The sequence below is a fragment of the Macaca nemestrina genome, chromosome 9 (genome assembly GCF_043159975.1).
Source record: "Macaca nemestrina isolate mMacNem1 chromosome 9, mMacNem.hap1, whole genome shotgun sequence".
Classification (NCBI taxonomy): domain Eukaryota; kingdom Metazoa; phylum Chordata; class Mammalia; order Primates; family Cercopithecidae; genus Macaca; species Macaca nemestrina.
In genome coordinates this window covers 10,232,332-10,303,883 of record NC_092133.1, presented here as the reverse complement: position 1 = coordinate 10,303,883, position 71,552 = coordinate 10,232,332, and the positions used below count along the sequence as shown (strand labels likewise).

Genomic DNA, 71,552 nt, shown 5'->3' with positions numbered 1-71,552 from the left:
TGATGTGAAGTGGACAGAAAGACCACCCGCAAAATATAGAAGTTTTCCTTTCACCCAGATGTGTTTTTCCGGATAGTTGGAATCTCGTAGAAGGCATCCCAGACAGGCTACTCCCCTCTTTTTCTGGTTTCTTGGACTTCTCCATCAATTTCTTGGATTAGGAGTTTTTTCTGTTTCTACTCGTTCTTGCTTTGTGACATTCTAGAAATTCTGGGTGCATCTTTTTATCTCATCCCAGGGTGTGTTCTGTTGTTTATGATTCCTCCTTGTGGTAGCTGAGACTTCAAGAGTTTCTTTCTCAACTTTTTATCTTGAAAATCTTTAATTAGACAGGAAAGTTGAACAAATGGCACAATGAATATATATGTAATATATAATATATTATATTATATATAATTGAAATAAATATATAATTGAAATATATTAAATAATATATAAAAATATATAATAAAATATATTATATTATATATTTTATTATATTTATATATTATATTTATATATTATATTATATTTATATATTATAATATATTATATATTATATATATGTTATATTATATATGTATACACACACACACGCCCATGATTTAGATCAAACTTTGTTTCCATGATCTGTTTCTGTATGACAAACCACCCCAAGTGCAATGGCATAAAAACCACAATTTCTCATTTCTCACGATTCTGTGGGTCGACTGGGTGATAATTCTGCTTTACGTGGTGTTGGCTGGGGCACTGGGATGGCTGGAATGTCCAAAATGTTCTTACATGGCTAGGAGTTCAGAGCTCATGGCTCTCTCCACGTGGCTGTTTGGGCTTCTCTGTAGCATAGTGGCTGGGTTCCAAGAAGAAACGGACCAAGACACAAAGCAGAAACCACAAAGGCATTTTATAACCTCACCTTGGAAGGCACACAGCATCCCCTGACACTTTTGTTCACAAGGCCTGTCCAGATCCAACGGTGGGGAGCTCCATCTCTTGAGAGAGGTCGGGTGGAGGGAGTGGGGAAGGAACAAGCGGCAAGGTCATGGAGCAAAACGTCATGTAGAAGCAGGGATGTTGTTACCTTGGAAATGTAATCTACTACAGCTTTTCCTCTGGCTACAAAAATGTACATTCCTCCCACCTGCAAAAAACTCATTCACTTCCTCCTCTAAAAGTCTCATCCTATTACAGTGTCACTCTGAGGCTGTCAGGTGTGGTTCCTCCACACAGGGTCCTGGGAACTAAAGGACATAGACCCAGCATGCCATGGGGAGACAGGGACAGAATAGCTGCAACAGATAGTCCTGCCCAAAAGGAGGGTATTTCACACTATGAGTGCTGCTGTCCCTGTTGATCCTGCATAAAAACAAGTAAACAAGAAGGGTCAGCTGGGAATGGTGGCTCATGCCTGTGATCCCAGCACTTTGGGAGGCTGAGGCTGGCGGATCACAAGGTCAGGAGTTTGAGACCAGCCTGGCTAATAGAGTGAAACCCGTCTCTACTAAAAATACAAAAAAGTTAGCCAGGCGTGGTAGTGGGTGCCTGTAATCCCAGCTACTTGGAGACTGAGGCAGAAGAATCGCTTGAACCCAGGAGGCGAAGCTTGCAGTGAGCCGAGATTGCACCACTGCATTCCAGCCTGGGTGACAGAGCGAGACTTCATCTCAGAAAAAACAAAAAGATGGGTCATTTTTGAGTCATGGGCACCGATGTGGTAGATTTGTGCCAATGTGAATTTAGGGTGCAAAAGTCATATCACATGTTGTATTATTATATATACTAAAATAGCTTTTATTTGTCAATGACTTCTGGATTTCTAAATCCAATGGACAATTCCCAATCTTCATTTTATTGGACTTCGCAATACACAAGGCTGATGTTCATATATATATATATATATATATATATATATATATATGAATGAGGTGAACAAAACTCCAGCTGAGTATCTACACAGGAAAAATAGATGGTTAACAACAGTTCCCCATGGTTTCCAGGCTCTGAGGACTGTCTAAGCATCTCCCAGAGTAAGAAGGTCGCCATGGTGAGTTTACCATTTAACACATCAGATTCCAGTGGTCTCTGTACATGACACTTATTTTCTTCATGAAGTGGACCTTGAGTGCCGGAAATGGCCCCAGATCATCCTGTATAACCTCCTCGTTCTGTAGACAAAGGGAACTGAAGGTCTGTCAATGACAGACTGTTGGTCAAGGTCCCACAGTGACTTAGTGGCAGAGCCAGGGGTATCCTCTAGCTTCTCATACAATAATCTACTGTCTTGGATAGTTGCTCGTTCTCCATTCTGTGCACACCTACAAGGTGTCTGCTGTGGGGCAGCTACTGTACCAGGCATGAGGACTACAGAAAGAAACATATGTACTCTATGCTCGGAAAATGCTTAGAGTTCCAGCCAGTGACACACCCGAAGAGGAGCGGCTTTAGTTCAAACCATGTGGATGCTGGGTCTCTTGGAAGGTTTTCCTCTTAGGAACTGGTGTTAATGGCATCACTTTCAAGACTTTGCAGGCTCCTGATTCTTGAAGGGGGGTCAAGATGTGGACTGTTGGCACGGTTCCACCGAGGTTAGCCATGAGCAGCAGGAACGGGGTAGGTGGGGGCACATTCTGCCACGTTGATCACGGCCTCTGTAAAGTGAATTAGGGGCAATTGCCAAGTGGACCAACATCTGCTTCAGCATCTTGAGAAAGCTGAAAATAAAAATCGATGTGTATAAAATGAGGCTGTTGAGTGAACCTCAGACCACAGGTAATTGCAATCTGAGTTCAGGTTGCGGCAACTGTCCTGAAGAGCTCAGAAAGCAGGCACTTTTCACCATGTACAGTGTCTGTGTCCTCAGCTCCTGCTCCAGGGGTAGTTTCTGGCGTGTTCAATGACACTGCTAGGTATCCCCCAGAATTTAATTTTAGTATCGCCTCCTCCTCCTTTGCTTAACATACACCCATTTGTGTTCTGCTATTTCAGAGAAAGGAACATATAATAATTGTGTTTTAGAAATGGGAACAAGAAACTAGCAGATGCAAGTTTAGTGAATATTGAGTTTTAAACTTGTCTGGCTGTGATTTGTGGCCATGTCATGGCAAATATTTTTCAATGTCACTGCCTTAGCCAGTGCTGTCACTAAGGCAGTCAGCTGGGGAATAGAGGGCCGAACACTATGATCTCAATATTAATGGGAGCTGTTGAAAGTGGCAAAGGTGATAAAGTATTGTTTAGTTATTGGTGCCATACTTTGGCTGCGGGACATTATTATCAAACGCAGTCTGTTTTTGTCAGATTTCAATCATGGCTTCAATAACACGTTTAGAAACTTGGAGTATAGGAGACCACAAAACAATGATTTTTCCCCCCTTAAACTAAAGGACGTTAGATTGCAATCTGAAGAAATGAGGTTTGAAATTTGGATCTTACTTTATTAATTATTTTTTTCTCCAAATTATTCAGTGATAGGACATCCTTGCCTGACTTCCAGATAGTCAGATGGGTTCGATGTGGCTGAAATAAGTTGGGAAATTGATACAATCTCTTCCTTTGAACTCTCGATAGGGCAAGATTCCTGCTGGTTGTGCAAAGAGCAGACCGAGTTCAGTGGACAGAGTCGTGGATCACCCTTTTCCCCACCTCCCTGGACCAGTCCAGGAAGAGAGAGTTACGCAAAGTGTATAATACTTTAAAAACTAATATCCTGTTTTGCAAAATTGCATTTCATTCAGGAAATAACAGGATTTCCCATCTCGGCCGCAACCCTGCAGAGAAGGTGAATGAACGCTTTGGGGGGAGGAGGCTGTCCCTGTCATTAACAGTGCCTGGGTTTAAACTTATAATTAAAATAACCTTTAAAATTCAATTTTTATAGATGGAGGAGATAACTTGATTTGAAACCCTTCAATGCACACATTTTATGTAGCACTCACCCAAATCCAATGGTACCATAGAAAAACGGGAACATAAAACTCGATGATGAGAGTTTATATAGCTTTTAAATATCAAGCTGTCAGGCTTTGTGCCGGTAGAAATATTGTAATTGGACAAGAGTAAAGAAAAAGAGTTTACATTAGCATTGAGGGTTTTTGAGTGAATTCAGACCAAGCAGAATATAATAGAAACCCCTTTAAAAGAAAGAGGAGAGAAAAACTCGAGGTCCAAGCATAGTCTGACCTTCCTTTCAGAGGAGATCTGCTTGATAAAACAGACACAACCCCAATAAAATACTAACAATAGAAAAAAGTAAATAGAAATCATATTAAGCAGTGGCGATATTGCCTGAATTGAAACAAAAATTAGGTATAATAGCCTTGGCGGGTTTTAATATGGTCCCCAATCACATCACAATACGAAGCATATCATGGTGTTGCTAAATAATGTTTATCATCTTGAAATCTCCCTGCCTGGTAGACAACTTGCATTATTTGAGGTTTGTGGGCTTTTTTTTTTTTTAAAGAACTCATAAATATTTAATGTCCAGGATCAAGAATGGGGCTGGGGGAGGGGACACGTCTCTCGAAACAGTAATGTTTCTCTGTGTGACAGGCCCTGGCATTGTCTGGAGCTAAGGCTTGGCCCTGGTGTGAAGCATTGGGATGAGGAGTGTGTCCCTCTGAAGACCTAGAGCCACCTGGTACCAGGGTTACAGAGAGGATCCCAGATAGCAGGGCAGCCTGCCCCAGATGCACTCACACCTGTCTGCTATACCTGGGCAGGGCTAGTCATGCGTGACTTTTTCCCTTGTGCATTGTGGAGCACAGGGCTACAGAGGAAAAAAAAGTGGGCCAGTGGGTTCCTGTTGGTCATATCCTAATGCAATTCTGAATTCCAGGAGCTGGTGGGAACATTGGCCTTCCAGCTGGCTGTCCATCTCCTCCACTGGTCAACCAGCCAGTGTCTCTTTATTGAGGGCCTTCAAGGGGCCAGGCATAGAATCCTCAGTGTTGTTTTCTGTTGCTTGTAAGATTCTTAAGGGAATATTTTCAACCTTTTTTGAAGTTTCAGAATCCTGTGTTTTCTTCAGGATCAATGCTGCATGCATTCAATAAGAGTTTGGAATCTCGTCTTTTTTAGACTTTTTGGCTCAGGGTGGGAAGAGAGGTGAGCCGGAGAAGGCAACTAGCGCATGTGCTGTTTCCTCAAAATACCTGCGATTCATTCTTTTAAAATCTCAGTGACTCTCCAATTGAGTTCTGCACCATTCGTTCATTTGTTCACTCCACAAATATTTATTGAGAACCTACAGTATGCCAGGCACTATTGCAGGCTCTGGGGGTACGATATTGACCAACCCAGCACGTTTGCTGTTGTCCCAGAGCTAGTGTATTGCCTGAATTGAAACAAAAATTAGGTATAATAACCTTGGTGGGTTTTAATATGGTCCCCAGTCACATCACAATATGAAGCATATCATGGTGTTGCTAAATAATGTTTATCATTTTGAAATCTCCCTGCCTGGTAGACAACTTGCAATTATCCATGTCAGTGGATATTGCACATCACTTGAAATTTGGGCCCTCTTAAGAGACAGAGAGGTGAGATGCAAAATACCTTTTTGGGAACAGTGTCTGGTTTGGGCTCAGAAGCACCTTGACTCATGCAGGATTTATACCAGTCATTCATGCAAGAGCCAACAGCCACTATGCTCATACAGGTCTTCCCTACCAGACCTCAGCATCCTCTCAGGGAAGGGCACTAGAACAGGGGAGCATCCTCATTGGTCCTGGGCCTTTCTCTCTGTGTCCATTTCCTAACTTCCCCTGCAGCCATCTCAGGTGGATGCAACTGCCACATCCTTGGACATGGGCACACTTACTTACACAGGTGCACAGAGCCTGACATGCTCCCTTCTGAGTCCCAGCATGGTTTCTCCATCCTGTCAATTGCCCCAGAAGGTGGACCTGAGCCAATAGCACTGCATTCCTGTCTGCACAACAACAGGGATGATCTCGGGAGGATAATGAAGAGGAAGATTTGGTTTGCCCTGGGCCTGGGTCACCACATAGGGTCTGCTGCCTGCTGTGTCTCCGGGTCCCATGTTCCTTGAGAAGCCAGCTGTGGTTGTCATGACAGCAGCCACCCCTGGAGTTCCCACAGCATAGAGTCTGGCCAATCTCAGAGCTGCCAACCTTTCCCTGTCTACCAGACCATGGAGGTCCAGCCATACACTTCACGTGGCTCAACTGATTAGCGAGTGAGAACTGGCAGGTGACTTAGAGAGCCTGCTCTAGGTCTAGAAACCATCACATAGACCACAAAGAAACTCACTGTGGTCCTCAGAGTCAAGGGCCTGAGATAGTATCATCTCACCAGCAGACATTCAAGTTTGATCTTCCTTTCTGAGGCCAGAGGCTGAATCTGGAAGACCATGACAAGAGTGAGGACTCAAGGAGTAGCAACAACTGACAGGCTGGCACGTGGCATGCTCAGGACTACGCCGGGGATTGTGGAGCCTTGTCACCTCTATGAAATGGGTGCTGCAGGCTGGGCACGGTGGCCCACACCTGTAATCCCAGCATTTTGGGAGGCCGAGGCGGGTGGATCACGAGGTCAGGAGATGGAGGCCATCCTGGCCAACATGGTGAAACCCCGTCTCTACTAAAAATACACAGATTAGCTGGGCATGGTGGCGGATGCCTGTAATCCCAGCTACTCAGGAGGCTGAGGCAGGAGAATCGCTTAAACCCAGGAGGCAGAGGTTGCAGCGAGCCGAGATCACGCCACTGCCCTCCAGCTGGGGCAACAGAGCAAGACTCTGTCTCAAAAAAAAAAAAAAAAAAAAAAAGGCACTGCAGGCAGCCTGTGCTGGGTGTCAATGCTGGCCCTGTAACTTCCTTACTAAGTGACCTTGAGCCAATTACATAGTTTTTCTGATTCTTGCTGTTCTCATCTATAAGTGGATGTGACCACATGAGGCAGTGTGAGGATTCAATCTCACATGCAGCAGGCGAAGTGCTGGGAACAGTATCAGACTCCTGGGCTGCGGCCAGCAGGGCTTTTCTGTGAGCACCTGTGCAGGTAGAGCTCTTTCTCCTCCCCATTGACGTAGACTTTGCCACCAGGGTCCAAGGCACAGCGTCTTTGGTTGCCATTGTTTTATAGAATTTCAAGGGAAATAGCATTCCCTATTCTGTTTCCTGCCCAGCTCCTGCCACACTCTTCTTGGGATGGGTTCTCTCTGGAGGTACCTCCCTTCATCTGCAGCCCTGAGATGGGTTGGACCCTGCTGTGAGAAGGGGGGTTCCTGCCGGGATGCCCACATGGAGAGTTAGCAAACATGGGTCTGTCCCTCACAGGGCTCAGCGTGCCCTAGAGGCTGGAGAAGTTGGCAGGGATGCCAGGAGTGTGGCAGGGGGTTGCGGGTGGTGGGCAGTGTGGAGGCCCAAGCAGGGCCTAACGGTGGGTCATGGTCAGTCCAGCACTGATACTTTGAATGCTGAAGATGTGGCAGATTCCTGCCCCAGGGCCAGAGACAGCTACCAGGCCATGGAGAGGCAGGGCACATGGGGGCATTCTGGCAAAGTCCTGCTTGGTTGGAAGTCACTAATGTTACTGCCAGTGTAACTCAGAGTCCTGAGGAGGGCCTGGGGTCAGTGAGAAGACAGAGTGGGGAGGCTCAGAGAGATAGACAGAGACAGGGAGGGAGAGATACAGAGAGAGCAAGAGAGAGGGAGGCTCAGAGAGACAGAAGGAGATGGAGAGAGAGATGGAGAGGGAGACAGGGCGGCGGAGCGTGGGGAGAGAGAGGGAGAAAGAGAAAATAGGAAGAGAGGTCAGACAGAGAGAGGAGAGAGAGGGAGGGAGGGAGAGAGACATACAGGCATTTTCCGAGCGTGCCTGCCAGGCACCGCTGGGCCTGAAGAGGGCGAGCAGGGTGACCATGTGCCGGCACAAGGGGGCTAAGCATTTCTGTGTCCCTGCATTTGTTACCCACAGTCCTTTGAGGTAAATATTATTACTAGTCCTCAATGGACTGTGGCCCATTTTATAGACAACAAAGCAGGCTCAGGACCTCCCCACCCCCCTTTCCATTTTGCCTGCTCACTTTCTCCATCCCTCAAACACAGACCCCATCCTCTGCCTCCTGAACCCCCTGATGCTCAGCTTTCCCTTCCCTAATCTCACTTCACGGTATGGCAGGGGCGATCTAGGCCATAGCTGCTCACTGCCGTGTGCTTTTGGTCAACATGGGTGAATCTTGTCTCCCTAAATAAAGTTTGTCATTCTGAGGCAGAGAACATGTCAAAACCCCCAATACCATAGAGATGTTCCCCTGAAAGTGTGTGCAGATTGACGTGTGTACACACATAGCTATTTTTCTGGGGATGGGGAGGTCGTTCACAGCCCTCACCAGCTTCTCACATAAAAAAGTAAAGCCCCAGAGCCCCACTGCTCTGGATGATGCTTCCTCCATGAACAATCTGGGGTCTTAAAGGGACCAGAAATTCCTCCTCCCAGTGCTTCAAGATCACCTAACAAGACAGACATGCTTGAACAAGGCAGCCCGGCTTCTCAACGCTTGCTGTGACAATGAGGCTGAGGAGCGGGAAATGGAGAATGGGAGGTTCTCATCAGGTTACAGGAAGGGGCCAGGAAGAATGGATGTGGTTCCCAGGACCAGGGTGAGCCGTGAGCTGATTGACCTCAGACCAGAGCAAAGGCCGAGGCTGTGCATGTGTGTGCATGTCGGGGATGGGGGCAAGAACACCCCATCCTCACATGTACCGCCCTCACCCAGTGCCATACATGGCTGCCTCTGCCCCAGCTCAGCCTAGAGCGGGAGCCTAGGCTCTGTTGGAGAATGTGCACCAAGAAGACCCAGGCCCTTTGTGTCCCTAGAAGGAACGGAGAGGCCCTTCCCGTGTCTTACACTCAAGGATTCCTGGCTCCTGAGAGCACAACCCCAGAATGCCTTCCAGGGCTGGGAAAGGTACCACTGCTAGTTCATACAGGATGTGGAGCTGGGAGCTGGTGCAGTGAAAGGTTCGTGCGATGGTCTCCTGCCTGTTTCGGTGCATCTTTGGCTCTGCCTTGGACAGTGTCTTAGACTCAGTATTCTTATTTTAAAGTGGGCCTGAGAAGAAATCCTACCCAGCTTTCACTCATAGTTGTTGTGAGAATTAACTAACAATAATAAATATACATGTGTGTGTGTGTTTACAATTACAGATTGTCATTGTAAAGTCCTAAGCAAGCATCCCCTGCTAGTATTTCCCTTAACAATTCCATTGCGTAGACTTCAGTCACTGGGAGATCTGACTGCTGTGGTCACACGTCTCAGGATCGAACGGCAGATGGGTGCAGAGTGGTCAGTGACGGGATCAGGACTTGCAGAACCCTGGATTGTGTTGTGAATCTTCTGCATGGCTCAATTCCTTCCTGTATTGCTCTATTGCTTGCTTTAGAATTTAGCACACTGAGCCCTTCATGAATGCCATTCCACGCTGAGCCTTTGAAAGTACAGGTCCGGGATCCTGGGCTCTCGGTCTAGAAAATTCTCTGATCTAAAATGCCAACTGGGATGGAAGCCTTTGGGTCTCCCTGTGCCCATGCTTCTTTCTAGCCACCCTGGGCCTGCAGATGCAGGCAGAGAGAGCTTCGCAGAGGAGGAGGTGGAAGGAGGATTGCTGGGAAGCAGGCACTGTGCCTAGCACCTCTCAGGATACATCCCCCACAGGGCTCTAAATGGGGAACAGCGCTGTGCCTGTTCACCAAGGACAGAGCTTTCCTTAGCAGGGTGTGCACTTGCTTGAGGTCTCAGAGGTGCTGAGTGCAGCAGGCTGGGAGCCAGGTCTTCTGACTTGAAGGTCTGTGCCTTTCCTCCTTTACAACCTGTTGCCCTCTGTCTTCTCCCTGCCCCCTCCCTGATCCAACCCAGTCCCTCAGCTGCAGCTGAGTTTCAACCAGGGATGCCTTCCATTTCTTTAATATCCTTCCTTGGTGTTAGCCTTGATCCATGTTGAAAAGGATATGCAGGCTGCATCTGGGCTCTGTGGGAAAGCGTCTGCCTTGGGCTTGGGGAGGAAGAGGTGCCTGGCATTCCATCCCTTCCCTAGACTCTTTATCCCACAAACACCTATGCGACAGTCCCAGGTGCTGTTCAAGGTGCTGTCGTGGCCAAAGAGGGACAGGTTAGCAATGTGCAGTGATGCTCAACTCGGTGCTCTGCTGTCACGCCTGTGTGAACGCAGTGGTCACAGGCCAGGCATCTCCTGCAGCAGTGGAGGTAGCCAGGGCAAGGCCCTGAGTGTGACTCTAGCCAGGGATCCAGTGGGAGAGTCAGTGGCATCTGCTTCCTTCTAAGCCGAATTGTTTAAATGCCTCCACTTGCCCCTCCGTCCTTCCTCAGTCTCAAATGACCCTGGAGGGTATTGGTGGCAAGAGCGCCCTGCAGGCAGAGTCTTCACCCAGGGCATGGTTGGCTGCCATGCTGAGAAGGAGCCTAGGGCATGGGACAAGGGCCTGAGTATGAGAATGACTGTGGGCCCTAGGAAGGAGGGACAGGCGAGCCTCCCCGACCTCATAGCTCCCCAAGCACCTGCCACCCCCCGACCCCCGTAAGCCTGCCAGGTAAGACACAGCATACCCAGTCACATTTGAATTTCAGTTAAACAACAAATACAATCTTCCCGTATAAAGTGTGTCCCCAATATTTTCACTTACTAAATCTGACAACCCTACACTCTTGCCAAAGGAACTCTGGGCTCCAAAGCCAGAAGGGCTTAGGGCCTCAGCCTCCCACTCTTCATGGAAACTGAGAAAGCTCCAACAAGGAGGAGGGAGGAGGGCCAGGCCTGCCAGCTCTGCAGAGAGAGGCACTATCAGTGTAGTAAGTTAACAGTTACAGATGTAGGCTCAGAAGCTCGACTGCTGGGTTCAAATCCCAGCTCCAGCGCTCACTAGCTGGGAGACCTTACAGAAGTGGCCTAACGTTCTGAGCCTCAGCTTTTCCATCCACAGAATGGGAATGAAGGGATATCTCTCACCTTTCAGGGCTGTTGTGAGTCTGTTCATGCAGACAGTGCATAGTCATCTTGTCCAGATCCTACATGGCAGTGATCTGCATGGGCAGTGGTGGTTGTTGCTGTGTCATTTTTGGATGAGTCTGGGGAGGGGGCCTGGGTCATGGCTTCTGGTCCAACCTCCGTCATGAGCTTGCAGGATTTCCTTGGGCTGGTCCCGCCTATCCATTAGGGCTACAATTGTCTATGTGTACAGAGCAGGTTGGACTCAGTTCATTGCAAATTTATTAATTTATTATTTATTTATTTATTTATTGGAGACAGAGTCTCACTCTGTTGCCCAGGCCGGAGTGCAGTGGTGCGATCCCGGCTCACTGCAACCTCTGCCTCCTGGGTTCAAGAGATTCTTCTGCCTCAGCTTCCCAAGTAGCTGGGATTACAGGTGTAGGCAACCATGCCCAGCTAATTCTGTATATTTAGTAGAGACGGGGTTTCACCATGTTAGCCAGGCTGATCTCAAACTCCCAACCTCAGGTGATCCGCCCGCCTTGGCCTCCCAAAGTGCTGGGATTACAGGCATGAGCCACTGCGCCTGGCCTATTTATTTATTTTTGAGACAGTGTCTCACTCTGTTGCCCAGGCTGGAGTGCAATGGCGCAATCCCGGCTCACTGCAACCTTTGCCTCCTGAGTTCAAGAGATTCTTCTGCCTCAGCCTCCCAAGTAGCTGGGATTACAGGCGCATGCCACCATGCCCGGTTAATTTTTGTATTTTTGTATTTTTTTTTTCTAGAAGAGACAGAGTTTCACCATGTTGGCCAGGCTGGTCTCAAACTCCTGACCTCAGGTGATCCATCCACCTCCCAAAGTGCTGAGATCGCTGAGATTACAGGTGTGAGCCACCATGCCTGGCCTCATTACAAAATTAAAAGAAGTGTTTTATTTGAGTAACAGAACCATTCTTCAAAAGAGAGTTCACAAAGAACCCCAGCAGATAGACGGCTGGGTGTGGTGGCTCATGCCTATAACCACAGCACTTTGGGAGGCTGAGGTGGGCAGATCACCTGCGCTCAGGAGTTGGAGACCAGCCTGGCCAACGTGGTGAAACCCTGTCTCTACTAAACATATAAAAAAGTAGCTAGGCGTGGTGGTGTGCGCCTGTAATCCCAGCTACTGGGGAGGCTGAGGCAGGAGAATGGCTTGAACCCAGGAGGTGGAGGTTGCAGTGAGCCAAGATCACACCACTGCACTCCAGCCTGGGTGACTCCGTCTCAAAAAAAAAAAAAAAAGAACAGAACCCTGGGAGACGGAGATTAAACAAGCAGAAACAGATAGAGATTAAACAAGCAAAAGCAGATAGAGATTAAACAAACAGAGCTGCTGGGGTTCAGGGTTGGGTGTGTGTGTGTGTGTGTGTGTGTGTGTGTGTGTTATGGGAGGGGCTCTGGGTTAGGCCCCTGCCCTCCTCACCTGGTCCATCCTGTGGGCATCCTCTAGGTGAGGCCAGAGGAGCTCCTTGCTGCTAGGGTATACAGGCAGAAACCTCTAGGAGTGGAAGCTCAGCCCAGCGGCTGGGAGGCTGTGGCACCTCCCGTCCACATGGCAGGCCAGGCTGAGGTGGCCTGGCTACACGGTGGGGCTCCCACTCTCTGACAAGGGAAGCAGTTTGTTCATTGTCCGGGTGGCACTTGGGTCCCAGAGGACCTGAGAGAGGGGGAAGGCTTTGTTCTCTTCGTTGCCTGAGGATGGAACAGCCATCTCTCACTCAGGGCCTTCTAGGTTCTTGTTTAACTAATCCTTCCTTAAACTCCATTCCCAGATACTGAAGTCCACACTCGGGTCCCCATTTTGCAGACGGGCAGGTTGAGGCCCAGCGGGGGCACATGCTTGGGCCACACGTAGCCAGGAAGGGCTGAATGAGAACCTGCTGCCATCTTGGTGGTGGTGATGTGGGACCCTGAGGGGTCATTTGAATAGTCCCAGGGCTTGATTAATGGGGGCTAGACTGGGGGCTCAGTCTCTCACTTTAGATGCTGGGGAAGGAGGCCCATAGAACTTCAGCGACTTGCCCGGCTCACACCGCAGGCCAGAGCCAGCAAAGGTCCCATGCATCTCCCCAGGTTGAGTCAGTGACACCCACTCAGTCGGCAGATAGCACCTTGAGAAAAAATGATGTCTTCTTCTGCACCTTTTCCTGCCTGTAAATGGGCCTTTGTTAAAAGCTCTGCCCTGTAAAACATGCAAGACACCTGCCCTATGTCCAAATTTCTTGCATTTCCTTTTCCTTCCCCTCCCCTACTCTGTCCCTGCATCAGGACTTGGACATCTTCTAGGTCAAGTCTACCTGTCATTGGTGATGGGTAAGGGTTACCGGTTGATGGGGTGACTCCTTGATCTTTATTTAGGCCAGTTAACCCAAGAAAATCAGACCTTGCTAGTGACAGAGGAGCCCCTCCCTGGCTTTCCAGTTGGCCTCAGCGGTGCTGCTAGTGAAGGTGGTGAGACGGATGGATGGCCGGGTTATCTGTTTAATCCCCACTGCTGCCATTTGACTGTAATGGGGCCAGGTGGAAAGAGTCAGGTGTCATCATTCAACCATTTATGCAGTGAATATTTACTGGGCACCTACTCTGTGCCAGTTTCTTGGCTGGACAGATATACTCATGAGTCAATCATGAACTGTCCTGTGAGGAGCTCACAGTCTAGAGAGACAGACATGCAGGTATCAGAAAATAACCCCAGCCAAATGTGGCAGAAGCAGGACACACGTGGTGGTGTGGGCATAGAGAGATGAGAGAATGTTCAGGTTTAAAAACATCCACATTATTTTTGCCTTTTGTAAGGCCAAACGGGGAGAAGGTGACAGAAGGGACGAAGATGCCCCAACCTGGAACAAGTCGATCATTTTAAAATTTCATTGCTGAACCCAACATAATTCAGACCTCACATCTGGCAAATGCATCAGTTCATTAGAACACAAAAATACACTATCAAACAGACAATCAAATTTCATGTAAAATAAGCTTCAGCATTAAAACGGTTCCTGGTGTTTTATGTGTGTGACTCGGTGGGCAGATACATTTCTTGCTACTAGAGCAAGACTGATTTGTGTGAAGGCTCCCGTCACCAAATCACTCGGAAGGTTGGGAGATAAAATGTCGCTTAGGATAATGTAATTGGCCTTAAGGTACAGGAGTTGAATTATTTTCAGTGATTTATAATCTGGAAATTAAAGACTCACTCATTTTCTAATTTAATTCCATCTTCAATGGAAAAATGTTCACTCTGATCTAAATTGGCGAGTAATGTTGCTAATTCAAATGCAGATGTAATTTCGATTCTGGTAGCAGTTTGCAGTGATTGACGGGTCTCCAAAGAATCATTACGATCCTTATCTCCCAATCTCACAAATTCCCCGGCAGTTGTGATAATAACTTCGGCTAAGGAGAAAAGGGAAAAAAATAAATTCTCGCCTGCCCTGTCGGTCTGGGGCTTGCCTTTTGCAGGATGTGAATTGTGGTTTCTTTTGCATCTACAGCGTTTGAGACAATACTGACGCTTCCTTACCAAATTTGGTGGTGGCACACTGCAGGTTGAGTTGTTCACCAGTGGTTTTTGCTCTACAATATGAATGAAATGGGCCTGGGATAAGTTATTCTCGGTTCACAGTTAATTAGCTGGGATTTTACACCACATTTGGTACAATTCATTGGTAAGTCTTAACTACCCAGGGACAGGCAGACAATGATTAGCCATAATCACGCAGGCTTTGCCCTCCGTCTCGCGGCTGTCACGTGGATAGCCCATGGTGATGTGTCTTCATCTCGGTAGACCCTAAGAAGTCAGGATTGGAGAAATTATGAGGTCACTCTGGCTGTGTGAGAAATGGCCGGGTCAGAGCGATGGTTGCCTGCATCATCTGTTTGCACAGCAAGGGGGCGGCAGCTGGGCTGAGTCACAGCCTTGGTCCACTGTGCACGTGAACACTCCTGACCTGGCCGAGCAATGGCTCTGGCTACTTCTAAGCAGAATAGATTTCTTTGGCTGACAGCTATTTGGATTAAAGTAAAGCCATCAGATTCTGAAAGTTGATGGATTCCAAACAGTTTAAACAATCACATAAAGATTTGGGGCAAGTTGTGTTGATTTCTAGGATGGCTACAGAGTGTGAGTGAGGAGTAGGATGTGTTGGAAATAAGCCGGCCTCACCTGCCAGCACTAGCTCTCACCCCTCGTGAGCATTGCCTCTGCATAAGGTTTTATAGCAGAGTGTATTGATTTATAGCCTATATTAAGTCTCTGGGGGCACACGGTCGTGGTTGTACAACTTTGGGGAATGAAGGAAATGAGTCTCATTTGGGAAGGGGAAAGGAGTAATTTTGATTTGGATTAAGAATAAAAGCAAAAAGCTTTTACAAAACACTTACGGCTATTTTATAGTATTTTTAAAGTTTGTTGTGTGTATCAAGCTATGGGGCAAAGACTGCTTATGTCACTCACATCTGTGCTTTTGCCTTATTTTTGGACACACTGCTGACCTGTGTTTTCCAGCCTTCCTGGCTTCTTTGATGGAGACTTCTGACTAAGTTTTGACCAGAAGAATGTGATCATGTATCTCTTCTAGGCCTGGCCCATAAAAACCTCCTATGCATGATCCTTGCTCTCTTGCCACCCGCTGAATAAATGGAAGAACTCAGAGGACTCTTCCTTTTATCTCCAAGTACTCCTTGAAGCTTTACCTGAACTAGAAAGACACTCCTGTTGGGTTAAACCATGGAGATTTGAGGGTTTGTTATTTAAGCAGCTAAGGTTAGTCATCCCAGTACAAGCTATATCCAACACAGTGGTATAAGGAATCGATTTCCTGATTTCCCCAGTCTCCCAGCTAATTATTTGTATTTCACATTTGGAACTGCCAATGACCAAGCATAGGCTGATCTCTGCATGATCCATAGATTCATGAACAGCACTCCCATTTTGCCTTCAATCACCATGGCCTGGAAGATGATCACTAGTAAATGGGAAAGCATTTTGGTTTCACACATATATGGGCAGCTCACTAATACTGCATTTATATCAAGAACAAAGGCTAGCAAACATGCTTTCAATTTCAAGAAAGGCATTTTCACTTAAATGTGAAGACTCATTGAGACATGGTGTATGTCTTTGATGATTGTTTTCCCAGTTGTAGATTTAGCCAGCGTTAGTCTTAACCACATTAGGTGTGATGGACAAAGACAGCTGGATGGAGATCAGTCACCTTTCCTCCCCCATCTTCTAGTGGTGTCTTTCCCTAACCTCTTTACACATAACTATTTAACATGTGTTGGAAGAATTATCTGCTGAAGGTCTTGTTGATGTGCTATGCTTTCATCCAGCTGAAGGAATCTCAGAGATGATGGCATGAACTCAGAGAATAGATTCCCTGCTGCTGTTTCATAGAAGCATCAAGGAAGTTCGTGTAACTGAAATTCATTGAGATATGTGGTACATTGTTGGCACATGGTACATCAGTCTTGCTCCTACCTACTTCTGGCCTCAGTGTTCATCTTACCCTCAGTGTCTTTTGCTTTCCTGCTCCAAAAATCCTCATTCCCTGGGTGTTCACTGGATAAACCAAGCACATTCTCACCTCCTTGCTTTGTTCATGTTACTTGCTCTGTCTGGAAGGACTGTCCCAGACTATGCAGCATCTTTGGAACACAGACCCAAATCATCTCGCAAGTTTCAGCTCAAGCGTGAGTTCATCCTTTAAACCTTTTCTGCCCAACTCTCCTCCCACCCATGGAAGACCTAATTTTCTCTTTTGTTGGACTGCCTTGTCACAGCACCTAGGATTTTGGGCTCCAGTTTGTTTGCTCATCTTTCTCCCTCTACCCTGAGTTCAGAGGACAGGATGGTGATCTAATTGTCATTGCCATATTATTCATATTATTATTATCACCACCAGTTATTTTACAGAAATATCCATGATACTTCATTCATGCTGCACCTGAGGGAATGAGCAGCCTAGTTCCTGGCTAATTTCTGCCTTCAACCCTAAGTATTGAGAGTCCTTTTTATTGTGATGCCAGGCCACTAGCATGCCACCACCTGAGTGTCCTCTTCTGATAGGTAGTGATAGATGGTGCTGTTGCTTCAGTTTGTGGCAGACCGTCGCTGGACACAGAGCTGCTCACGGATAGGCATTTGGGTAGCTCTTCTGTAAATCACCAGGATCACCTGATGCCAACAGGGGTGACAGAACCCAACTGTGCTGTCACTCTCAATGCACCTAATTCCCTTAAGCCATTCACCTAAAAACCTTTGGTTCAGAGTTCTACAGGCTAATGACACAACATGTACATAAGTATTTCCTTTTGTGTGTTTCAGATTTTTTACTTTTAATTTCATTAAGTGCCCTCTTGTTCCTGTATCACCAGTGAGTACAGAGAGACACCTATTCACCTGCTCTTGGGCAGTCATCTAAGTGCACGAGTATCCTCTACGTGACCCTCTTTTAGACTAAATGCTTAATCTTTTTAACTTCTCCTGGTATGGCCATCCCCTTGAGGAGTTTTGGCTCTGGAACTTCAGGAGCAATCCTGTAGTCTATTTGCTCAGCTTATTGTTTCTTGATGGTAATACTGGTAACAACTACCAATTATCAACTGCTGACGACAGGCTAGGTGCTGCATTAAGTGGTTGGCATGCATTTTCTCATTTGATCCTCATAACCAATGCTACATGTTAAAAACTACCACCTCCACTTGATATATAGAAGAACTAAAGCCCAGAAGGGTCAAGTCCAAGGTCACATGGCCAAGCAGCATCGAAGGCTGCGTTTAACCCAGACCTGTACTATGTTCCCACCACACTGGCACCATCTGGCTCCCAGCCTGGAGGCTCTCTGAGGGTAGCACCAGGGCCTGCATTTGTACCTCCCCCATGGAGCCTGGCTCGGACCTGACAATTGAATGAAAGAATGGCTAGAACCAATTCTGCATTCTCAGTGTCCAAATGCTAAAGTTTTAAGTATAAGTAGGTGTTATTTTTGTTAAGTCCTTGTATTAGTCAGGATATTCCAGAGAAATAGAACCAGTAGGGTGTGCGTGTGCTTTTGTGTGTGTGTGTGTGTATAGGATAAGATTTATTTTAAGGAAGTGGCTCACAATTATGGAGGCTAGCAAGTTAAAAAACTGCAGGGTATACCAGCAGGTTGAAGACCCAGGGGAAACTGATGTTGCAGTTCAAGTCCAAAGATAATCACATCCACTCTAGAATTCCCTGTTGCTCAGAAGATGTCGTCTTTCGTTCTATTCAGGCCTTCAACTGATTGGACGGGGCTCACCCACATTATGGAGGGCATCTGCTTTACTCAAAGTCCACCAGTTAAAATGTTCATCTCATCCTAAACACCCTCACACTCACATCCAGAATAGTGTTTGACCATATATCTGGGCACCGTGGCCCAGGTATGTTGGCACATAAAATGAACCATTGCAGCCCTCTTTCTCTGTTTTGAGGAAGACAATCATGGAGGTATTTGGGGATTTACACAGCACAGTGTCATTATCTACAGTGGGCTCTGGAGTCTGCATTTGAATCCTAATTCATTTACTTACCATGAGACTTTAGAAAAGTAGCTCAACCTCCCTCCTTCACTGGAAATAAGAAGTGCTGGGAGAAGTAACACCCCCGGCTGATGGGAGGAAATGGGAACGCGCATGGAAATGTGCCCTGAACGTGTTAATGCATGAAGCTCAGGAAATGATCTGGATTTACTATTTTCTGCTTGGACCCCACCAGAATGGTGTTTCCAGCCAGGAATTCCCAATGATGTGGCTGTCTTGGGTACCATGGGCAGCTCTCCTTTAGTGGACATCACATTGGCCTCCCTGACCATGGCCAAAGCAAATAGATCATGGGCAGCCAGAGAGTGGCCTAAAGTCGGGTTGAGTGATGCAGAGCAGGCCCGGGCAGGGTGCATCCTCACAGGCGATGCTTCAGAGGCAGCACTTTAGGAGCGGAGCATGTGGACACCACCTGGTGGCTTGCACTACTTATTTCTTTTTCTGAAAAACCTTGGCTCAGGTTTTGAGTTCCTGAGCACGTTGTGTATTAACTTATTTGATCTATGAGGTCAGTAGCATTCTTCTCATCTTAAACATGGGGAGAAGAGAGATTGACTCACCTGCCGAGGCCACATACTGGCAAGCAGCGGGGCCCAGGCTTGACCCCAGGATGTCTAACACAAGAAGCCACGTTCCCGAACACTACTCTCCACTGCCACCAGGGGCTGTCATGTGACCAGGCCCTTCTTAGAAAACCAGAACCTAAGAGGGCTCTATGACTTGTTACCTCAACACTCCCCCCAGAGTGGTTCCCAGACTCCCCTGTGTCACCTTGGGGCGGGGGTCCCTTTCCCTCCCAGAGCCTCACTTTCCCCATCTGTCTAATGGGAATTCTCCCTGTGTGGCCCTCCTTGAACTCTGGGATTTCCTCTGGCTCTGAAGCTGTCTCTTCTATTGTCCTGGCCCCAGGCAGCAACTTGCATTGCTCAGCAAGAGTAGATGTACTCCCGAAGAATGGAGAGCTGACAGTTGCCGGCAGGTTGTAAGGACTGATTTTTGCCCCACTTCAATCCCCCTGCCTATTCCACTTTCCAACCCCTCCAGAAAGTTCCATGCCAGGCAGCCTGGTTACCCAGGCTGGGCTGGGCTGGATGCTTGGGTGTGACCCCCACAGGGACTCCCTATTCTTTCTGGCTGTCCATAAAGGTGGCAGCATTACTGCCTGTTTCAGCATGTCCAGCCAGCCACGTGGAAAAACATACAGCCTGAGGCAGGAAGGAATTGGGGGCTGGGAGAAGGGGTGAACAGGTATTCTAATCTTGCAGTTGCTGTCCTGAGGTGCAGGTGGTGACAGTTTGTGTGCACTCTCCTGGGGCCAGGGCAAGCTGTCCATGATCCACTTGCTTTGGAAACATGGTCAGGCGGCCCAGTGTCATGTCCACTAAAGGCAAGTATTGTGCCTGCACCATCAGCTGGACTGCAAAAAAACCCAAAGCCAGGATACCGCTAAACGCCAGGTTGGGAGGCAGAGAAAGGAAGGTGACCAGCAGCTCCCCGACTGTCACGTGACAGGGATGTGCTGGGGGCTTCCTGACCACTCTCCCAACAGCCCACGAGAGTTCCCACTTTGCAGTTGTGGCAACTAAGTCTCAGAGCCATTAGGCAACTTGCCACAAAACCACACAGCTAGCCAGCCTCAGAGCTGGCCAGTCCTAGAGCCACACCCCAGAGCCCTGCTGATCTTACCAGGCTCCCCTAATGGGACGGAACCACACAAAAGCTCAGGGAAGACGACCCCTGGGAACCTGCCCTGCCTCTCTGGGGCAAGCTGGGGAGGGACCATCAGTGGGCCTGGCTTTGGGGGTCTCTGACAGGCTGGACCGCAGAGCTGATAAGCTGTGTGCTCATCTCCCTAAAAGTACCGTCTCCCTGGCCATTTAGGAATTCCCTCGGACTTTGTAGCAGAGCTGCCTGGTCGGGCCTTGCCGACTTCCTCTGCAGTCCCAGAGCTCCAGAGTCTTAGTGAGGAGACTCTCCATCAGCAGAGGGTGAACCCTCCAAAAGACATGCTGCAGGGCACCATGACAAATCCCCTCCCAGATGAACTCGGCTCCCTCGGAGTCCGGTTCTTTATGGGAGCTGCTCAGTCAGGACCAACCTCCCTCCAGGGAACGTCTCAGAAGACAGATGCTATCAAAAGATGTGGCCAAGCAGGACAACACTGAAAGGAGAACATAAAAGTTTTCTAGTTTACTTATTAGTACAATATGTAATTGGATAGAAGGAACAGCTTTTAAGAATTTGTCTTACCATAATGACTATAATTTTTTAGAGATTGAAAATGAATCTGACTAGAAAATACCATTAAACTACCAAGTTGCTTAAAATTTAAAGGGTAATTCACATATAATGCTTTTATTTAATAGCCCAATTTACAAAACGTCTAAAATTAATGCAGATCTTTTCAGGACAAAATCAGCCGTAACTGCACCAACTAATTTTTGCTCATTTGAACTGAATTATTAATAAGAGAGAAATATACCATATGTTCCCCAAAGAGCTGGATACATTTATTTCAAATAAAAGCACTGTGTTTGGTGGAATATAAGAGGTTTAAATGCTTTCAGAGAAATGGGTTACTTATATACAGATTTAATAGAGTATAAATCAAGCAGCGTAATTAAGGCCACAGCTGCTTCCAAACCCAAGGCCGGCAGCTTTGGCTTCTCATGTTCCTTTATCACCTGCATGGCTTTCGGGAGCAATCATTTGTGCTCATGGAATAATACCAGTTCATCAATGACCTGGCGCTTTATGCCATATAGAAAAGGAATTTTATCGCAGGTGTAGGTCATAGCCATTGACTTCATCTATTTCTTTTCTAAAAAATATTTCTTGAGGACCTACTGTGTGTCAAGCAGTGAACTTGTCTCTGAACAAAATGGCCCTGGATGTTTTCCTCATTCCCTGTCTCTCTTTTCTTTTCTCTCTCCCTCTTTCCCTTCCTCTCCTTCTCTCCTCCCTTCCTTCCTTCTTTCCCTCCTCTGTCTGTCTCCCTCCCTCCCTGCCTTCCTTCCTTCCTCTTCTCCCCTCCCTCCCTCCCCTCCCCTCCCTCCCTCCCCTCCCCTCCCTCCCTCCCCTCCCCTCCCTCCCTCCCCTCCCCTCCCTCCTTCTTTCCCTTCTTTCCCTTCTTTCCCTCTCTCCCTCATCCTCCCTCTCTCCCTTCTTTTTCTCTTTCCTTTTCCTCCTTTCTTCCTTTCTTTCTTCTCTCTCTCTTTTCTTCCTTTCTTCCCTCCAATTATCCCTCATACTGCAAACTCGGGACTTGGGAGTTGAAGTTCAACGTGTGACTGACCCCTGGCCCACATCGTGGGCATGGGTGGATGTTGCTGAGTGTGATGCAAGTTAGAAGACCCTAATCTCTACCTCCTCTTGCTTTAGGAGACTGACTGCTTCCAGAATTAGAGCATCTCACAGCAGACTGTCAGGGAGGAACCTGCATCTCATAAATAGAGGGGCTCAAGATGGGCCTTCTGACCCTTCAAATGCCCCATTTTACAGCACATGCTAACATTTCTCTTTGTATTGGTTTGTAGCACTTGAATTGAATTCATGAGACTGCAGCACATCTTGGAATACCTCACTGCATCCAGAGGTTGTCAGCACATGAGGTTGTCAGCCCTGGGGTCTCTGCTTGGTGCCAGCTGGTTCCCAGGGGTTCTGCATGGAGATTTCTTTGCCCCTCCTGCCTTGATGGCATGGGCTGGCTCGCAGGCCTCTGCACCAGGGCTACGCCCACCATACATCTGTTTGTTCTGTTCTTGGTTTCATTTCTGCTTTCACTCCCTGGCTTCACTGGAAACCACATATGGGCAGGCAGGTATCTGTGGGAGTAGCAGTACTATTCCAGTGCTGTCACAGTGGCCAGCCCCATAGAGGTGCTCAAACCCTGAGGGCAGGGTGCACACATGAATAAGTGAGTGAATGGTTTCTGAAAGGCTGACGTTTGAGGCATTTGCTGGATTTCTGGCCTGGCATGCCTTTGCTTACTTTGGTGATAACTTTATGGCAAGCAAGGTTTAATTCAGGAGATCGTGCTTGTTTCCTGGCAATCCTGTGGGCAGACAGACTCTGGGAACTGTGGGCCCAGAAAGTCAGGTGTGTGTGTTTCAACAGCGGGAGCAGCCCGTCTGAAAGTCCAAGTACTTGCATGTTAAATTGCATCTCAGAGGGAGGTTTTTGTTTTAATGGAAGCAGTTATCCAACTAGCAGGCTTCAAATGGAAATAGCAGCTCTCTCTACATAATGAGTGAGGGACACTTTCATTAATAGCACCTCTAGGATTTTAATGACAGTGGCTTTGGTTTCTGGCCATCTGATGACTACTCAAGCTATTGTTTTGGGGATGCAGGGACATGCAAACCTGCTGGAGTCAGCATGGACACAATGGGCATCTCAGAGGTGTTATAATTTGTGAGTTTTCTAAGCCTCATGCCTGTACCTCATTTATGTTTCAGGGCAAGCGCTCTACCCTGCAGCGGGGGATGAAACCTCTCCATTGTCTCTTCTATTATGGTGCAAACTTGGGGTAGAATTTCCAACCGGTTAGAGAGCAGCAGCAGAGCTTCCCATATGTACACAGATGCTGCTTTGTTACCGTGGCTGTGCCCTGTAGAAGGCTGGCCTGTCTTTGCCCTCCTGGGCTCTGGGGGGTGCTGTTCAGTAGCCTCACAGCCCCTGTAGGTGCAGTGCTGGGCTGGCTCCCTGTGGCCTGGCTCTGATGTGCCAGGAAGCCATTTCTCTTGATGCAGGACTATTCCTGTGGCAGTGAAGGTGGCAGGTGGGAACTGGGCTGCCACTAGGATGATGCCACTCACACAGTTTTGTGTTGAAGGCTGAGGGTAGGAAGGGAGGGAGAACGTGAAGTGCCCACTGTCTGGGGGAGCCAGGCATGTGAGAACTTGGGAACGTTAATGCGCCATGTACCCTGCAGGCAGGGAGGGTGCAAAGGGCAGGGGGAGCCCCTGAGGGGCAGCCCTCCAGTGTAGGAGGTGAGCAAGCCAAAGGGAGGCAGGCCAGGATGGGGCGCAGTTTACGGGCCCTAGTCCCCACTCCCAGCCCAGTTGATTGCATTTCCCTGTGCTGTGCCCAGCTCTGGATGGAGCTAGAGGCCCAGTCTGGGTTCTCCTCCTCAAGGCTTTGGTGCCAGCAGTGTCATTCAGTTCCAAAGAGGGCCGAAGAGGCATGGCCAGGAGAAGCCCCCATCCTCCAAGCAGACTCCTCCGTGCAGTCCCTGCTCTTCCACCACCATAAGACAGCTCAGGGGCCACCATGCTGTCACCCCAGGGGCTCCTTGGGAGGAACTAAAAACCTTCCCAGGCCTGGTCTCCCCGTTCCTACTGCCAAGCCACCTGCTTTCTGGAATATGGTGGGGAAAAGGGGTGCTGTTTCAGTTACAGGAGGCGTGGGGGTGCCAGACCTCAGCATCCTTCCTCCTAGCTGGGCCGAGGTCTCTGCTTTGGGCTTGGATTTGGATCCTGTTGAGACCTTGTGAACCGAACTGGTTACTTACCCACCATATGCCTGTCAAACCTTCATGTGGTGGGCTAAATCCCAGGAGCCAGCCTGGTGGTGCCTGCTCCTCCTGGCCTGGCTCTCCTGCCCTAATCCTCCCTTCCCCATCAACCCTGACCCCTCAGTCCCTGGCCAGGTTTCTCTTTCTTCTTCTCTGCTGCCTCCTCCATTGGAGATGCCTCCATTCCCCTGGGATCCTGGTTCCTTCAGATCTCGGTTCCTTGCTTCCTCAGGAAGCCCCCAACTCTACTGCCAGGGAAAATCTCCCCATTATCAGGACTGGGTACCTCCCCTTCTCAGACACTGTCTTTCTGCCCTTCCTTCCTTCCTTCCTTCATACCTTCCTTTCTTTTGATGGAGTCTTGCTCTGTTGCCCAGGCTGAAGTGCAGTGGAGCAATCTCAGCTCACTGCAACCTCTGCCTCCTGGATTCAAGTGATTCTCCTGCCTCAACCTCCTGAGTAGCTGGGATTTCAGGGATGTGCCACCACACCTGGCTAATTTGTTTTGTTTTGTTTTGTTTGTATTTTTAGTAGAGATGGGGTTTCATCATGTTGGTCAGGATGGTCTCAAACTCCTGACCTCATGATCTGCCTGCCTCGGCCTCCCAAAGTGCTGGGATTACAGGCATGATCCATGCCTGGCCCTTATTTTTCTGTTGGGTTTTTCCTCTAGGAGAGTAGACACTGGGCACTTCCCCAGATGCACACATTGGGTTCCGGGAACCGTGTTGAACCTGCTGGCCTTTTCCATTCCCTGGACTCTACCGCTGGGAAGCTGATCAGGGTTGTGCTACTTCCTTGCCATCTTCCCCTCTCACTGGACTGACTGTAAGCCCCACTGTATCATCCAGGTCTGCTGTGAACAAGCTGTTGAATTAGCAGATAAAGGAGGAGTATGTGCATAGGTCATGTATGGGCTGGGAGTTGAAATGCTCCCATCAGGATGAGGGTATCCTTCCCGTGCCACCTGGGCTGCCCGGAGGACCAGCCTTGATAGCGCTGTGTTTCCTCTGCCTCCTGCCCTCAAGATGCAAATTAGACTGACTTCAGCTGGGACAAGCTGGGAGGAGGTGTGTAATGAGCCACTCTCAGGTACTCAACCTCTGGATAGATCCATCTGTTTAATTAATTATAATCTAACTACCTGAAGTAGAAGAGGAAGCTATGGGCTCCACACGGGCCAGGTCCTTTAACCCATGAACTTTGATCCTGGCCCCTGAGGTCAGCCATCAGCTCCTCATCCTGCAGTCTGCCCAATGCTTAATTACCCAATTAACCCGTCATTTTATAGCTGGGTGGTTTAAGGGACTATGTAAGAAGAACCTGGGACGCTGGGGCCACAGCCTTTGGTTATGGTCCTGTGGTTCTAATGCACGAATTAAATATCTGTCTCTTCTAAAAGTCAGTGCGTGATTTATTGGAAAATTGGTAGAAACAGCCCTTGGGGGACTGTGCTCAAAATCTGGCTTAAAAGGGTGGCTGCTGGCTGTGACTCTTTGATTTCCTCTATCCTATTGAATGTCATTAGCCCCCTTTCATGTAAAATAAATGTTTGAATCCAGCTCATGGAGGGCTTATTTATTCATTTCGTTCCCTTCACTGCACACTGTCATTATTTCTCTGTTGATTCTCCTCTCTCGGAGAATAGAAACTCAGCCCTTCCCTTCGAGGCACATATTTGGGATTCAGATAATGTGAAGGCTCCGTGAGCTTGTCCCCTCTGCCCCCCTTACTCAGACGCTGCAGGTTGTGAATTTCAATCCTGGTAAATCATATGTGACTCGACGATGGAAAGGACTCGGTGTTATTTTATTTGTGATTTGTTGTTACTTATTTATTGGGAAGTGGCCTTTCCCCAAAAGGAGCACAATATGGAGAAAAACAAAAGGGGGATGGGATTCATCCTCTCAGCTGACGTGAAGAAAGCCACTGTCACCATTTTCAAATAACGAGGGAGCACATGGCCCTCATAAATCATGTGCTTATTAAAACATGCTGCTCTAAATCCGAGAGATGTGAGGGCCTGGACTGGGACTTCTCCTTGGCCACCTGACCTTCCTCCGACCTTTAATTGTTGAGTAGAAGGTACCCAGAAAGCCCATTCATTTAGCAATCTATTGTGGGCATAAGAAAAGCAACCCATTTAAGATACAACCTAAGAGAGCTCACAAGAGGATGACTAAGATGGAAGGGATTGCCTTGTAGGCAGTGAGGTCCCTGACACTGGTAGTAATCAAGCTGATTTCACTGGGAGCAAATAGGACATACTGGGATTCAAGTTATGGAAGGAAATTTGGATCCGCTGAAAGAAAAGTTTCACCTACTTCTGTGCATCTGAGAGCCTAAGGCCCAAATAATTCACATTTACAAAGTGCAAACTTTTGTCAGCTTTGTTTTCCCAAAGAGCTGAAAAGCCAGATGGGTTGGGAGACGATTTCCCAAGCCCAGGCTGCAAGCTCCTCACTCATGAGTACTTTGCCTTTGCAGAATTTACTCAACCCACAGCTGTGCAGCCTCTACAGCCTGCAAGCTGCTTTCACACCCAGCCTCTCTCCCTGACTTCTTTCCTTCCTTTTATTTCCTCATCCCAACCCCTGAAACTCCTGTTTTACAGTTAAGAAAACTGAGGCTTAGAGAAGTTAAGCGACCAGCTCAAGGTCATCACACTAGCAGGTAGCAGAGCAGAACTGGGATTCTGAAACCTTTGCTCCTCAGGTTGTCCCATGTCCAATCCGCAGCACAGTACCTCATACACAGGAGGTGCTTTATAAAAGCCCAACAAATTAGTGAACCAGTGCACGTGACCCGGACAGGAACACCATGGGGGATCATTTTGCCTGGCTCACGCTCCCTAACATCTTCATTTCCATCTCAGACCACCAGACACCCAGCTCTTCCAGCACAGGGTCTGCAAGGCAGCCAGATCTCAGAGGCTCCTACATTTGTTGACTCAGTTAGAATGAATGTGAAGCCAGCAGAGTTGGAATTAAGAGCCTGCCCTCTGGAGGCAAACAGTCTGGGTTTATGTCCCAGTCACCTCATCACACCATGCCTCAGCTTCCTCTTCTATCAAATGGGCTAATACTAGTTCCTGCAGCACCAGGCTCTTGTGAGGCTTGGATAAGTTACTGCATTCAGAGTGTGTGGAACGTGCTCGGCACATGGAAAGCGCTGTGTGTGTGTAAACTGTTGCTGTGAGCACTCACTGCTGACTTACTCCCTGGAGCACTGAAGTGGATTTCCTGGAAAAAGAAGCTGCTGTGTTTGGTGACAATCCTTTTCAAGAGTAGTCCACTGGCCCAGGCTTATGAAACCGTGGGAGGTCAAGGAAGTCCTACTTTCAGGATTAGGAGCCACGATAACCGTGGTGTTAGACCGAAGTGTAAATTACCAGTAAGTCACCTCTGGGTGAAGATTGGAAGGGTTCATTTAGGGCTAAAATACAGTGACCTCTCCAGACTGGGTTCCATCCACAGCCTTCAACCTAGCCTCCCCTCCCTCTCCTGCCCTTCTTTAGATCTTCGCTACTCAGAAGACACAGTGGTCATTGGGGTTTTCATATCCAAGCAGCTCTCTCTCTTGCTTTAAACCTTCAGTGGCTCCCTATTGCCCCCAAGGATAAAGCCCAAACCCTGCCCATAGCTTTTTCAGCCCTGCGTGATTTGGCCTGGTCTGTCTCTCCAACCTCCTATCTGACTACTCTCTTCCTTGCTTTAACCCACTTTGGCCACACTGAGCCTCCTTCACTTCCTCACTGTTGGTCTTTTCTGCTGAGGGCCTTTACACAGGCGACCTCCTAGTACCAGAGCAACCCTTTGCCCCACTCTTATAGCTGGTTCTTCCTCGTTTTTTACTTCTAAACCTAAAAGTGACTTCCTCAATGAATATTCCTGACTGCAATAGGCTCTCCCACTCTCTCCTCTCGCTATTTCTGCCCATTGTTTGATTTATCCTTAGTACATATCAAATTTAGGGGGTGCTCTCCCCCGCTAAAAGGTGAACTCCTCAAGCGCAAGGCACCTTTGCCTTACCCACCAGGATACTTCTGGGGCTTAACCCACAGCACATGGTATGCAAGCAGAAGCTTCTGTCGAATGCACTTCAGTGCATGGATTTTGGGACACCTAATTTCATCTCTTGGTTGTTTTTCAAATTTTTCTGAGCATTAAAGTTGTTGAGTAAATATTCTCTGGATAAGCAAGGTGTCGCTAGAGTAATGAAAATATGTTGGCTATAGTATTGTCATATGAGTGGGAGTAACTGGTATGGCAGACACCATGTCCCCTGGGGCATACATTCTCACAGTTCTCTGCAGCAGCAAAGGACGCTGTCTCTCTGCTTCTAGGCCTGAGAGTTTTCTCTGGCACAGGAAAGCTCTCAGCCCATATTTGGGAGTATGCTCAGTTCATGTTCAGGAGCCTAGAAGTGCCAGAGCTTTAACTGCCCTAGGCATGACCTTCAACCCACAAGGGTTGGAATCCGATAAGTAAACACCCCAGCCTGCTTGCCTGTTGGTAGGATAATTCCGGGGTGCATGGCACACAGTTCCTCTGAGTGTTCCAGCTGGACTGTGCCCTAATTGCCCATGGCAGTTGCCCATGGAATGTGCTCGACACATGGAAAGCACCGCGTGTGTGTAAACTGTTGCTGTGAGCACTCACTGCTGACTTACTCCCTGGAGCACTGAAGTGGATTTCCTGGAAAATGAAGCTGCTGTGTTTGATGACAATCCTTTTCAAGGGTAGTCCACTGGCCCAGGTTTATGAAACCGTAGGAGGTCAAGGCAGTACCCTGCTCATTAACATCCCTGACTGTTTTTTCCCCTTCTTGTCATCACTTACCAAACGATCAAGCTCCTGCTTCCTGAGGTCCTCTCCCAAATAATCGATCTGCAGCCGATCCGTTGTCTCAGGGCCTGCCTTCAGGGAATACAAACTAAGATATGGTGACAAAACTTTAGAAATACTGTCAAAGCAGCATTTTTACTTTGCATGTAGTATCTGCTGTTGTCTAAGAATTTGTGTCCCCCAAAATTGCTATGTTGAAACCTGTCTCCAATGCAACGGTATTGAGAGGTGGGTCATTTAGGACATGATCAGATTATGAGGGCAGAACTCTCATCAATGGGATCAGTGCCCTTATAAAGAGGCCCAAGGAGGCTTGTCCATCCCTTGTACCACGCGAGGACAGGTGGAAGGTTCCATCTATGAGGAACAGGCCCTCGCCCAACACCGAGTCTGCTGGGACCTTCATCTTCGACTTCCCAGCATCCAGAGCTGTGGGCAATAACTTTGTTTATAAATTACCCCGTCTAAGGTATTGTGTTATAGCAGCCCAAATGGACTAAGACAGTTTGTATTTTTCAAAGCACTTTTGGATACATTAACTTAAGCATCATAGATAACTTAAGCTTTACATCACCACATTAATATATGTTCTTACATTTTATGTTACTACAATGAGGACTAAGCAGGGCAGATATTATTTTCCTCTGACAGATGAGGAAAGCCAGGAACAGAGAGGGCAAAGCTTTTAATTTAAGTCACAGAGCAAGAGAGCGGGGCAGAGGAGGCCTGGTGTCCTTGCCACCGCACTCGTTGCCTTAACTTTTGGTCATTCCAAGCCCTGCCTGGTCTGTTCTTTTCAAAAAAGAGAGCAGAATGGCTGGGAATTTGATATTGTCACCCATTAGGTATTTTTTCTCTTGAATGCCACGCTTTGAATTGACTTGCTTCTTATCCATCACGCCCCAATCCCCAACTTCCAAAAGGAAGGGTGTGTTAGTAGGAGATTATAACTCATCTTAATTGAGGGCCAGGTACTATGGTCATTGCTTTATGTCTTATGGACTTAACATCAGTCCTATTAGGTAGATGGTAAAAAACCCTATTTTGTAGAAAAGGCTGCATCAAAAGTATCTAACAATGGTTGGCATGCAGGGAGTACCTGATAAGCAGTCATTGAATGAATTGAATGAGGTTGGAGAGATTAAGTTGCTTTCTCAAGTCACACAGCCAACTGGTGGAGTCTAGCTCATCGCCAGTCCCAGGAACTTTCCTGGCAAGGTGTAACCCCCACCACCCCTTTCTTGGGGTCTGTCTTCTTTGTCGTCAGTGCCGCATATGGGTACAGAGTGGTGTTCACTTGGCATCCATGGACTGAAGGAAATCTCACACTTCCCCAGTGAGGCCCTAAGTCTCTGAGTGACTAGCTTGTCTGCGGCTGCTCCCAAGTGTCACCAGCCATCCATCCACAGGGGCTCATCGCAGCCTCACTGGGTGGACACAGGCAGGTGGACACTCCATTCCACTTCACTCCACGTGTCATCCCTATGTGGGTGCTGCCCCCATGATCCACCATCCTGACCACCCAGTGACCTGCAAAAAAAGAGACACACATGGCTGCTTAGAATCATGATGGCCCAGCCGGCCCCGATCTCCTTTTTAAAGCATGACAGCTGACAGCTTGCTTCCTCCACCTGCACTGCCAAGGAGCAATGAGACCTGCTATCAGGCCAGAGGAATTCGCTGCACAGAGAGTGACCCCAGGACCCAGGAAGGCATCTCCAAGAAGAGCCTGGTGAAGCTGACCCTGTCATTCTGCATCCTTAAGTCAGTGAAGGCACAGGCAGCTGTGACCCCCAGAGCCCACACATGTATCTGTGACTGAGGCTGTTACAGCTGTTAAATGTGGGACATTTCCTTCAACTCAAAAAAAAAAAAAAAAAAAATGTACTGAAGACCTCAAGACACAGAATAAAAAATGGCCCAGGCTTTTGACAAGCGGCTAAGGAGAAGAGGACAGTGAGGGGAGGTTGTCCATTGATATCTGTGGCCCACATGAGGTGCTTTGCCAGGGCATTCTCCATTCAGCTGGTCGGCTTCAGCTGTCTTGAGTATGACATGTCACAAGTACCAGAGATGCATGGACAAGCAAGCCCTGGTCCCTGCACTTATGGAGCTCAGGGTCCTATGTGAAAGGCAAATGAACGAACAAGCAACCAGACTTGAATGAGAAAGGTCAAGGAATTCACTGGACAGGGCCCTCCTAATCCTTGCCAAGCCTGGAGGGGAGGGGGGTGTCCTGGGAGATGGGACATGAAAGATAGGATTCTATTGGGAGAGCAGGAGTTAGCTAGCCAAAGAAGGGAGATCCCAAGTTAACAGGGGCTATATTCCAGCTTGACAGGGGTAAGGAGTTTTAATTTAACCCTCATAACAATCTTAGGGCAACAGGGTCTATTACCACCCCCCACTTTTTTTTTATTATTATTATTATACTTTAAGTTCTGGGGCAGATGTGCAAAACGTGCAGGTTTGTTACGTAGGCATAAATGTGCCATGTTGGTTTGCTGCACCCATCAACCCATCACCTACATTAGGTATTTCTCCTAATGCTATCCCTCCCCTAGCCCCCCACCCCCCCAACAGGCCCCGATGTGTGATGTTCCCCTCCCTGTGTCCATGTGTTCTCGTTGTTCAACTTCCCTTATGAGTAAGAACATGTGGTGGTTGGTTTTCTGTTATTATGTTAATTTGCTGAGAATGATGGTTTCCAGCTTCATCCATGTCCCTACAAAGGACATGAACTCATCCTTTTTTATGGCTGCATAGTATTCCATGGTGTATATGTGCCACATTTTCTTTATCCAGTCTATCATTAATGGACATTTGGGTTGGTTCCAAGTCTTTGCTATTGTGAATAGTGCCACAATTAACATACGTGTGCATGTGTCCTTATAGTAGAATGATTTATAATCCTTTGGGTATATACCCAGTAATGGCATTGCTGGGTCAAATGGTATTTCTAGTTCTAGATCCTTGAGGAATTGCCACTGTCTTCCACAATGGTTGAATTAATTTACATTCCCACCAACAGTGTAAAAGCATTCCTATTTCTCCACATCCTCTCCAGCATCTGTTGTTTCCTGACTTTTTAATGATCACCATTCTGACTGGCGTGAGATGGTATCTCATTGTACCACCCCCTACTTTAAAACAGAAGCATAGAAAGACTCCATAACTTACCAGCTGGCAATACCAAGCCAGCAATACCAAGCTGGGAAGTAAGGAACCCAATAATGAGAACCCAGTTCATGAGTTCAAAACCTGTGTCTTCTCTATTCCTTAGTCCTTCATATACTTCTCTCTCATAAGGGTTGTGGAATTTGGCCTAGAGGCAGAATCAGTCTTCTTCTTGTTAGTGGGAGTCATATCTTCTTCCATGTGGAAATCCCAGAAGCTGATTGAGGTTGAAGGACTAGCATGAAATCCACACCCCAGAGTCCTTCTCCCGGCACACCCTGCTCCTGATTGCTCTGAGGGGAAGTTCATGGAAACGTATAGCACCCTGGGTTTGAATCTTCTTGATTTTGATACTATGGACACGGCACATGTGGAGAACTCCTAGTATCACTGGAGACAATGGGGGAGAATGAGAGGAAAACAATAGTCAACTTGGACTTGACCCTGAGGGTAACAGAGTCTTTGCTGTTATCAAACAAGGGAATGCCTCCCGACTACGTCTCAAACACTGCCTTTGAATTGTGTCTTTCTTCAAAGTAGTAAAGATTTGCTGTTAGAGAATTACATTTTATATCTGCTGTCTTGCAAAGAATGGGTTAGGCTGGGGCACGGTGGCTCACGCCTGTAATCCCAGCACTCTGGGAGGCCGAGGCAGGCGGATCATGAGGTCAGGAGATTGAGACCATCCTGGCCAACATGGTGAAACCCCGTCTCTACTAAAAATACAAAACAAATTAGCTGGGCATGGTGGTGCGTTCCTGTAGTCCCAGCTACTCAGGGGGCAGAGGCAGGAGAATTGCTTGAACCCAGGAGGCGGAGTCTGCAGTGAGCCAAGATCGTGCCACTGCACTCCAGCCTGGGCAACAGAGTTGGACTGTCTCCAAAAAAAAAAAAAAGGGTTAGAAGAGAAAAAGACTAGAGGCAGGAAACCCAGCTAGGAGGGTTTATAGTAACACAGTGAAAGATGACAGCTGGGATGAGGGAAGCGGCCATGAGGTGGGGTGTAAGAGGCGTTGGGCGTGGGAAATATGGAGGGGTCAGACACAAGTGGGCTTGCGGACCAAGTGAAAATGCAGTAAGTGAGGGAAGGAGCAGTTAGGTCTGACCCCCTAGGTTTTGCATTTGGGTGGTTGGGTGTATGGCAAGGCCATTTACTGAGGAGCAAATTGAGCAAGGGAGAGAGGTGTACAAGGAGGAGTTGAATTTTGGACAGCCTTGTTTGAGGTGTCAGTGAATAATCAGAAGAGATGTCCAGTGGGCAGTTAGGTACCAAGATCTGGAGCTCAGGACAGAGTTAGGTCCGTGGAGAGCAGCTGAAGCCATGCCATTGCTTCTTGGAAAAAAAAAAAAAGAAAGAGCTACAAACTAGGCTGGCAGCCTCCTGGATGGCATCAGACAGGCAGGTTGGTAGCGCTGAGTTCAGCCACTGCCGACTTTTGGTGCTGATGTCTTTGTGGCAGGTTCAGAGAAAGAAAGTGGTGACCTGGAGCCCACTCTCTGCCATCCTGCACCCTCGGCCGAATGCCAGGCATCGAGCATGGTACCCTAGCCCCCTTTGGATTTCCTGGGTTTTGTTGGGCCCCAGTCACCACCTTAATGTTATTTAAATCTAGGGTTTTGAATTGAATGTTATTAAATGCCTCCTCAACCACATGATACTTGCGATGGGCCATAGTGAATGGGGGATTAGGCAGATAAATTGCCATTGTGATTCTAACACTATCATCAGGTTTGCTAAGGACAATAATTATGTTGCTTACAGTGTTTGGAAATACTGCCTAAATCTCCTCCCCACATGTTGTTTGTGATGGAAAACAATTAGACAAAAGGTCCTTTTGGTAAGCTGCCTGGGATTCAGATTGGCTTGATGAATGGGCTTTCTCCCAGACCCGAGCATTTGTTAGAAGTAAATTATATGTTATTTCAAATCCACAACGTCTGCCTCCCCATGTTTATTGGGATAAATTAAATCTTCTAAGGAGGGTAAACAGAAGGCCCTGATAATTATTTGCTTCTGTATAATTTAAGCTGAAAAGGATATCACCAAGAGGAGGATAGGGGATAGAAACACCCTGCATTGTGCCCACCACAGAGAAGGCACAATAGGGAAATTTAATTTGATACTGATCTACACGCATCATATCCAGTCAGGATGGGCAGCCAGCTCTAGAGCTGTTTTCAAATGGGGCTTTTCAGTTGCAAATTTCAACTGAAATCATCCTGATTTGCTATTTGAGAATTAACTCTTATAATTTCAAGGGGATTCCTTGCTGAGGGAATGCTGCTTCTCCCATCAGACAGACTTCCTGTGCTCCTGACACCAGGGTGGGGCCTACCCCAGCCTTGCCTCAGCCCAGACCTGAAGCCTGCTTCATCAGCATTGGTAGGAATCCAGTAATGAATCCATCTACTCACATGCCCATCCACCCATCCACCCACCCACCCACCCACCCATCCATCTGCCCATCCATCCACCCACCCATCCATCCATCCACCCATCCATCCACTCACCCACCCATCCATCCACCCACCCACCCATCCATCCACCCACCCATCCATCCACCCATCCATCCATCTTTACACATCCATCTGCCCATCCACTCATCCATCCACCCACCCATCCATCCATGCATCCATCCACCCACCCACCCATCCATCCACCCATCCATCCATCCATCTTTACACATCCATCTGCCCATCCACTCACCATTCCACAATGCTTAATGAATTTCTCTGTTGAATGCTGGTTCCCCAAATAACACCAACACAAGCTGTTGATAACACAAAGCTGTTGATTGCTCACTGTGGTAGGAAAGAATGCCACCTCTACAGAGCTTTTATAGCCTCTGGAATACAAGAAGGCAAGGTTGGAATTTACTGAGAATTTACAGTTTGGTTTGGGGGGGATCTTTCAGTGTGGGAAGTGTGGGAAGGCTGGATTAGGATTAGCTAAGGATCATTATACAACCATTCAGGATTGATGGAAACAGTGAGGTGAGTATTTTGGGAGTGAAGGATCTGAAGTGTCTTAGGGTTAAAACTGTCTGTTGATGATTCCCATTGAAGAGTTGATGCAATTTGGGGAAGTTTTTCTAATGAACAATCAAGTCATTTGCCTGGGCAAGAGGCTTCCAGAAAAGACAAGTCATGCTAATGAAGACAATGGGACTCACAGAGCTGTTCATGTAGACAAGTGTGGTTTTGGTTCTCAGTGTCCAGGCTGAGTGTGGTGTAGACAGGTATTGTCCACACCTCCATGGTGTCTGGCTCACCATTGTTTCACCAGTAAAGCCATGCCAAAGTAGCCATGACCCCACATGTCAGAGATTCTTGTAAGCGGGAGAGAGAGGTATTAATGAGCACATAATTGCAGAGATAAATGCATAGGAGAGTGTGATATAGCAGGTAGATCTGACCTAATCAATGAGATCAAGAAGGCCTCCCTGAGAGAGAGCTGCTTAAACAGACATCTCCATCTGACCTGGAATGAACTAGAGGTGGCATGCAGTGGGCTGGAAGGGAGGGTGCCCAAGCGGGACCTCAGGGGAATCTGAGTCCAGCCGAGGTGCTGGGTCAGGTGGGAGCAGCTCTGCTGGGGTTCCATCTCCCTGCCCTGTCTTTGTGTCTCTGTCCTGCATCCCAGCCCAACACCCTAGGGAAATCCCTAAGCATCACCAGGAAGCTGCCTGGCAATTTCCCTCTGGCTCAGGGGCAGCGGGGAGAGTGTGCCTGCAATGGTGTGGTGCACTAGGCCGAGGGAGAAGCAAGGAGGGGAGGGGAAAGAGGGAAGCGACTGCCAGCCCTGGTCTGCATCCCTAGCACCCCGGGCCAGGAACAGCTCCTTGCCTTGATCTCTGCCTGGCGCCTGCCCCGGGATGTCATCTGTGCTGCGAGGGGCCGGGAGGGTGTCCAGGCTCGGGTTTCACGAGCCAAGCCTGTGATAACATCTGGCTCTTGGGGTCCCAGGCCAGTGACCTCTTAGGCTCCCTGGTGCCTGCCAGTCTGCAGGGAAAGTTTCCTCTGCTCCTCAGCTGACAGGCATCCTTTGCTGATCTGCAGGGATTCAGGGTTAACCCAGCTTCCTGGCACCTCCCCAAGGGACTTGGCCTCCTTCACACAATGGTCTTGCAAGGTCCTGCCCCAGGGCTCTGCCGGGCTCAGCTTTGAAAGAAAATGCCATTCAGCATCACCAATCTATGCCCGTTGGCCTGAGCAACCATGCAAGGACTGACCTACAAAATCCTAAATGTTACTGTTTTGGCTTCTGTAGTCAGCCTTAATCATCACTGGTGGAGCTGAGAGACATTTTCTAGGGTCCATTAGTAAATGCTGAAAGTGCCTTGTGATGCTTCTCCATATGCAGGATTGTTCCATGGCACAAGCTGATGCAGCCCTTGGCTGGCACCATTAGCCCCATTGAACAGAGGAGGTGGGCGAGCCTGGTGGTTGTTTCCCAAGGACATGCCCCTGGAGATGGGGACTTCATGATGCCCGCCTACCCCCTGGCCTGACTGAGAGGTGTGGGACTGGAATCACTTGTGCCAGACCTCGGTTCACATCCGGGCCCTGTCTCTTCGTGTGTCCCTGAGCAAGTCGCATTCCTTCTGGATTCCAGGGAGAAAGCCACATTGAGAACTGCAGTGTTGCATGGATCTTCTGTAAGTCAGGGCCAGAGAGCTCAATGTCATGCCTGGACCACGTGTGTCAGAAATGCGGCTGAGTCAAGGAAGCAGATCTTTTGTTTTTAAAGAGTGGGCAAGTGCCTTTCTTCCCCACCTTTATCCATTCCTGGGCCTGCACCTGCCACCCTCTGTAGGGAGCCTTGCTGGCTGCCTCTCCCCTTGTTTCTGGTCCTCCTTGTGCTCAGCGTCTCTGCAACACTGGGCACAACCTCCTTTTTGAAGCTCCATTTCCTCTGGGGGAACACTTCCACCCCTTCTGGTCCTCCTTTCTCTGGAACCGCCCTGCCTGTTCCTTCAAAGGCTGCTCCCTCGCCCTGACCCTTCAGGGATGCTCCTGGCCTCATTGGGGACCTCCTCTCCCCTTCCCCTTTCCTCTCTCCACACCAGTGGTTCTCAAAGTGTGGCCCCCAGACCAACGGCCAGCATCACCTGGGGTCTTGTTAGAGCTGCAGCTTCTCCGGCCCTCCTCCAGCCCACTGGAGCAGAAACTCTGGGAGTGGGTCCAGAACCCTGTGTGGTCCACTGGCCTGGCCTGGCCTGGTGATCCTGACAGCCTTCCTAACCTGTGATAAGGGAATGATGCCCAAGTTTCTCTCTCTAGCCTGGACCTTCCCTCCTTGTGCCCAGTGATTTTTATGAAAGTTCAGCACTTTCTTGGGATATGATTAATGAGATTCACAGAAAGAGCTGGAAGAAGCCTTGGGGACAGGTCTATTGGCACAAGCCTTTCACTTTGATGATGGGAGTCATAGGCCATGGAAGGGTTAAGTGGTTGTGTCATGCACACAGCGTCTCATCCAAAGGGGCCTTTCCTTTTCAGCGGCAGACCCTGTCTCGAAATAATCCACAGGCGAGGGAGTTTGAGGTGTTTATTTCATTGGCATGGACATCAGGAAGACCCAGGCCAAACCCTCCTTCTCTGTTTCTGGAGCCTGCACGGAGTCTGAGCCCTCCCTTCAGAGTTGCACAGAGCGCTGCTCTCAGAAAGCCACCCAGAATAAGAGCCTCTCATTGATTTCCATTAGAAAACAGTGTTAATGAATAAGGATTACTATTCCTCAATACGTCCCTGCACTAATAAGATTCTGATGAGATACTAATTAGTCCCCTCCTTACGAGCCTGTTAAAAATCTCCTGGGCCATCCTGCACTGTGCTCTATACACCTGGTCTAGCAGGCTCCTCAAAAGGCAAAAGCTGCCAGGAGTCAAGGCTTGTCTGGGCCTCCTCGGGAAAGCTGCTTTCCTGACAGGTCTGGGCTGCTGTTGGCATGGCCATGGGATTAGGCATGGGTCACAGCTGGGGTCACAGGACAGAGATCAAATGTCGGCACTTGGGGCCAGGGCAGGGCTCATGACACACAAATGATGTTGTTTTCCTAAGTGGCTCATCTTCCAGTCCAAGCCTAATTCCAGGGTGGGGGAAGCATTCAAGGGGCAGCAGGGATAGAGGTTTGGAGGCTGGGATCTGGACTGGCGAGGGAGGCTGCCATCTCGGTCCTCCAGGAGCTGCTGTCACCTCCCACAGGGGAGGCGGCACACACGAGCCACAGGAGTTCAGAGTCTCCAAAGAAAGGCCGGGGTGCAAGCTCAGTGGCACGTCGCGGAGGTGATTCCTGTCTTACACATCTTCTCCATCCCTCCTGCACCAAGGAGGGAAGTGCTACTTTTAAAAATTGAGATGAAATTTATATAATATATTTATATAATATAAAGTTAACCATTTTAAAGGGAATGATTGGGTGATATTTAGTACATCACAGTGTTCTACAGCCACCACCCGTATCTAGTTCTAAAACATTTTCATCGCTCCAAACAAAACCCTGTACCCACTGAAGAGTTTTTTCCATTTCTCCTCCTAGCCTTGCAATGACCAATCTGCCTTCTACTTCTATGGATGTACTTGTTCTGGACATTTCATGAGAACGGAGCTATACAATGCCTGTACTTTCATGCCTGGCTTCTTAGCATGTTTTCAAGGTTCATCCATGCTGGTGCATGTGTCAGAACTCCATTCCTTTTTATGGCTGAGTCATATTCCATTGTGTGCACAGACCACAATTTGTTTATCTGTTCATCTGCTGAAGGACACTTGAGCTATTTCCACCCTGGGAGGTGTTATTTTTATTGGTATTTCACAGATAAGATAATTCAGAGTTGGACTCTCGAGTTCACCCAGCCGGTCAGTGACAGAACTGAGTATTAACTTGGGCTTCTCCACTCTCTCCCCTCCACAGGGGTGAACAGCTTATCCTGGGTTAAAAGGGGGAAGCATTCTTGTTCTCTGGCACTCCTGTCCTGTGACTCTGTAAGGAAGACGTTTTTTGGTCTGTGTTGAATACCATTGTTGAGGTAGAAAATGAGAATCCTCAGAGAAGGTTAATCTCGAATTCAACAGAAATGACCTCACCATGATGATACTACTTCTTCTTTTAAAAAATCATTCTTACTGAGGTGTAAGTTATATGCAATAAAATTCACCAAGTTCAAGTGTATAATTTGATGAATTTTGACACATGTAGGCAGTTGTACAACCATCTCCATAATCAGATGGAAAGTATTCCCATCACCTCGCAAAGTAATATAGTTTGGATTCATCCCCTCCAAATCTCATGTTGAAATGTGATCCCCAGCATTGGAGGTGGGCCTTGGGGGGAGGTGGTCGGGTCATGGGGGTGGATCCCTCAAGGACTTTATACTGCCCTTGTGGTCATGAGTGAGTTTTGGCTCTATTAATTCACGTGAGAGCTGGCTATTTAAAAGAGCCTGGTATCTCTCTTGCTCTCTCTCCTCTCTCTCTCTCTCTCTCTCTCTCTCTCTCTGTCTCTCTCGCCATGGGACACACCTGCTCTCCCTTCGCCTTCCACCATGAATGGAAACTTCCCAAGGCCCTCACCAGAAGCAGATACCAGAGCTATGCTTCTTTTAAAGTCTGTAGACCCATGAACCAAATCAACCTCTTTTCTTTTATAAATTACCCAGCTTCAGATATTCCTTTACAGCAATGCAAAATGGACTAACACACTCCTTTATAGCCTTCCACTCCAAGCCTGAGCTTCTATTTAGCATAATGCTCTAAAATTCACTCCTGTTACAGTCATCAGTAGTTTACTCCTTTATTGCCAAGCAGTATTCACTTATTTGGACATGCCACAATTTATCTTTTCCCCAATCGACGGACATTTGCATTACTTCCCATTTTTGGCTAATATGAATAAAGCTTCTCTAAACATTGGTGTATAGCTTTTGTCTGGACTTAAGAGTGAAATTGTTGGGTCCTATGGTAAATATATCATCATATTCCTGCTCAGAGAGGTGGCTTCCTGTGACCAGTTTTCTCTTCAGGATCCATATTGGGTCCCAGGCACCCTAAAATAAGGCCTGTAGGTCTTTTCTCGGAAGGGAGAATATTATATATAGTGGAAATAAAGAGATGGTCAAAGTATGATTTTGTGAATTTCATAGCGTATTGCCCTACACAAAAATCTCTTCTTAGCTTCACAATGCTTAAAGAATAACGAGAAGAAAGCTCACAGGGAATCTGCTTGATAGATGAAGTACATTAACCATTTAGTGAGTGGGTTCCAAAATTATTACAGACTGGTTGCTCAATTAGGATGGAAGCAGGCCTCTCTGGGGAAAGTAAGGTCTAAGTAAAGGTTGGGGTATACCTTCCTACAAGCAGCTCTCGGAGAAGCTGGCTCAACCACAAGGGCAGAGATCTGGAGGTCCTGTGTAAGGACCCTCGATACCAGGGGACTGTACTGGAGCCAGTGATTAGCCCCGAGGCTAACAGGCTGTTGCCCAGTTGCACCTGAGCTCTTGGTGTTGGAGAAGCAGCTGTGATGGCAGACACACTGGTTATCTTTCGAAGCAGCCAACAGTGTAGCCTGCCATGGCCTAAGCTCTCCAAATGCTCATTGAACTCTTGGAAATAGAATATGTATTCTGAAGTCCGGTAGCTGAGGTCCATAACTCACAAATGGGAATTCTGATAAGGTCTGACGTCACATTCCGGAGAGGAGGGGAGTTCACTCCAAGTTTTCCCACAGAGGATCTGATGAGATGTCCCACTCTCAAAGGGAGTGTGGAATACACAGTAAAACATATGTCATTCACGTAGTAAACTATGTAAGTGCTTGAGATCATTTCAAAGTGGCATCATAGGAAGGCCTGTGCTTTGCCTGTGGGTTAAGGTCTACCTGTCCCGGCCTGGAGTAATCTCGTGCTGCTCAGAGGTTGGTCATTAGGCCCTCCCAATGACACAGGCATTTGGGAACTGGGGATAAAGCTAGCATTTCAAAAACTCTCATCTTGATATTCTGAACTGATGACCTAGAGCAATGGTTCTTGGTTTGAATGGTTCTTTTCAAGAGCCTTTGTCAAAGGGCTTCCTCGCAGGTACCCCTGGGTCCCTGATGATGGCAAATGGCCCCTCTTCTTTTTTCTTAGATAAACTGGGGGTCTTGCTACATTAAAATTTCTGAGTGCTGAGGTGAGGAGGTAAGGCCACTTATCACTGCCTAGCTGGAAGGCAGTTAAGTTCTTCCCAGTCAATAGGCCTCTATCTACCTGCTGTTAGAATTTTACTAGGCTGGGGAATTGTGAGATCCATACACTGTTTGAAATGGAAAAGGGAAATGAGTTAGGGAAATGTCCAGGCAAATGTCTGTGTGTTTGGAAACAGAGCTATTCTCTTCTAGGTCGTTTCTAGTGGGGTCATTTGCATGCCCATCTGATAGCAGGGGCACAGCCAGGCCCAGCAGATATAACCCATCTGGACCTTTGAATGAAAAATAAACATTGGCTTCTTTTAGTTTTCAAAGGTCATTTGCATAAAAACTTGCAGGATTTCCAAGGTCTTGGCAGTGGGCTGGAGAGTGGGAGGTGGAGAAGAGGAAGTTTGCATGATGCTGGGACAACAGAACAAAGCAGTTCAGGTTAACCCTTGTTGCTTCCTTGTAAATTTGCAAAGATATGAAGTCCAGAGAAGTCAGGGTGGGGGCCCTGATCCTTGCTCTGGTTCCACTTCTAATTTCCCACTTGACCCCTTTGGACCTTAGTTTCCTCTTCTATAAAGTGAGTGAATGAGCCAGATCTCTGAGGTTGTTCATTCATACAAGCCATTGGCATTTCTTGAGCACATATTATGTGCCGGGCACTCTACTAGAACAGTAAGATACAACGACACAGACAAGGTCCCTGCTTTCAAAGAGCTCCCAGCCCAGTGGGGAGTCAGATGGGCCAGCAGACACCCAGCCTGCACTGTGATATTGGTGTTCAAGAACAGAGATAAGCCTCGTGTTGGGGGATAGGAATGACCTTGGATGGGTGGCATAGGGTAAAGAAAGGTTTTCAGGGGTAAGCAATGCTACTTGCCAGTTCTGACTCTGAAGTCTCAGGCTTTTGCACCTGCCCTCTCTGAGAGTTCTTGATGGGAGATGATCTGGGGGATCATATCCAGATGATAGCCAGCATGTCTCTGATATTGACAGACTCCTCTTATAGGTGTAAGTAAAAAGTTGTAAGTGCCATCTGCCTCTGAATTAGGGCTGCCTTCTCCTCCCTGCTGTCCTCTCTCCTGGGTTCTCCATTAGATTTTCCAGAACAAAGACATGGAGTTCAGTCGATAGTGGAAGTGATTTCACCTCAGCCTCGACCTTGGTGTTTATGGGACTGTGTCTCTGCTCAGGCCCAGCCTCTGGGTTTAAGATATCAAAGTGAAATGTCGATGTCATTTTAAGTGCATAAAAAGAAAAAGAGGTGGTAATTCCAGCTGAAATTACCCTAAGTTCATTTAAAACATCCTGTGCAAGAGTTAAAGTCCAAAAGTAAAGAAAATAATTGCACATTTTGAAAAAAAAAAAATACTAGCTGAGGCCCTCCCAGCCAAGAGAGAGAGCACCATCAGCAGAAAGAGCTCTGAATGGGATCAGGAAACTTGAATTCTGACCCTAGCTTTGTCTCTCACCAGGAAAGACCTCCAGGACTGAGTTTTCCCATCTGTAAAATTCACAGGTTGGACCAGACAGGCTGCAGGTGTCTTTGGTGCACGAATCTGGGACTTGGTCAGCTGACGGGAGTATATTGTCTTTAGTGTAGCTGCTGGGGAAAACTTAATTCCCAGAATCCAGTGGAATGGGCTCCGGCCCAGCCAGCACCAATCAGACGACAGAATGAACCAGCGTGAAAGGAGAGGCTACCTCTGGCAGATGAATCGGTTTTTGTCCTTTTTGAAGGCTCATATTACACGGAGTTTCTCAGAGCTGCTTTGGTGGGTGTTTCCCCAACTGGGTGTTTTCCCAAATGCTTGTGGGTGCATCGTCTGCCTATGGACATGCCCTCTAAAGAATTTGTTCTACGCCCAGATCCTTAGCAAGATGGCTTTATTGAAGAAACCCAAGCTTTATCCGCCCCAAACCATTGAGTCCGGCCTCCTTTGGTCCCCTTCGCCTTTAAGAATTCTTATTGTGACTGACTGCATTCTTCGGGCACAATTAATTAAATCAATGGCCCTCTCATAAATTTAAAAATACATCTCCCATGTCTTTAAATCTCTGAATCCCAGCTGGGAAACTGAGAGGCGTGAAATACACAGTCATCACGTCACAGCCACGGAGACTGTGTCCCGGAGCTGTGATTCCGTGATAAATGTCTCCCAGCCACACAGCCACAGTTTGGTTATGCCCTAGAGGCGACGGGGAGGCTGGGAAGGAGAAGGGGTGGCTGGTTATTGGGCTGCCCTGCCGTGTGCTTTGGGGATTGGTGTAGACCGGAGGCTCAGACAGCAATGTCAGGCAAGGTCAGGGCTCTCTAGAAAGTTCATAATAAAGTTGTCTTCATCTGTGGATTTGGAAAGAGTTCTGGGGAATTTCACTAAGACTGCTAGAAAGCCACATATGGGGGCTTGTGTTCTGCCCATTCCTCTGAGTGAGAAGAGGCTGAAAGAAACAACTTTCATGGCTTCTCCTGCCAGAAGTGAGAGGGCACAGCCCTGGAGTGGCAAACACCCTCTCCAAACATGGCTTTACTGAGGAGCTATGAAGCACCAGGTGCCGACCTCGGCATTAGGGGTGCAGTGGGGAGAAGTGGGCCAGTCCTGTGGATGGTTGACAGCCTGGAAGGGGTTTCAGGGCAAGGTGACCACAGAACAGGTGCTACCGGAAGGCAACTGTGGGCACCCTGCCATGCTGGGATGGAACCTCCAGGGGAGAGGACTTCAAGCTGATGCTAGAAGAATTGAAGGTTGCTAGGACTTTCCCAGGTAAAAGATAAGGATGAAAGGTGATGTCGGAAGAAGGAAACGTGTTCCATGCAGTGGGGATGGAAGTGGGAGAGAGCACGGCACAGACTTTAAGGAACTAGTGTGAGTCAGATCGGGAGAGCATGGGGAGAAGGGCAGGAACTAGCTGGCTGCGATCTAGGCCTGGCACTGAGCTCCGGACAGCCTAGAAGCTGCCATCACGGGGAGCTTAGACAGTGGGTGGGACGGAGTGGCTCAAGGGTATAGGGCGGGCTCCAGGCTGGTAGCATGTGCTTTTGGTGCATTTTGGGAATTCACTTTATGACTCAATTTGAAACATTGTTGAGGTTGAGGCTTTTCTGTCCCCTTTCGTTTCAGTAGATTCCTTTTTATGACAATTCTTATTTATTTATTTATTTATTTATTTATTTATTTATTTATTTTCAGTTCATATTGCTCCCAGTTCACTAAGAATTGTATTTCGCAAAACACTGTTTTCTGAACTCCTTGACTTTTCACCATTGCAAGTTGTTTTGTTTAGGACAAATGAGGGAAAGCCCCAGTCACACATGCTAATAAAACTGCAGGGCTCCTGATCTCCCCGTCTTCCAGCGCTGCCAGGCACTCCTGGGATGGAAGACCTGAGTGTGAGCAGCTTCAAGATGCACCGTGGGGTGGAGTGGAAATTTACAAACCCTGTGATCGCTCTCTCCCAGTATCAATACGCATCTCATATCCTGCAGTTTGGATGCAGCACCTCACTCGTTCTCACTAAATCCTGGAAAAGGAGTGCTGTTTTCCCATCTTGCTGACCTCATCTAGAGCTCTGAGAGATCCCACAACCACCCAAAGCAAGAAAGTGGAACAAGACTTGAGCCCAGGGACAGCATTCCCTCCGCCAACCACAGCACCAACGTGGTGGGTGGGGAGAGTCACTGTGTTGCTCCAGCAACCATCACTCAAACTCCCACTTTTGAAGGAGCTGGTGAAACCTGGGCTCCTGCAGAGAAGCAAACACGGCCCTTGTGTGTCCTGTGGGCCTTGAAAACGCCCAGGTGCTCATGCCATGCTGAAGGTTTGGTGCACAGAGGTACAGTCAGAGCAGGGTAGGGAACTCTTTCTTTTTGCAGGTTCATGTGAGTGCCCCAATATTTCCAAACCCACCTGGCAAAAATGATTGGCCAAAACTGTTAATTTTAAACTTATTATTTTACCAGTGGAATTTTAAGATGATTTAAAAACAATTAAAGGCATATCTATATTGATGGATGGGTAGGTAGATAGACAGGAGGTATAGATATAAATTATGTGCTGGGCTGACAATAGAAGAGAATGGGGCCTCACTACGGCTCCCCACGCCTTCCTCACTTCCCCCTTCCCTTTCCCCTTCCTTGTCATCTGGCCCCTGCATCTGCATGAGCACCATATGAAAATATTCTTGAATGTATGTCTATTTTCAGCTTATGCTTGGTTCTTAGCATTAAAACAAACCCTGGCACCTCATTACACACTGTATGAAGCAGAACCGCCTTTCATTTTTAAAACTGTCTCCTTCAAGCTCCAAAAAGTGCTTTCTAGTTTTTGCAGGAAGCCACATGATTTCTTGGGAAAAGCGCTGGTTCTGGAGTCTGACAGGCCTGGGTTTAATCCCAGCTGGGTGGTACTAAGTATTGACGATCTCCTTTTTGAGTGTCAATTCTATCCTAGGTAAATATCCACCATGCAAAGATTTGTGCGTATTGAATTAGACATTGCATGTGATGTTTTCCTTCTCCCAGGGTCCTGGGTTTTAAAGTCCTGGTTCACTTGTCCATATTCTTCATGACTTTTGGATACCATATCCTTTCTGCTGTACCTCATCACTATTCTTCCCTCTTTATAACCTGGACCTGGCTGAAGAGAAAAGGAATGCCCTTTGCTTATTCTGGACTGGTCTGATTCTATAAAGCTGGCGCCTAAAGCAGCCCCTTATTTTTTATTTCTTAAAGCTCATTCTGACTCTGACCTTTCATTGAAGTGAGCAGTGACTCCACCCCAACATGGTGCCTTTAGACTCTGCTTGCATGAGGTCTCCAGTGGGCGGGTGGTGAGCGGAGCTCCCTAGGCCTCAGAGCCCCGTCCTCTGGGGCTTCTGCTCTAGGCAGCACTCTGTGACATCATCAATCATCCTCCACTGGCAGCCCCCACCCCAGACCCCTCACTTCTCTCTGCAGGTTACACCACCCCCAACCTGGACCCCATCCAATAGGCTCGTGGTCTCTGATGGTCCTGGACCACTGATTTGAGGCCTTTCTGCTTCCTTTGATTCAGTCTTTGGCAGAAACCCAGGGGCAGGAGTCCTTGATGGCACCTGGCCCTTTCTAGTCACCGACAAGGGAAACCTGAGAAACCATTCTCAGAAATGGAACTAAATTGTGAGTGAATCTGTCCCCATCTGGAGAAGAGATGAAGATTTGGGGCAGTAACAAAGGCTCCTTTGATTTCTGTTAATTAACTACTTTGGACTCTGGGGGTCTGGAGTGGCTTGCGTTTGACACACAAAGAATCTGGGGCAAGGATGATACCCACGCACAGGGTGTCTGCACTGGAAAGGGCTCCGTGTATTTACCTGTAGGGCAATTCAATTAAAACTGAAGAAAGGGGTAAATCTATGAGATTAGCTCCGGGAACAATGGCGCTGATTGTGGCTGGCCCTCACAATCCCTACGAAAGCAGATGTTAAGCAAATATTTTGATGGCTCCAATCAGCCCCAGTGTGAATCTCCTGTTTTTGTTTTTCATCTTCTCCAGAGATGGGAATTCTGCAGTCTTCATCGGTAGCCTGCTTTGGTGATCTACTTAAAATTGGTGATCTATTTAAAAGACTCCATAGAGAGAACTTGATTGTAAATATCCAAATGGAGGGGCACGATTCATTAATACAGAGACATTCTGGGGTTCCCCACTCGGCCTTTGCTCCTCCCCATTCTCAGAAGCACCCTTTATTACCGGAGAGGTTTCTTGGAAGTTTGTGGCAGGTTCAGGAAGAAGAGGAGAGGTAGAGGGGGAAAAGTGTATAGACTGGGGGCTGGGGGCAATATTGCTGGGAGGACCCTCAATGGAAGCCACCAGAGTCTGCTAGATGTTTGGAAGACAGCAGTAGTTGAGCAGCTGCAGTGTGTGAGAAAAAAATGACACGATGGAAAAGGAATTTAAGAAATGTTGTACTGGGCCACATATTCCCTTCATGTATGTATGTATGTATGTATATATTCATGTATACATGTATGCAGGAATGAGTGTAAGCAGAAATGTACATAGAGAAGTTGAAATGCTGTAATAAATTTTTGGTTGCCAAACCACACTCATTTGACCATGATGCCATTCAGAGACTGAACCACTTGGGACCCAGCTTCACTGGGGTGACACATACTTACCTACAGACTGACTTGGTGATTTTTCTGTTAAATTATTATTATTTTGTTTTTAATGAAGGAAGAATAAGACTTGGGATATTTTAAAGATACTGAAATAGAAATAGAGAAAAATGGATGGAATTTAATAAAACTTTGGAATTTGAACAGCATCCAAGCCTGCCTTTGAAATGGGATCATCACCTCTCCTCTTCCTGCCTTTCCTTTCCCCATCTGGGATGGATGCCAGGCTCTGCAAGGCAGAAGGCCCACCTATGCTGCTCATATGGGAGCCCCAGGGCCATCACTTGGCACAGAGTAGGGCTTCAGTGTGTATTTGTTTAGTGATAAAAGGAAGGAATCAAAGAAACATCAGGTTCTCAATGGCTGCAATTATATGACCACTTAAAAGAGGATGAAGCCCATCTTGTTTCCACATGAGGGTCTCTGAAAGCAAGAGTTTGAGCAACTCAAATCTGAAGTCCTGTCCTGTGGGCCAGATGCTGTGGGGACTTCCTTGCTGTGGCTCTTGACTGTTTTTACAAAGCAATCAGGCTGCATTTATGATAATATTGGTCAAACTGAGGCAAGTAATAAAATTCGAGTGGTAGATATGGAATCAGTTCATTTGAACATTTTTAGCTTCACATTTTTCAAATGGCCATTTGGCTTTGTATAGACACAATGAAAGAATTATGACCTTTGGCTAACTTTACTGAACAAGGCAATAAAGTATAGTTGAAGTATATAGTGCCTTTTGATTTTGTGGGGGAGGGAATGTCATTATATCATGAATTATTCTATTTCGTTGACGTGGACTAGAGTCATAGCATTTTTTTTTTTTTTTTTTTTTTTTTTGAGACAGTCTCGCTCTGTTTCCCATGCTGGAGTGCAGTGGCGCAATCTCGGCTCACTGCAAGCTCCGTCTCCCAGGTTCACACCATTCTCCTGCCTCAGCCTCCCAAGTCGCTAGGACTACAGGCGCCCGCCACCACGCCTGGCTAATTTTTTGTATTTTTAGTAGAGACGGGGTTTCACCGTGTTAGCCAGGATGGTCTCGATCTCCTGACCTCGTGATCCGCCCACCTCAGCCTCCCAAAGTGCTGGGATTACAGGCGTGAGCCACCGCGCCCGGCCTAGAGTTACAGCATTCTAAAGAGAAGGAAAAGTCCTGGGCTCAGCCCATGAGCCTTGGGAGGGGAAGGGCAGGCAGTCCAGGGAGAGAGGTGTTCATGCACTGAAGGGTCCCTGAGAAAAGGAATCTTAGGTCTGCTTAGATGGGTCACTTGGCCTCTCTGAGCCTCAAACTTCTCTGGAAAACATGGAGAATTAAGTTACCTGACTTAAGTTACCATGACTTCTTTATGTCGTGATCGTGTGGATTGTGAAGAAGAGGCACCTTACAGTATTTTGTAGACTCGGAAGTACCATGCAAATCTATCTCATGTTCTGTTAGTTTAAAGCAACTCTACCTCAGAGGCCTAGAATGTATAACATATATGGCTGCATGAAAAGATAAATCTTAATATTTATTTTAAGGGTCAATAATACAGAATTTGTTAGCTACATAATCATTTACCTACAATTGCAGATTACTTTATGAGGATAATGACTCTTGGGTAATTGCTTTGTCATAGCAAGATATCCACACACTTATAGCCAACCATGTGAATTATAGCTTTTTAATCTCACAATTACAGAGCAGTGTGAAGGCTACCAAAGTGGCTGAGATATAATTGCTAATTGCCAAACAGTGCACTGGGACTTTGTTTATTTCCCATCATGACAGTTTAACGGCAGGATGAAAAGTGAGTAGCATCATTTGGGCATGGTTTGCATATGTCTAAGTGAAGACTCAGCCCCAGACTTTTCTGAGTTGTATTCTTTTAGTTGGCGTTTTAATAGGACTTTTCCCAACTTGAGATGCAAACATATAAATTGGGAGACTTGCTTTCAGTTCCTCCAAAGGATGACATGATGGCAGATGGAACAGCCTGGACGTTTCCTCTTGAATTAGTGCCCGCTTCATCTAAGGTCCTCAGTGAAGGGTCAGCATGGAGGTCACAACCCTAATGAAGAGAGCTGGGATCAATACAGGCAGGGATCGTTGACTCACATTCAAGCCAATAAGTATCGATTCAACTCCTTGCGGAGAGAAAGCCAGCGCTGCAGTGGGGCTCTCTGAGACTGGAACTTGTTTCCACCATTTATGAATTGTATGACCCAGGCCCCGTTACTTCTCTCTGATCTTTAGTTTCGCCATCTGTAGAATGGGAATGATAATAACAGAAGCTCCTTTGGGGTTGTGGTGAGCTAGAGATGAGCTAAATGAGATGATGCAGGCTCAGAGCTTGGAGCAGTGCCTGGCGCGCAGGCAGAAGGTTGGCCACATTGCCATTGGTGCCCATCTGGTGTGACCTGTGCTGATGTCTTCTTACACTAATTCCTTAAGTCAGTGTTTCATAGAAGCCCACCCATCTCACAGGAGTCCTCGCATGTCTGATGTGCTGCTTATCTAACTCTATAGAGGTAATGCTCTATCAGCTTGAAATGATCCTGCTTTGGGGGCTGAAAGACAGTGCTGGCAGATCCTTCTGCTCCACATTGCCGAATCCTTCATCTCCTGAGAACCTGTCATCTGCTGCACATAAGAGGACTTTGCAATCGGAGCTTCCCTGATGCTCAGGGATGTTCCCAGACACATTTTACTTTTTAAGGCTAATGAATCAGACTTAGCTCACAGGGTTTTTGTGCAAATGTTTTTAGTTTTCAAGCCTGGGTGTGCCTGGCCTCCAGCCCTCCCTTGCTAGAAACTCTCTGCCCAGAAGCACTTACTCTTGTACTTTAAGTCACTGCCTTCTTCCTTCCACGGAAATTCCTCTTTACTTGCCAGGCCCCACACGAATTCTAGCCTCTCATGGAGCTGTTTTTTCTCTATCCAACCTGCAGATTCATGAGCCGTCCCCAATCTACATGGGTGATTTCACAAGTATGTTCACCAGCAACTCAGTCAGATTTGCACAAATAAGACCTTCCCCTGAGGCTGGGTGTGGTGACTCATACCTGTAATCCCATCACTTTGAGAGGCCGAGGCGGGAGGATTGCTTTAGCCCAGGAATTCAAGACCAGTCTTGGCAACAGAGCAAGACCCTGCCTCTACCAAAATAATAATAATGATTAGCTGGGCACAGTGGCATGTGCCTGTAGTCCCAGCTACTTGGGAGGCTGAGGCAAGAGGACTGCTCGGGAACAGGAAGTCAAGGCTGAAGTGAGCTATGGTCGCACCACTGCACTCCAGCCTGGGTGACAGAGACAGACCTTTCTCAAAACACAAAACAAAAAAACTAACCTTTCCCTGAATGCTCAGAACTTCACCTTCTCAGCCCCTACTCTGTCTTTCAACATCCCAGCCCAGCTGATAGATTTCTTTGGAGACTGCCATCGTGTCTGAACTCCCCCATCCCAAAGCCTTCACATGTGTCTTCTCGGTAGCCAGACAGAAGTTCTTTCTGTCTGAGAACTTCCAATAGTAATGTTTATGGCAAGGGACTTCTGGATTCTTCCCTCAGGAACAGTCCTGGGAAAATCTCAAGGGAAATTGAGTGCACAGTTGACGTTTACATTGAAATTCAGATTTCTACTTCTTCTAAAACCATAGTCCCAAGGGGTTTTTAATCCATGGAAAAGAACTTGGGAAGTGAAAGGGGGGAAAAAGTGCTTTTGATGGAAGAGAGGAATGAGCTGGTTCCAGGTGAAAGCACTTCTGGGGTCTATTTGGCAAAGTATTTTCTGACCCATTTTTGTGACTGTCAGGAGATGCCTTCTCACAATTCTGCTCATCACAGGCCTAGAAAACACAATCTGTGGGGACATAGGGCTTTAGACAAATGGAAGTGGGTGCATTGTGAATGTTTGTCTTTTTAGCATAAATGCATGATGATTGGCTGCGTTCAGTTCATCTTTTTAGTGACTTCAAAACCAAATGCAGAAAAAACACACTATCAAAGCAAAGAAGGCCAAAGGGTGTTGGTGCACAAATTTAATACTGGAAGAATGAGTATTTTTTTCTTTCTTTCTTTATTTTTTTTTTCCTGATATGAAAACAGTGAAAGACTTTCTATTCCAGGTACGAGTCTTGAACTGTCTTTGGTAAGAGACCATCACTTTCTAGGCAAGTTGGACCCCCCCGTTAACCTAGAAGTTCTATGTGTTGGTCTGTTGATCAGTGTGTCTGGTGAGAAGGAAGGATCTGGAGGAAGCAGCTCCAGACCCAGGACCCAAGTCTGAATTCCTTGTCCTCCACTTTTACATGGCCTTGGGTGAGTTGCTGATAGTCTTAGCCTCAGTTTCCACATCTCTGAAATGGGCAGAATAATAGTTGCCTTGAAGTGACAGTGTGGGGCTGTGTATAAAAGCCCAGGATAGATGCTCAAGAAGTGTTATCCTCTCTCTCATCTCCTTCTTTTCCCTCCCTTTCTTCCCTCCCTCCCTCCCTTTTTGGAGTATGTTTTCAGAGGAGGAGGCATGGGGGAGAATAGTTAATTATTTGAAGATCTGGGGAAATAGGAAAGCTTGAACAACTGAAAAATGTTTCTTGGAGTGTGGTTTCAGGACACTCCCGTTTGAGGTACCAGAAGTGCTTATGTCAAATGCAGGGTTCTGAAACCAAGCCCTGGGGGCACGCCTTGGGAATCTGTATTTTAAAGTGACAGGTATCCCAGACGCTGTTGAGCGCTTGCAAATGGCCATTGCCTTTCTTTCTTCAGACAAGAGTCCTAGTTTTGTTCACTCCTCCTGATAAAAAAGAAACTCAAGGGTAAATCCTGATTGGTCTAAACAAATCAATAATCCCCTAGACCCCCTGCCAGTGCCGGTTTAGTGAAGGGCCAGAGACCGAGTCTTGACCAGTGAAATGTGAGAGAACGTCTGCTCTGCGGGTGGGCGGGGGAGGCCTCTTTGTTCTTTGCAAGTCACTGCTGTGGTTTAAATGTTTGTGTCCCTTCCAAAATTCATGTTGAAATGTAAATCCCAATGCAGTGGTATTAAGAGGTGATTAGGCCATGATTAAGAGGATTAGACCATCCTTGTAAATAAATTAATGCCCTTGTAAAGGAGGCTTCATACTTCATTCACTCCTTTTTGACCTTTCATCTCTTCTGCCCTGTGAGGACACAGCATTCGTCCCCTCCAGAGGACACAGCACCAAGGCGCCATCTTGGAAGTAGAGTGGAGCTCTCACCAGACTGGAACCCGTGGGTGTGTTGATCTTGTACTTCCTGACCTCCAGAACTATGAGAAATGCATTTCTGTTGTTTATAAGTTACCCAGTCTCAGGTATTTTGTTACAGCCTCACAAACAGACTAAGACAGTCACTTAGAGGAGAAATCCTCTCTTCCACTACATGCCTTGTGTCTGTGTGTGGTGGCTGGAGCTGGAGCAGCCGTGCTGCAACCCAGGGGTCAGCCAACCGCAAGGCTGAGAGTGTTATCACTGATATGCCAGGTGGTTCTTTGTTGTTTTGAGAAAGAATTTTAATTGAGAGAATTATGTAACTAAAATTTACTATTTTACAGTATACAATTCAGTGACTTTATTTAGCATATTCACAATGTTGGGCAACCATCATTACTATCTAATTCCAGAACATTTATATCACCCTGAAAAGGTGATATAGTAATAATTAATAAATTACTAATTATTCTTAATTTTTCCCTTCTCCAGCCACTGGCAACCACTCTCTGCTTTCTCATCTGCTTTGTCTGTATGGACTTGCCTATTCTAGACATTTCATATAAATGGAATCATACAATATGTGGCCTTTTGTGCCTGCCTTCTTTCACTTAGCATCATGTTCATCCACAATGTGGCATGTCAGGACTTCATTACTTTTGGTAGGTGCATAATATTCCATTGCATGAACGTATATGTGTGTATACATACATGTGCACATATATACACACACATATATGCATATATATACACATATATAAATACATACCACATTCATCTATTCATCAGTTAATGGACATTTGGGTGGTTTACACATTTTGGCTACTATAAATAATGCTGCTAGGCACATTTGTATAGCAGTTTTTGTGAGAACATATGTCTTCCATTCTTTTGGGTATATACACCAGGTGGTTCTTGTACTTCTAAATTTGAGTGGTCTGGCAGAATGGTTCAGAGGTAAACTATGGAGCTTGACCTTTGGGAACAATTCCTGGCTTTTGCACTTACTAGCTAGGAGACTTTGGGCTACTGTTTACCACTGGTTACTAACCCCCTTCCCACCCACTGTTCTTTGACTCTTCATCTGTCAGTTAGTGATGAGAAATACATTGTTGCCACAGGATCACAGTGAGGATTAAATGAGTTAATCCATGAATGTTCCTTAAAACCCTGCGTGGCACATAATAGTTGCCCAATGAATGTTAGCTGTTGTTATTAACGCCATATCCACAGGCCAGAAGGAGCTCACTGCAGACTCTCCTGATGAATTTATTCTTACCTGCTTCTGGGGAGCCAAGGTCAGAGTTATAAATTCTTCTTTAAAAACACCAGCATCATCTCCACCGGCCCCTTATAATGGTCCAAAGATGAAATGCACACTGGTCAAACCAGAAGAGTGGCCAGTAGCACTTCCCAGTTTCTTCACTTTCTTCACTTTGGGATAATTATTGAAAATAAAAGCTTGTTCTTTCCATAAAAAACTCATGCCCAATCTGCTTCACTGTTTAGCAGCTGAAATTATTGCAAGGTTTGTGTTCACTTTTGGGTCATAACCTCTTATCACATTTCCCTGGACTTCTCTATGTGTGACGTCTTTTCACTTCTTGTGTGCAAAAGTCAGCATTTTAAAGACTAGTAATGGCACATTCCCTCCCTCCCCTCTCCACCCCGAATGCCAACCAGCATGAGGGCTCATCTGCCTTGAATTCTGCAGCTTAGTCACGGCCTCTAGTGAGAAATACGAGACTAAGCTATGGCCTTGGGAGTGGGCCACAGTCCTCTGTTTCAAGCATTCGCCAAATGTCATAATTAATGTGTTATAATTAATAACTAGCACTGTCCCAGCTTGAGCTGAAATTCATGTACTTGTCCCAGAGGGCGCATGCATCTCAGCAGAGCTACAGTTCCTGGGCCCATAGTTCAAGACATCCTTAGTGTTAATGAAGAGCCTTCTTGCACAGGCCTGGAACCCTGAGGCTGGGAGGGGATTTGATTTAGCCACATTAGGGGTGCGTGCCTGAGAGGGTCTTACATTTCTAACTGGCCTTTGCAAACGCCTTGCTTTTGAAGACTTGATGCACCCTAACAAGAGGACCCCAAACCTCATATCCCAGCTCTGGGTCTGTGTCTGTAAGTTTCTGTGGGCAGCGTTGTTAAGAACCCAGGCCCAGGAATCAAACGGAGGTAGATACAGATCCTGCCTCTCTGCTTTTCGCTGTGTGATTACGGGCAAATCCCTTCATCTCTCTGAGCCTTAGTGTCTTTTGCCTGTAAAATAGGAGAGAAAACACAACCGCAGCCAGTTGCTTTGTGGATCAAACAGAACAATAGAAAGCGCTTTGGAGAGTACCTTGGTCAGTTCTCTACAAAGATTAGCAGCTGTCACTGCCATCTTGTTCTTCTTCATCACCCTGGTTATCTCCTAGTGGCTCACACTCCGCCTGCCTTACCTCGGCTCACCATCCTGCATCCTTCAAGCCTGCTCCTACCCCTCTGTTTTCTCGTAATAACATCACCGATTCTCTGCCCTAAAAGGGAGCTGACAAGTATCCCCGACTTGTCCTGTCCCTCACCATGCCCAGGACCAGGAATAGAGCGCAGCTGAATTTCTTCAACCTGGAAACCAGGGATGAGTGTGCTTCCTCTGGCTGTGAGGGAGAAGCCTTAGAAGGGGTAGGAGGGAAGAGGAGAGCGTTAGCACAGCTTTGGCTGATAAAGGGACAGGTTGGAATGAAAGGTGGACTGGAGAAGTAGGACATAAAAGGAACGGTAAAAAGTCAGCTGAATCGAGCGAACTTCAGCTGAGGTCCTGACCTCTGCCCGGATCAGCCACCCCAGCTGGCACTCTTGCTCCTCCAGGGCCTCCCCCAACCCCTGCTGCTCTGCACATGTCTACAGTTCAGAGGACAGGCAGTGATGGGGCTGCCTGACTTTGCCCAAGCTCCGGGGTCCAGTTTTCATTACCACTGTTTTCCCACTCAGGTCCGGAATGAAACCTCTAGCTGCTGCTGGCTTCCTACAAAGTCCAGTGTTTTGTTTAAGGGGAAGAAATGCATCCAGATCTTACTACGGGCTTTCCTTGCTCTGTCAGCTACAAAATAAATTAGATGGGTCAAACGTTGTAGATTTAATCTCACTGTGAACTGAAAACATAGTAGCTCTCCTTGCCATTGGAGAATATGCGAGCGCTCGGTGACCCCCCAGTGAACCGGAGGGGCCGGCCCTGCCGGCAGGTGCAGCTGGAGCAAACTCAATGTGACATTCACCGCGATCCTTTGTGCCCTGCTGAGAACTGCTGGGGAGCGTTTGGAACTGAATACTCCAGGGCTTTCCCTCACCGTCTCACAATTACCTGTGCAAGGTACAAAAAAGGGAGAAATTGAGAGAGAGACAAGAGGAGGAGGAGGGGGAGCAGCTAAGAGAGAAGGGGGAGGATTCTCCAGTGGTTCGGAGGAGGCCATGGCGGTTCCAGTTAAAGGCACAGATTGGCACAGGAGCCAATGGGAGTGCAAGGGGCGAGGGAAACAGTGTATGATAGAAACGGTTTGCTCTCCACTCTCCGGCAACACAGAGGGCTGCGTGCCTGGTCCGCTGGTTTGGAGAACAGGCTGCGGAGAGACCCTGCACGTGTGGGCAGTCAAGCGGGACACTGGCTTGGCGGGCACAGGCCTGGTGAGCCTCATGGGTTCAGGGCAACTGCGGGCCGTCAGCTGCTTCCCAGTGGGCTAGCTGTGGTGATTTGGTGCACCTGGCAGGGACAGCAAGCGTGCTGAGGCCCTTTATCCTTCATCGGCTCTTCCTGTGGGATAAGGCCCGGAGCTGAGGACACCCTTCCCCCACCCTTGACAGTTGTTCCACAAGTGATCCTTAGACGGTGTCCCCTTTGGGTGTCTGAACCGGGATGTCCGCTGGGGCCGGCATTTGGAAAGGCCACTGAGGATTCAAAGCATTGTTATGAACTGGTCCATGCCCAGTTTGATTCTGATCAGGCAAGCCTCCTCTATGGGGAGAGGAGATAGTGACAGAGATAAAGCCTTCTTTGGATCTTGGCAAAGTCCAGGGCTTAAGACACTTGAGGTCCAAGGCTGAACTGGGTGTGGTAGCTCACACCTGGAATCCCAGCACTTTGGGAGGCCAAAGCAGAAGGATTGCTTAAGCTTAAGCGTTTGAGACCAGCCTGGGCAACACAGTGAGACCTCGTCCCTACAAAAAAAAAAAAAAAAAAATAGCTGACTGTGGTGGTACACACCTGTGGTCCCCGCTATTCAGGAGGCTGACGCAGGAAGGTCACTTGAGCCCAGGAGTTCGAGGTTGCAGTGAGCTGTGATTGCACCACTGCAGTCCAGCCTGGAGACCCTGTCTCAAAAAAAAAAAAAAAAAAAAAAAGTCCAAGGTTACATCAACTTTCAGGGGTGGAGTAAAATGCTTAGGGCCTGCAGGAGTCATAGAATTGGGAGAGAAAGGACTAGAGCACGTTACAGGTCCACTCTGCGAAGTCACTGGGAAGCCCTGACCCTCTATTGTCTCTTCTACTCATGCCTGTGGTCCACCACCGGTGCCTTTGCAATGTTGACAGCAGGAGCAGCTGACACCCATGTTTGGGTTGTGCCTGAAATCCCACCATTGTGGGAGATTTGATGGCAGAGAGGAGAGCATGGGGCCACAGGTCTTACCTGCATGATGTCTCCAACCAGATAGCAACCTATGAAGTCAGGCCCAGGCTTAGCTTAACTTCGTGATCATTGGAGAGACAAAGAGAGTCCTGCTTTTTTTTTTTTTTTTTTTTTTTTTGAGAAGGAGTCTCGCTCTGTCACCCAAGCTGCAGTGCAGTGGCACGATCTCGGCTTACTGCAAGCTCCGCCTCCTGGGTTCATGCCATTCTCCTACCTCAGCCTCCCGAGTAGCTGGGACTACAGGCGCCTGGCTAATTTTTTGTAATTTTAGTAGAGACAGGGTTTCACTGTGTTAGCCAGGATGGTCTCGATCTCCTGACCTCATGATCCACCGGTCTCGGCCTCAGGCAGGAGCCACCGCGCCCTGCCGAAAAGTTGTGTTTTTAAAGGATTTCCCGGAAGGACCGAGGAAACCTCCTGTAATGCAGCGCACTGCAGCCTCTCTTGCTATTTAAGTAAGCCCAGAGGGAAGGAGAGGGAAGAGGGTCCAGTCTAGGGCAAGAGGAGATCCCTTGGGAGTCTCCTAGCTCTTCTTGGGGAGCTAAGTTACAGGCTCATTTGGCAAAAGCACTCACTGTGTGCCAGGCTCTGTGCTGGGCTCAGGGAGCCTGAGGCCAATCGGACCTGCTCTGGCTCTAGAAGGGCTCCTGAACAAGTAGTGGTGTCGATAGTCTTAAAGCAGTTCTGGCAAACTTGCTGAACCTCTCCTTGACCACGAACCACCCTCCCAACCAGAGGCCAGCAGAGGAGCCTGGGTTGGGTGGGGGTGGATGACCTGCTACTGTGAGTCACTCAGCACAAAGATGGATCCACCGGCCACCCAACCTGGAGCCTGAGAGCGGCCACCTTTGCAGACAGCCTGGGTCCCCAGCTCCGTCACTAGCAATCTGGACTAACCCTTTCTCATCATCTGAGCCCAGTTTCCACGCGAGGGCCATGACTCAGAGCCATCTCTGGGCACCAGCCCTGACACCTGAGTCAGTCTGACTCTGTGACTGTGAGACTGCCCCTGCAGCCATCCCCAAACCCTGAGGCAGTCTGGAGGGTGATTGGGCTGTTCTGACACTTGGGACCAGCCCTCCAGCCTGCCACCTAAGTCCCAGGCCGGGCGGGAGGCCCACCTGCCCATGCCTCTTCTCTTTGGTATCACAAAAGCACTATGAGGATTCATTTCCCGGTGACCTCTCCACTTTCAGATTCAAAAGGGCACCCTCTGAAAACTCCACCAACCCTGAAAGAAGCTGATGGCTGCCAAGGTGGATGCAGGAGGGGTCGTTCAGACAAGGCCCTAAGTTATCCTTGTCGCTCTCCTGCCCATGGATGGTTCTTGGCCTCTGCTAAGAAGCACATCCCAGAGCCTTTAAGGGCAGAGGGTGAGGGCTCTGTGGCTCCTCCTACTTCCAGAATCTCTGGGCTCACACATCTTCCTGGGTTGGGTCAGGGGCCAGAATGCATGTGCTGTGAAGACAGCAACCTGGCCTGTTTTGCTTTCCACTTCCCTTGGTGCCTGGCACAAAACTGAGGCTGTCTGATGGCTGACACTGCGTCTTCCTTGCCAGGATGAGGGGAGAAGAAGGTGGCGCTGTTTGGAGTGGTCCTCTCCTCTTTTCCCACACAAATAGTGAGGAGGCGACTTTCTCTCCTGGCCTAATCCTGGCTGGTCATTCACAATGCACAGGTGTATTCACCTTGTCCTGGAGGCTCTGCGAAGCTGCCATCGTCTTCATTGGGCTTTTCTTCTTGGCTCTGGCTACTGGAAGTCCCCAGCCTTTTTTCTAGGCACAGGGACAGAGTTACCATCTGAGGACTCCTCCCCGAAAGGAATTCGGGGTTTGTGGGTAGAGTTTCCGTAATGTGTTGTTTTCATCTTCACCACACCCATCTTGGCACCTTTGTGGCACTCGAGAAAAATGGAAACCATTAATTTCTCTGGCAGCAGGTAACACCAATGAGTTGTAGAATTTGTTCATTCCCGCAAGAAAGGTTTGGAAGAATTGCTTGGGAGGCTCAGGGAGGGAGAGGAACCACCTGACTGGAGGCGTCTGGAAGAATTTCATGGATATACTTGAGAAAGACCCTCGTGGGACAGGTGGGGTCCGCAGATGCAGTGAAAGGCAGGCCACCTCTGTGGAGGCTACAGCCTGAGAACAAGCTGTGTTCATGGAGCCGCCTGTTGTTCCATTCGGGGCCACAGCCAAGGTGTAGAGAGATGTCGGAATGACCATCCTGGCCTTGCAGTCCTTGTGCAGTGACAGGTGGGAAGCAAAGAATGAACACCGTGGGAAATTGTGGAATAAAGGGGGGTCTGGGTGCAAATTGTGGGCAGCATCAATGCCAGGGGTCAGAAGCAGTGAAAACGCAGCCTCTCCTAATTTTGCTGCTCGTAGGGATCCCCCTGAGATCTCTGAGGCTAATGGGCATTCTGCTTTAGGAAAATTAATCAAAAGTAAATACTCTCTCTCTTCTGGTCAACTTGAATTCTTTGTGTAGAGAACTTAGTTGAGATGACTCCTCCTGGAATTCTTGGTTCTTGGGCCTCAGCAGTTTCCTCTTCCACAGTTATTCTCTCGACATCTCGGAATGTAAAATGTGTCAAGACAGGACACTCATTCCCAGCCCTCCTCCTGCCACCACCCTGTGCAGTTCTGGGGCTAATGGGACTGTGGACCTTTTAAGGAATGGTGCAGACCAAGGATCAGCCATTTTTTTTTTTTTTCTATAAAGGGCAGATAGTAAATATCTGAAGCTCTGTGGGCCATACAGTTTCCATCTTTCCTACTCAACTCTGCCACTGCAGTGGGAAAGCAGCCGTAAACAATACATGAATGAATGAGTGTGGCTTACTTCCAGCAAAACTTTATTTATAAAAATAGCTGCTGATCTGGGTTTGACCTGCCTCTCATAGCCTGCCAACTGTTAGTATAGACGGTCAAATGTCTTGGATCCCAACCCTCTTTTCAAGCCACCTTGCCTCTTGGCTCCTACACAGGCCTGTCTCTGGTCTTGCTGCTGAGATTCAGAGAAGGGGATAATGCTGGCTTCTCCTGTCCTCAGAGGGGCGTCAAACCTGAGGATACCACCTTGAAAAACGTATTGTCTTGGTCCAAGCACAGACTGTTTGAGGAGTATAATAGAATGCAGAGATATGCCCAGAAACGTTGACTTTAAGGGCGCATTTAAGTGGTCCTGGAGCTTCCATAATAGGGCCAGCACCTCCTGGTCCAACTTCTCATCATTTCACAAAAGGCCATTTGTCAGAAATTCCTTCAGTGTCCTCTGTTGACATTGCTGTCACTCTCTACTGGCAAGCCCCTATCACGGATGTGATGGACAGTTTAAAACATGCTTAGAAAGGCTGTCAGCCATCCTTTTGAGAAAAGCCCACCAGGACCCGATTAAAAGCAGAGCTTGTAGCTGAAGCCGTTCTTGCCTTGATGACACATAGTAAGTGGCAGGTAATCCTCCTCCTAATCTCCTTGCTGGCCCACAAGGCTTATGGTAATCGATATCCCTGTGAATGCCACGGAGTCTGATTGAGTTACCTGGAGAGGCCAGGGCTTCTTCCTGCTCCTTTCCTAATGGAATGTATTTAGATAAAGGCACCTTGAAGTTGGCCACAGTCTCCTGAGATGTTGCTCTAAAGGGACAATTTGATTTCCCCTAAGCTGCAGCTGATATTACTTTTTGATTTTCCCTGAAGCATTTCACCCAACACGCCTCACACGGCCACTACACACCTGTCTACAATTACAGCCAGGGGTTGGGGCGGGGAGGACCCCTGGGGCTTAACTGCTTCCTATTGTGGCTGCAGCCTTTGATTCCAGGGTCAGAGCAACCCTTGCTGCTGGGGAATTTTACTTTCAAAATTCTGACTTTTCCCATCACGATTAAGAAATGCTCTGTAGCCTGTACTGCTGCTGACACAAAGGTTTAATGGACCCGTTGGGAGTGGAAGACCGAGTGGTTTGATTCAGTCATTTGTGAGTTTGTCCCTGCTCCTGGAGCCTCTCACGGGAGACATGGAAGGCAGAAAGAGCCCTGGACTGCTCCTTGGAACCTGGCCTCTCCTCTCTGTGTCACTGACTTACTCTGTGGGTGACCTTGACCTGGTCCCTTCCCTCGGCCCATTTACAAAACAGGGCAGTTTGGTTAAAAGATCACTCAGGTTTAGGGGTGCCAGACCTAGCAAATAAAAACACAGGATGCCAAGTCCAATCTGAATTTCAGATGAACGATGAATAATTGAATATTGTTCAGATAAACAGTGAATAATTTTTCTAGCATAAATTATGCTCCTTGTAACATCAGAGACACACTTTAAATATTGTTATTTATCCGAAATTCAAATGTAACTGGACGTACTGTATTTTACTCTCCTCATGTTGCTTTTACCTCAAGTAGTTTCTGAATCCTTACTTTGAGGTACATATTTTTGGTTTTGCTATCCAGTGGCTTTTGGTAGCCACAAGCAAGGGATAAGTGTGAAATGTCTAGATAATTCTGGAAATGTATCTTCCCTGACGTGTACTCAAGCCCAAACCCATGTCTTTGGATACATTGCTTGGTGACGGCGTCTCCAGTGCCTGGTACCAGGTAGATGCTCTGTGAGTACCGGCTGAATGAATGAATGGATGGCACATTTCACCCTTTGTTTGGCCTTCGTGTAATACATGCTCCCATTTAACAGAGCTACCAGGTCTTCCTGACACATGGCCCATTCTTTCCAGAGCACTATGCCTTTGTTCAAGATAGTTCCTGTCTAGGAGCCTGCTTTCCTCAGACAGGGGCAGCACTGCACAGTGGGCAGAATCACGAGCACAGGAGCCAAATGGCTTGAGGTTGATTCCTGCTTCTACCATTGTGTACTTTTGGAGAATTTCTTTTGACTCTCTGTGCCTCTGTTTTCCCGTCTATGAAAGGGGGTAAACAATAAAACCTAGTAAGACAGTTGTGAGGAACAGATGAGATAATGCATAGATGCCATTATTATTTAGAATTATAACAGTTCTTATGAGATTCCATCTGCAAATCCTAATCCCAAACATTATACAACAGCCACCTCCTCCATGAAGCCCTCAATGATTATCCTCTTCTTTACTCCACAGGTAAAAACAATCTCTTCCCTTAGTGCTTTGGATACAAATGAACTGTGGCTATTTCTCCCCTGTCCTATAGATCATGCATTATTTGTGGAAAGGATCACTTGGATGTTTACTCACTGTCTGGTGCATAGAGGAGGCCCAAGACATCTATGTTGATTGAGTGAAGTAATAAATCAATTAAAACACACATTGCTATAGGAAAGAATTCCCAGACAAGCTAGAGTATGGCATCATTATCCTAGGAGGTGTTTTTATCTGATGCTGTCACCAACTAGCTGGGAGATTTGTGCAAGGAAAGAGGGAGACCCTCATATAGAATCAGACTGCAGACGGTGCCTACAGGGTCTGTCATGAAGGGACACAGCTTGGTGGGGGTGAAAGAACAGGGGATGGAGTCCAATAGATGATGCAGTTGAAAACCCAGTTCTATTCTTTTACAGGTGCAGACCTCCAGAACCTTCCTTTTCCTCATATGTGAAAAGGGGTTAGGGAAGCTTCCTCCTAGGAATAGATGGGGGAGGGCTTGGGTGTGGGAGAGAGATGAACACCTACAAAGGCTTAGCACAGAGGGTGCTGACTTGGTTTGGCCATGTCGCCACCCAAGTCTCATCTTGAATTGTAACTCTCACAGTTCCCACGTGCTGTGGGGAGAACCTGGTGGGACGTGATTGAATCATGGGAGTTGGTCTTTCCTGTGCTGTTCTCATGATAGTGAATGAGTCTCATGAGATCTGATGGTTTTAAAAATGGGAGATTCCCTGCACAAGCTCTCTTTGCCTGGGGCCATCTGTGTAATATGTGACTTGTTTCTCCTTGACTTCTGCCATGATGGTGAGGCCTCCCCAGCCATGTGGAACTGTAAGTTCATTAAACATCTTTTTCTTCCCAGTCTTGGTTATGCCTTTATCATCAGTGTGAAAACAGACTAATTCAGGTGCTCTACAAATGTTGAAGTGTCCAGCATCGGCAAGGCCTCCGTGATACTGGGCCTGGGGGAGCTCCACAAAAGGCTCCTGTTCATGTCTGACCACAGAATATAAGGTGAACCTGCAGCTGAGAGTCCTGATTCCATTAGACAAGGATGTCATTATCCCTAAGGTTAAGGAAAACATGAAGTCCCGGCCTACGTCCTGCAAGATGATGATGGAGAAGAGGGAACATCTCAAAGTCACTGCCCCCCTTGCCCACACAGGCGCAGACTCAGAGGCCTGGGAGCAGTGAATCCAGCAAGTTCTCCCTCCCCGCTGTGCTTTTCTCATGGCTCTGAGCCTGATATATGGTGTTCACATTCCCTACCCCACCAGCTTCTCACCCCAAGGATAAAGGTCATTCTGAGCTTCAGCGGTTTGAGCTAGTAAAGATTTTTATAAAAACTCACTGTCTTGATTTGTGTTCAAGTACTTTAAAGTTCACATATTTCTTATTTGAACTTTGCTGGCTGTAGTCATTTCATCCGCAATCAGCCTGGATTGGTTCTGCTTATTCAGAGCCCATCAATTACTGAGAACTGGACTGGAGCACACGCTGCCCATTCATTGGCTTCGCCCCAGGCTAGCCGATTTATCTGACATTTAATAAGGAGTTTCAGATTTTGCAGCTTATCAGGAGAGCACCGCGCGAGTGCGGGTGAGCTGGTGAATCCCAAATAAGTGGGCTGCTCAGGGATATCCTCTTCAACCCACTCTCTGTCATGTAACACTGCTGTGAGTGTTAGGGTCTCCTTCCTCCTTCCTCTGCTTCTGTTGTGCCTTTTTTCTTTTCCTAAAATTGTTTTATGGTTGGTGTTTTAAGATCTCTTTCATGTTGAGAGCCCAACCATGGAGAGAATCCCAAATCAAGCTCTGACATAGAGAAACTGTGGAATTGGAAATCAAGAAGGGGGAACCCTATAAAATGATGAAAGTTCAAGTTAACCAATAATGACCATGGAGGTGAGGAAGACAAGATCTCTGCCCTAAAGGACAGGGCACTGTGGGGTGGGAGAGCAGACATGGCATAAATCATTCAGTCCCAGGCCAGCTGAACTGAATGCTGTAATAGAGGCATAAACAGAGCATAATGGGAACGTTTGGGGCAGGGGAGAGATTGATAATCTTAGTTTGCACCTTTTAGTTCTGGCTTAGACAATGAACGCACATTCACACATTTGACCAAGTAAGGAACTCTGATGTTTTATTAAGCTGTTTTACAGTTTCCTTTGAATAATAAGACTAACGTATTAAATCTGTTTCTCCCTTACAATGGTAAATTCCATTTTCCTGGGCATATTTTGTACGTTTATCCTGCCTAACTTGGGTTCCCATCATTAAACGCTCCTGATGACAAGAGCTTCACTAAACATAAGAACACAGGTTGGACTGTGAAATGTGTGCTCTGGGTCATTCGGAGCATTTTTGTGGGAAGAAGTTAATTCTTTGCTGCTTTTAACACTGTTTCTAGGATTTTCTTCCCTGGGATTTTCACTAACATTTCAGGCCTTTTTACTCACAAGTTCAATGTGTGTACTCATGCCAGTAATGAAAATCTTTTTCACTACACTCAACAGTGGTGTTTTTTTTTTTTTTTAATTTAGAAACTGAATTCCAGGTTCTTCTATATGTTGCTATTATTGTCTTTCTCTTCTATAGCTTCTGCAAAATTGGCCCCCCAGATGGTCTCCTTCTGTCTCCTAGGGAGGTGGTTAAAGATGCAGGGTCTCAGCAACCATCCCTGACATTCTGATTAGTACGGCCGAGATGGGGTCATGGTTCCAATGCACAGAAAAGTCAGGGGACAAGCTCTACACATTATGCCTCAATAGCCCCATCCAACCCCAAAGTTAGTGCTGGCTCCTGCAGAGGCCTCCCCAGGGAGTGTCAGATCTGTGGCTGCAGCAGCTGCTGCAAAGCCCCCTTGGATGGCCCGCAAACACCCCAAACCCACCATGCCCCAAGGCAAACTCATCACCTCCTCCCTAAGTCTTTTCTGCCCCATGTGCGCCATCTGTGTGGGCATCACCTATGACACAAACTTCCCTCTCTCTTTTCTCTTGCATCCAATCAGCTACTAAATCCTGAGATTCTATCTCAAAAAACATCTCCATGCCTTCTGTTCCCCTCTGTGTCCAGTGCCGCTCCCCTGGAGTAGTCTGTCAACATCTCTCACTTCAGCTGGTCAAAGTTCCCCACCCCAGTTCTTGCTTGGCTTACTTAATTCTCTATACTAGATGCAGAGAGATTTTCTTGTCTTCTAAATGGCCAATCTGGTCTTGCTATTTGTCAGCCCAAGTGGCTCCCATTGCACTTCAGATGGAGAGCCCCTCTCCATCATGGCTAGGAGGGCCCTCATCCTATCCATCTCCTGCATTCCCATTCCCCCTCTCACTGTGCTTCATCTCCCCTTCCTGACCCAGCACCCTGGGTTTCTTCGAGGACCTCACACTGCTGTGCACTCACACCTCCAGGCCTCGCATCTGCCATCTCCTTGGCCTAGCATGAGGTCCCCCTGCTTTACCTGCAAAGGAAACACGTCCTTCTTGTCTGAGAAGCCAGGTCCCACCTCCCTGGGTCAGCTCCCTGGCTCCTGTCCCAGAGGAGCCTGTTTTGCCCTTAATATAGCACCTGCCCTCCATTATAAAAATTGCCTGTTGGTCTGGCCATTATCACTGGACCACACCCTACAAAGGCAGGGCCCATTGGCCTGGTTCTCAGTGATGCCAACAACCCTGTCATAGTGGTTGAATCATATAAACTTGCTGGTTTTTTACCAGCCATTTTTTGCCTATAAAAATGACTGTTTTCAATGGCTCAACCTAATACCTGTCGTTCATACATTTCAGTCAAATGAGAATGTAAGCATAGTATCTTAGTTTTAATGAGAATGTCTTTGATTGTCAATGAAGCCAAACTCTCTTAAATGGTGTAGACTTTTGAATGTAAATGTCAACTGGTTGTATGAGGCTCACAAAATGGGTGTTAAAGATCCAAACTGGATTCTTTGAAGATTGATGTTCAACATCACATCTCCTATTACCTTGGATCAGAGTTTCACACCTGAACAGCATGAAAGAGGCCACTGAAGTGGGGCAGAGGAATCGTTAGAGGAGAATCTCAAAGAGGGCTCACCTGCTTTTGTAGAATTTGTGCCATGAGATTAAATGCTCAGATGATAATATTTCACAACTTACATGTTTGCTTATGAAATATTTTTCCCCTAGTGAAAATGTGATTTGTAAATAATTACTTTAGAAACACACTTGCTTTTTATTTTCAAGATTAAACATTCCCAATGGCCACGTTGGTCTAGGGGAGATTTATTTGACTTCTGAAGATAAACAATAAATTGCCCAGTTTCAGTTGCCTTTCTTGCCTTATTCCATTTGCTGAGAACGTGTAGATCAGTGGAAACATTTCTTTTCCCCTCAGATCTTAGTTAGCAAGAGGCTGCCATCTATAGTTCCTTGACCCAATTGCACACTGGTTTCAGAGACTGAAGCAGCAGGAGCATTGTAGGCCTTTGAAAGAGTTTTATATCTTTTTTTTTCTTTTTTTTTTTTGAGACAGAGTCTCACTCTATCACCTAGGCTGGAGTGCAGTGGCACGATCTCGGCTCACTGCAAGCTCCACCTCCCGGGTTCACGCCATTCATCTGCCTCAGCCTCCTGAGTAACTGGGACTACAGGCGCCCGCCACCACGCCCGGCTAGTTTTTTTGTATTTTTTTTAGTAGAGACGGAGTTTCACCATGTTAGCCAGGATGGTCTCAATTTCCTGACCTCGTGATCCACCCTCCTCGGCCTCCCAAAGTGCTGAGATTACAGGCGTGAGCCACCACACCCGGCCAGTTTTATATCTTTTAACTCTGAGGATTGTGGTTTTAGGTTTTTGACGGGCTTTTATTTCTAATTTAATTTTCTTTATTTTGCAAAGAAGGTCAAAGTTCTTATTGTAAGAAAGACATAAGGGTTGTCTAGCTTCCCTTTGTGCAGATGAAGAAACTGAGGCCTGCAGATGTTGGAGGACTTGCTGTCTGGTGTCATCCAGGACATTGGGGCAGAGCTAGGATCTGCACCCAAGCTGAATGTTTATTTCCCAGGCATCCCTGCCTTCCTGATTCAGGGAAACAAGGCTTTCTTGGCAGAGGGGTGCCAGCACCACAAATGGAGTCCAGCACAAGGTTGATGTCATAGAAGCTGCGTTTCCCCACCAATGCTGTGGGAAGGTCTTCCTTTTATTTTAATTTTTTAATTTTTTAATTTTTTTTAGATAGAGTCTCACTCTGTCTCCAGGCTGGAGTGTAGTGGCGCGATCTGGGCTCACTGCAATCTCTGCCTCCCGGGTTCAAGCAATTCTCCTGCCTCAGCCTCCCGAGTAGCTGGGACTACAGGTGCCTGCCACCACTCCCATCTCATTTTTTGTATTTTTAGTAAAGACAGGGTTTTACCATGTTGGCCAGGATGGTCTCAAACTCCAGACTTTTCCTTTTATTCATTGTTTATTAAAAAAAAAAAAAAAAAAAGAGTCTTGCTTTGCTCCTTTGCCCAGGCTGGAGTGCAGTGGTACACTCTCAGCTCACTGCAACCTCTGCCTCTCGGGTTCAAACAATTCTCCCTGCCTCAGCCTCCCAAGTAGGTGGGATTACAGGAATCTGCCACCATGCCCAGCTAATTTTTGTATTTTTTAGTAGAGAAAGGGTTTCACCACGTTGGCCAGGCTGCTCTCGAACTCCTGACCTCAGGTGATCTGCCTGCCTTGGCCTCCCAAAGTGCTGGGATTTCAGACATGAGTCACTGTGCCCGGCCAGAATTTTCCTTCTTTATAGCAGTGACTCTCCTTAGTTCTTTAGGGAAAAATAATAATGATAATGAAAATAACAGCAATAATTGCATAAGCAAGGTTGTTGGGGGAACAGAGTTTATAATTAGTATTGTGTTCATGAAACGCTTCTGCATGTAGCAACAACATTATGGAAACAGCAATGAAGTTATCTGCTTCTAATAAAGACAAAGTGGGAAGACCGCACAACTTTAAAAGTCTGTGTTATACAGAAACAAAGGGGTTTGGCTATTCCCAGCTGCCCTCAAGTTTAAGTCCACCATGATCCTGCCAAAGCTGAAATGCCTGCTGCCTGCTTGCTGCCAGATGCCAGACTCATCAACAAAGGCCCACTTGTTCCTTGGGATTTGTGTCTTGATGCATTCTCAAAGAGAGGTTTCCAGGGCACCAGTCACCTGCAGCTCACCTGAAGATGGCCCATGGCCTGTGGCTGTGCCCTCCTCCCCGTTCATGTGCTCTACCTGGCAACTCGTTTATCCCCACCTGAAAGCTGACCTGAGATGAAACTTGCTAAGGTAAAAAAGATACTGAACACATCAGTCCGGAGGTGTCCCCAACATGGTGGGGGACCTAGGGCCCTAATTGCTTATGGACAGTTCCTCATGGCTACTTCTGCACTCTGACCCCTTGAAGGGCCAGAGTCCCAGGGTGGGTGGACTACAATAAACACAGGAAAACAGTCAGCATAGAAATCTCTGTTGTGGTGCAGGTAAGCATAGCCCATGGGATCTGGGCTTGCTCTCTCCCCAATCTAAGAAAGTTGTACTTTTCAGGTCCTTTGTGGCAACAAAGCTGTACTTGGCATCTGTGTCTCTACCTTGTCTACAGATCCTGGCTGCTTTCCATTACCTGACCCATCCTGCATCTCTGGCCCTTTCTCCTGCCCCTGCCTGTCTGGCACCAGACTCTCCCAGCACAGTGAGCTGAAGTGCCTGTTTTTGGATGCTCCCCCAACTCAGTTCTGTCTTTGCACCTATTGCTCCCTCTGCTCCAGTAGCCTCACCTTGCCCCTGTATGCTCACCATATCCTGCTCCTCCTGCAGGACCCAGGGCCACCATCATTCCTCCAGGAGCCTTCCCTGGCCTCTCACTCCTACATGGGATTGGTTGCCTTTCTTTAAGCTACCAGACTCCTACGGGCTGTGCCTCCATCTTGGTTCTTACTGTCCTGGACTTGGATTCCGTGGTGGTGCTGCTACAGGATAAGGACTGTGCAGATTCACCTTTCTGTTTCCAAGGTGGCACTGGGAGCCTGCTGTGTCTTAGATGTTTCTGAGGATTTAATGAGTGAGTGAATGCATGGAGCAGTATGAACACGCCCCAGTGGGCCTTTCTCAGCAGAGATCGTGCCAAGGCAGGGTTCCTTGTGTCTCAGGATTTCACTTCTGATAGCTTAGAGCAGAGGGTGGCAAACTCTATAAGAGTCAGAAAGCAAATATTTTAGTTTTTGTGGGCCAGTCGCTGTCATAACTACTTAACTCTGCCATGCAGTGTAAAAGCAGTCATAGCCAATATGTATATATGTGAGCATGATTATTCCAATAAAACTTGTTACAAACACAAGCAGAAAGCTGGATTTAGCCCAGCAGGGATAGTCTGCAAATCTCTGGCTGAGGGTTTGAAATGGAACCATCTGCTATGACTGCAGGTAGATTTTCCCTTGTCTGTTGGCCTTTGTCTCTATGGGCTGCTGGGGGGATCCAGGGCAGGGCAGACAAGTATCTTACACTTGGCTTACTCTCTCCTTTTTATTTGAGCAATCATAAGAAGGGCCTCCAGAGGTTGTGGTGAGCCCAGATCACGCCATTGCACTCCAGCCTGGACAACAAGTGCGAAATTCAGTCTCTGTCTAAAAAAAAAAAAAAAAGGAAGGGCCTCAGAATCTTCTTCTGACCCTCCAGTAGCTAGCTTTCTCAGTACTTTTTGTGTCCTGTTGCCCAGTAACTACCCCCAGGTTATTCTAAGAATGATCCATATCCACTAGAGCTGGGAGAGATAAGCCAGGTGTCTTCTGTGGCTCTCTCGGGTCTTCTCCATACACCCGCTAGGTGGGCTTTCTCTCCTCCTCCAACCTCAATCCTGATTTCCTTCCTGCATCTTCCCATGCAGAACAATGACAACCCAGATAGAGTCCTCCTCTCACCAGCTAAGGCTGCATCACAAACCGTTGACAAACATCAAATAACAACAGCACTAACTTTTCTCTTGAATCTGCAATCTGCTCTACTTGGCCAAAGCTGGCAGGGCCCAAAGACTGGGGCTGGAATCCTCTGAAGACTCACTCACTGTCTGGCACCCAGGCCAGGAAGGCTCCAAAGTCAGGCAGGGGAGCAGCTAGGTTCCCCTGGACTTCTCTCTCTCTCTCTTTTTTTTTTTGAAATGGATTCTCACTGTGTTGTAGTGGTGCAATCTCCTGGCACACTACAAACTCTACCTCCTGGGTTCAAGCGAATCTCCTGCCTCGGCCTCCTGAGTAGCTGGGATTACAGACAAACACCACAACACCCAGCTAATTTTTGTATTTTTAGTAGAGATGGGGTTTTGCCATGTTGGCCAGGCTGGTCTTGAACTCCTGACTTAAAGTGATCCACTTGCCTCAGACTCCCAAAGTGCTGGGATTGCAGGTATGAGCCACCACGCCCAGCCCTCTCCTGGATTTCTATCTATCTCTGCTAACTTTTTCCACACCATCTCTTCAGAATGGTGGCTTCTGGATTGTTACCAATTTCCTAATGTCAACTCGGGGATCCCAAGGTGCATGTCTCAGAAGAGCCAAAAAGTCTTGTTACCTTTTATGTACTATGGCTTGAAGGTGTCCCCCAAATTTCATGTATTGGAAATTTAATTCCCAAATTCAAATGTTGATTGGAGGTAAGGACTCTGAGAATTAATTAGAATTAGGTGTGGTCATCCAGGTGGAGCCCCCATGATGGATGTTAAAAGGCTAAATTACAACAAACCTAGTTTTGTAGCTTGACTTTTATTTGTGATTCTAGAATTGGGCAGTAGTTCTGATCAAAAATAGTTCATAATGCTTTGCCCCACCACATATTCAGATTGTATTTATAGCCAGAGTAAAGGAAGTGATGTACAGAAAATGGAAGTGAGGTACAAAGATAGCCAATTGGTTATAGCACCCATCTGTCTTATCTAAATATGGTTTGAACTGTTGGCTACATGTGATTGGCTGAGACTCGGCTATTTGTTCTTAAGTCAGGTTTTTTGTTTGTTTACATACTGAATTAGGTTGCAGTTAGAAGCTCATACAGAGGCCTCTTTGTGCCAATTTTAGTTTGATTTAACATGGGACTCATGGCTTTATAG

General features: G+C 47.4%; 2 long non-coding RNA genes across 6 annotated transcripts; both read right to left on the bottom strand.

Moving 5' to 3' along the window:
* Nucleotides 1-14,166: 14,166 nt before the first annotated feature.
* On the bottom strand, nucleotides 14,167-46,151 carry LOC105470046 (uncharacterized). 5 transcript variants are annotated; one of them, XR_011607591.1, is made up of 8 exons: nucleotides 46,025-46,151; nucleotides 34,805-34,943; nucleotides 32,101-32,487; nucleotides 30,020-30,450; nucleotides 28,915-28,992; nucleotides 20,657-20,719; nucleotides 18,550-18,664; nucleotides 15,685-15,703 (listed from the first exon to the last, which is right to left on the bottom strand). It is a non-coding gene; the product is annotated as an uncharacterized lncRNA (long non-coding RNA). The 5 variants fall into 5 exon arrangements; XR_011607592.1 differs by lacking the exons at nucleotides 15,685-15,703; nucleotides 18,550-18,664 and adding an exon at nucleotides 14,425-14,779; XR_011607593.1 differs by lacking the exons at nucleotides 15,685-15,703; nucleotides 18,550-18,664; nucleotides 20,657-20,719 and adding an exon at nucleotides 14,167-14,385.
* A 9,602-nt stretch (nucleotides 46,152-55,753) lies between these two features.
* On the bottom strand, nucleotides 55,754-57,274 carry LOC139356043 (uncharacterized). The gene is made up of 2 exons (XR_011607414.1): nucleotides 56,891-57,274; nucleotides 55,754-55,993 (listed from the first exon to the last, which is right to left on the bottom strand). It is a non-coding gene; the product is annotated as an uncharacterized lncRNA (long non-coding RNA).
* Between the last annotated feature and the right edge of the window lie 14,278 nt (nucleotides 57,275-71,552).